At 40.1% G+C, this 72089-nt stretch overlaps 2 protein-coding genes across 4 annotated transcripts; both read right to left on the bottom strand.

Moving 5' to 3' along the window:
* Nucleotides 1–13812: 13812 nt before the first annotated feature.
* On the bottom strand, nucleotides 13813–17586 carry LOC106096314 (cytochrome P450 6d1). 2 transcript variants are annotated; one of them, XM_013264000.2, is made up of 5 exons: nucleotides 16989–17586; nucleotides 16765–16926; nucleotides 16133–16581; nucleotides 15827–16075; nucleotides 13813–14127 (listed from the first exon to the last, which is right to left on the bottom strand). In XM_013264000.2, the coding sequence occupies exons 1-5, from the start codon at nucleotides 17519–17521 to the stop codon at nucleotides 13964–13966; spliced, it is 1557 nt and encodes a 518-aa protein (XP_013119454.2). In that variant the 5' UTR covers nucleotides 17522–17586; the 3' UTR covers nucleotides 13813–13963. The 2 variants fall into 2 exon arrangements, with proteins under 2 accessions (XP_013119454.2, XP_059221838.1); XM_059365855.1 differs by lacking the exon at nucleotides 13813–14127 and adding an exon at nucleotides 14147–15510.
* A 20286-nt stretch (nucleotides 17587–37872) lies between these two features.
* On the bottom strand, nucleotides 37873–69480 carry LOC106096332 (protein FAM107B). Of its 2 annotated transcripts, none has more exons than XM_013264028.2 (3): nucleotides 68638–69480; nucleotides 45648–45960; nucleotides 37873–38204 (listed from the first exon to the last, which is right to left on the bottom strand). In XM_013264028.2, the coding sequence occupies exons 1-3, from the start codon at nucleotides 68651–68653 to the stop codon at nucleotides 37940–37942; spliced, it is 594 nt and encodes a 197-aa protein (XP_013119482.2). In that variant the 5' UTR covers nucleotides 68654–69480; the 3' UTR covers nucleotides 37873–37939. The 2 variants fall into 2 exon arrangements, with proteins under 2 accessions (XP_013119482.2, XP_013119483.2); XM_013264029.2 differs by having other exon boundaries at nucleotides 45648–45957.
* Nucleotides 69481–72089: the final 2609 nt, after the last annotated feature.

The following is a 72089-nucleotide window of genomic DNA, read 5'->3' as shown; positions in this document are numbered from 1 at the left end:
GACAATGTTTTGGCATCATCCACTCCGACTTAACTCCTAGGTTACTACCTAGTTTTTGGACTGCCTGTCACTAGAAAGGGGCTGGTTTCATACATTGGCTATCATCCAACTAGGAGATATTTGATCTAAGAGCGCCCTTATTCTTCATGAAGATCTCATATAAAGTATGTTTACCCCACCACTTTTGCATTATTGCCATTTAGATATGTAAAATTTTTAATTTTTTTACCTCACCTATAATGACACATGACAACCATCAACTGTCATACGCGGTACTCCGTTGTGGTATCATCTTTCACTACAGCTAGGTAGGGCGGGGTGCTCAATGAAGAAAATTGATTGTAGGTTGAGAAAATGCAATAAATTACAAAAACAAATAGCACTTTGTAGTAAAATTCCTTAATGGGAATTAGCGGAAATTGCCATTTAATATTTTTGACTTAGTCTCGCCCAGTTCAAAAAAGAAAAGCAAAAAAAAAAAAAAAACTCGTATTAAAACTTCATGTTCAACAACCAGAAAATGTGTCGTTTTTCTGCCTGACCGTTTGCACACAGCGATGTTCGTGTGAATGGTTGCTTGCATGGTGCTGAAGTGCAACGGAACGTTGCAATAAACCATACCCATGGCAAATTTCTTCATAAACAGATTATGGAAAATCGGTAATCTAAGCTGGCAATTAACTGCACAAACACACACTAGATGGTGCTATTACATATGGTTATTGTAAATATGTCAACGGCTGTTAATGGAAGTTATAAAATTAGTTTTTAATTATAATGTTTGGCATTTTGTTAGACATTGTTGAGGTAATTGATGAGATTTTTGACATTTGGAGTGAGACGTTTAAATTTTGAAAGAAATTTTGTACATGTAGTAGAACTTGTATAAAGTGATCTGTTAATTTGACTTCTCGAAGCCTGTTAAAAAAGTTTTCGAGTGAATCTAGAGGTGTAACCATTGCAATGTTACTATTGGGTTGCCCAAGAAATAATTGCGGATTTTTTAAAAGAAAGTAAAGGCATTTTTAATAAAACTTAGAATGAAATTTAATCAAATATACGTTTTTACACTTTTTTTCTAAAGCAAGCTAAAAGTAACAGCTGATAACTGACAGAAGAAAGAATACAATTACAGAGTCACAAGCTGTGAAAAAAATTGTCAATGCCGACTATATGAAAAATCCGCAATTACTTTTTGGGCAACCCAATACAATAGTCAGCGCAAACCTGACAGACCTGGCGACCATTGCCTCAGACCACGTTCCGATTACCATAAAGCTTCATCGTCCGAATGACTTTATAATCTCCGAATGCCGAACATATGTTAACCAAAAGAAGGCACACTGACCAGGTTTCAGGGACCAAACTGAAGACGCATTTCGACGACAATCACCCCCTTCAGATGTACCCAGTGCACCACAGCAACTACCCGCTTCATCCCAGCCAGTGGAATACCAACATTAACGCGGGATTTGAAACCAAGCGTATGGCGTCATTGGCGGACATGCAAACCTCTGCGCCACGGCGGCTTCCAATGATGAACCGTTGGACGGATTTGCAGGTGGAGAAGATTATAGTTGATAGAAGATTGGTGGCCTACTATAGAAGAGTGGCAAAAAGAATTAGGTTCGTAGTCCTTAATTTGTTTACATATAGAGAACGGCGCCGGATGTGGTGTCTTCTACCTTTAACTCGGTATTGACGTCTATTTCCGCATGCGCAGTGAGTGCCGAATTTTCTAAGCGGAGGTCTAGGCAAGGGCAGCCGAGATAGTTTCGGGGATGTATTGGGTTGCCTAAATAGTAATTGCGGATTTTTTAAAAGAAAGTAAATGCATTTTTAATAAAACTTAGAATGAACTTTAATCAAATATACTTTTTAACACATTTTTTCTAAAGCAAGCTAAAAGTAACAGCTGATAACTGACAGAAGAAAGAATGCAACTACATAGTCACAAGCTGTGATAAAATTTGTCAACGCCGACTATGTGAAAAATCCGCAATTACTTTTTGGGCAACCCAATAAATCGACCGAAGGAATATTTGTATATTCAGCGACAGCCAGGCGACACTGAAGGCTTTCACTGTTACGGGTTCAAGATTCAAATTGTTGGACCGATGTAGAGATAGACCACGTTCTGATTATGATAAAGCTTCATCGTCCGAATGACATCATAATCTCCGAATGCCGAACATATGTTAACCAGAAGAAGGTGCACTGGTCAGGTTTCAGGGACCATACTGAAGACGCTTTTCGACGACAATCACCCCCTTCAGATGTTCTCAGTGCACCACAGCAACTACCTGCTTCCTCCCAGCCGGTCGAATACCAACCATCCGACATGTTGACCGAGCAACATGATGAGCTTCGCCTGGCCAACCCTGGCAGTACAAGTATAAGTGAACTTAACAAGGAGAGGCCACCGTAGCGCAGAGGTTAGCATGTCCGCCTATGACGCTTATCGCCTGGGTTCGAATCCTGGCGAGACCATCATAAAAATTTTCAGCGGTGGTTTTCCTCCCCTCCTAATGCTGGCAACATTTGTGAGGTACTATGCCATGTAAAACTTCTCCAAACCAAAGAGGTATTGCACTGCGGCACGCCGTTCGGACTCGGCTTTAAAAAGGAGTCCCCTTATCATTGAGCTTATACTTGAATCGGACTGCACTCTTTGATATGTGAGAAGTTGGCCTCTGTTCCTTAGTGGAATGTTCATGGGCAAAATTTCCAACAAGGAGATTGACATGTTGGTCAAAGATCACAAATGCAAAATATAGTTGGAGGAAGGCGAAAAGTGCAACACGGGCTCTGGTGCCAATAAATTGTGGTCAACATTGAGATCACTCAACAACCCATCAGGGAGCACATGCCAGACCTGACGACATGACGATCGATTTTCACATCCTCGCCTCAGACCACGTTCCTATAATTATAGACATTCATCGTCCGAATGACGAACATACGATAACCAGAAAAAGGGACACGGGTCAGATTTCAGGGACCATACTGAAGAGGCATTTCGATGATAACCGCCCCCTGCAGTTGTTCCCAGCGCAGCAAGGATTGTCTTCTTAATCATCTCGACAGCCGATGCCCGCTGCATCCCAGCCAGTCGAATACCAACCATCCGACATGTTGGCCGAGCAACATAATGAGCTTCGCCTGGCCAACCCTGGCAGCACAAGGGTAAGTGAACTTAACAAGGTGATTGAAAGTTTGATCAAAGACTACATATGGTTGGGGCAAGGCCAAAAGTGCAACACAGACTCTGGTGCCAATAGATTGTTGTCAATAGTGCGATCAATCAACAACCCACCAGGGAGCACATGCCAGACATGACGAACGATTTTCATCTTCGCCTCTGACCACGTTCCTATAATTATAGATCTTCATTGTCCGAATGTCTTCATATTCTCCGAACCCCGAACATGCGTTAGCCAGAAGAAGTCATACTTTTCAGGTTTCAGAGACCATACTGAAGACGGATTCTAACGACAACCGACCCCTTCAGATGTTTCCAGCGTAGCAAGCATTGTCTGCGCATTCATCACACAGCAGCTGCCCACTGCATCCCAGTCTGTTGAATAAAAACCGTCAGACCAAATTTCTCGGCCGGCAGTCATATTGGCCGAGCAAAGTGATGATCTTCGCCTGGCCAACCCTGGTAGTACTAGGATAAGTGAAGTTAACGAGGAGATTGACGGGTTGGTCAAAGACCATAAACGCAAAATAGGGTTGGAGAAAGTTGAGAAGTGTAAAATAGACTCTGGTGCCAATAGTTTATGGTCAACAGTGAGATCACTCAACAACCCATCAGGGAGCACATGTCAGAACGTAACTGCCTTCAATGGATAACAGACACTAAACTCACACAATGTGCAGACTATATATCGTCTGCAACCAACTGCAGGCCAAGGAGCTCTTTAGAAAGACACGGAAACTCCCATTCAGAACTGAGCTACAACTATTCTGTACAGAAGAGGTTGTCGAGGTCATAAGTAGAGCTAAGCCATAGAAAGCTATGGGCCTCGATGGAATATCGATGCTGATGGTTTATGTGGTTCAGTGTTTCCCAAACACCCCATTATGGAATAAATTAGAGGGAAATTAATTTCTAACAACGTCAAATGACTGCTGCCCGATTCAAATTTAAGCTCAATGATAAAGGGACCTCCTGTTTTATGCCGAGTCCGAAAGACTTGTCACTAAAGAGTGACACCTCTATGTTGAGAAGTTGTACATGGCTGAAATACTCACAAATGTTGCCAGCATTTAGTGAGGGGATAACTGCCCCTTAAAAATGTTATCGCCGTCAGTATTTGAACCCGGGCATTTGGGCACAATAGGCAGGCATGCTAACCTATGCACCACTGTGGCTCGATGCTGATGCTCAAGCAATTAGTTGAAGTGGGAATCAAATATCAAAAACTGTCCATTTCCAACCACTGCTGATTTCAGACACAAAGAAGGTAGGTCGAGTGGTCCCTATTCTGCAAATGCAGATTTGCCCATGAAAATTCCATTAAAAAACAGGTGCAAACTTCTTACATATCAATGAGTGCTGTGCGATTCAAGTTTAAGCTCAATAATAGGGGCCTCATTTTTGAACTCGTACCGTTCAAGGTTAAACGATAGTTTAACAAATATTTGCCTTGAGTGCATATTGGCATAATTTTTTCTACATACCAAACTTCTGTCAAACCAGCAAGAATTAAAGCTCTAGGTACCGCACAAGGGTGATCGAGAGACCAGTTTACATAGGAGCTCTATCAAATTCTTTACCGATTTGGCACAATTGTTGGAAGTCATAACAGAACACTAGGTGGAAAATTACAAGAAGTTTAATCGGGAGATCGGGTATTATGGGAGCTATATCAGGTTCCTGACCGATTTGAACCGTACTTGGCACATTTGCTGGAAGTCAAAACAGAACACTACGTGCAAAATTTCAGCCAAATCGGACCAAAATTGCAGCTTCCAGTGGTTCAAGAAGTCAAACCGGGAAATCGGTTTATATGGGAGCTATATCGAGTTATAAAGTGATTTCATTCGCGTGCTCCAAAGTATTGTCGTTGGTGCTACTCAGGGATTGCCGCGTCGATGTGGCTATCACATTTTAACGCCCTCAGGAGTAAATTTAAAGCGACCTCTTCATACTCATCGGTATCCTCCTCCTTCTCTTCATCCTCCATTTTGTATAAAAATGAAAATTGCGTTTTTATTAACTACTCCTTAATACCTTTCTTTTGATACCCATATTGAATATGGTTAAAGATACCATATGTCCTTCCCAGGTCCAATTTTTATACCCTCCACCATAGGATGTGGGTATACTAATTTCGTCATTCTGTTTGTAACACCTCGAAATATGCGTCTAAGACCCCATAAAGTATATATATTCTTGATCGTCATGTCATTTTAAGTCGATCTAGCCATGTCCGTCCGTCGGTCCGACCGTCCGTCTGTCTGTCGAAAGCACGCCAACTTTCGTAGGAGTTAAGCAAGCCGCTTGAAATTTTGCACAAATACTTTTTATTAGTTTAGGTCGGTTGGGATTGTAAATGGGCCAAATCGGTCCATGTTTTGATATATCTGCCATATAAACCCATCTTGGATCTTGACTTCCTGAGCCTCTAGAGGGTTCAATTCTCGTCCAATTTGACTGGTGTTTTGGTGTCATTTCCAACAACTGCCCTGAGTATGATTCAAATCGGCCCATGTTTTGATATAGCTGCCTTATAAACCGATCTTGGGTCTTGACTTTTTGAGCCTCTAGAGGGCGCAATTCTAGTCCGATTTGACTGAAATTTTACACGTATTGTTTTGGTATCATTTCAAATAACTATGTAAGGTATGATTCAAATCGGTTAATAATCTGGTATAGCTGTCATATAAACCCATCTTTGATCTTGATTTCTTGAGCCTCTAGAGGGCGCAATTGTCATCCGATTTGGCTGAAAATTTGCACGTAGTGTTTTGGTTCATTTCCAATAACTGTGTTAAGTATGGTTCAAATCGGTGCATAACATGATGTAGCTGCCATATAAACCGATCTGGGATCTTGACTTCTTCAGCCTCTAGAGGGCGCAATTCTCATCCGATTTGACTGAAATTTTGCACGTAGTGTTTTGGTACCACTTCCAACAACTATGCTAAGTATGACTTAAATCGCTACATGTTTTGATATAGCTGCCATATAAACCCATCTTGGGTGTTGACTTCTTGAGCCTCTAGAGGGCGCAATTCTCGTCCGATGTGAGTGAAATTTTGCACGTAGTATTTTGGTATCACTTCCAACAACTGTGATAAGTATGATTCAAATCGGTTCGTAGTATGGTGTAGCTGTCATATAAACCGATCTTGGGTCTTGACTTTTTGAGCCTCTAGAGGGCGCAATTCTCATACGATTTGACTGACATTTTGCACGTTGTGTTTTGGTGTAATTTCCAACGACTGCTCTAAGTATGATTAAAATCGGCCCATGGTTTGATAAAGCTGTTGTATAAACCCATCTTTGATCTTGATTTCTTGAGCCTCTAGAGGGCGCAATTGTCATCCGATTTGGCTGAAAATTTGCACGTAGTGTTTTGGTGTCATTTCCAACGACTGCGCTAAGTATGATTTAAATCGGCCCATGGGTCTTGACTTTTTGAGCCTCTGGAAGGCGCAATTCTCGCCCGATTTAACTGAAATTTTGCACGTAGTGTTTTGGTATCACTTCCAACAACTGTGATAAATATAATTCAAATCGGTTCGTAATCTGGTATAGCTGTCATATAAACCCATCTTGGATCTTGATTTCTTGAGCCTCTAGAGGGCGCAATTGCCATCCGATTTGGCTGAAATTTTGCACGTTGTGTTTTGTTATGACTTCCAATAAATGTGTTATGTATAGCCCAAATCGGTACATAACCTGATGTGCCTGCCATATAAACCGATCTGGGATCTTGACTTCTTGAGCCTCTAGAGGGCGCAATTCTCATCCGATCTGGAAGAAATTTTATACAACAGCTTCTCTCATGACCTTCAACATACTTGTCTAATATGGTCGGAATCGATCAATAGCTTCATGCAGCTCCCATATAAACCGATCTGCCGATTTTGCTTCTTAAGGCCCTACAAGGCGTAATTCTTATCGGAATGAACTGAAATATTACACAATGACCTCTACAATGTTCAGCATTCATTTATTGTCCGAATCGGACTGTAACTTGATATAGCTCCAATAGCATAACAGTTCTTATTCAATATTCTTTGTTTGCCTAAATAGAGATACTGCGCATAGAACTCGACAAATGCGATGAATGGTGGAGGGTATATAAGATCCGGCCCGGCCGAACTTAGCACGCTCTTACTTTTTGGTTTTGTTTTTACATATTCATAATCTTTACGCTAATACCTTTCATTTGATACCCTTGTTGCCTAGGATGGGTATCACCCCCATTCTGTAGTGGTTGTGTAAAATAAAGCATTTTTAAGTGCCCGGAGTCGAGTCAAAACTGCTCCATCCCCGGGTGGGGGTTATAAAAAACAAATTTTCAAAAAATAAAACCCATTTTGGGTCTTAACTTGGACAGTGGACAGGCGTTCAAAATTTGAAACGGATATTCATGTCCGTTAGTAAATAGGATATTAAATTAAAAAATAGCATCTTTATTTTAAAGTTTTGGATCTTTGGATTGTTTCCATTGCAAAAATCTTAAATTTTAGGCCAACATTTTTTTCAGTGTATATACACGTTCAAGAATGTCAAGACGATTATGAATATATATATGGGGTCGCATTTCGAATGACTAGATTAGAACACCCCCATCCTATGAAGAAGTTTCATTTCTATACCCATCACGGGTATAGAAAAGAAACGTCTTAATTCTAAAATTTTGTTGAATTTAAGTATTTTCTTATTTTCTTCAAAATTCTCCATCCAATTGTTATTCGCCTCATTTGTTTCTAAGTGACTTTGTATTTATTGCTCCCCCCCACAAATGTTTTATAGAATTGAACTTTTAATGAGCTGCCACTCATTACCAAGTTAAAAAATTTCAAGTGAGTGTGGCTTATTGTTCTTAAACGCACTCTCAAACCACTGGATGGCCACTTTAGTTTTATGTGCCATAAAAACGAAACTTTGTAATGGCTAATGTGACGAGCTTGGGGCCAGGCCGAAACATACGCATGTTTCCATGTTAATTGTTAGGAGTTTGTCGTTGTCGCAATAAATTCCGGCCCAACTGCAGCAATAATAATTCTACACCTCGCAAATGGTTTATGGGTTTTAAGAAAAACTACCATACCATCCATCAGGGATGGGAATGTGAGTGTTTAATCACGATATCAAGAACTAAGCAGTGCCGCACTTTTGCCGCTATGGTGTTCACACATGAGATATCTCAGGTGGCCATCTGTTGAATTATAAAAAATTTTTATCTTCTAAGTCTCTCAAGGCAACATTTTCTCAACTGTCACAACTTGTGAATAATCCATCCCTGATGTTCATTGACATTACATAGCAATCTATGATTTATGATTCAAACTCACCATTCATATCGTTCACAGTTATCTATTGGAAGAATGTTTAAAGTTACTTGATTTGCTTGGTATTCCAATGACCATTGCAGTTTTATGGCCATTGAAATAGCAAGCTGCCACAAGCGAATGCCTCCAATCGCAATTGACCATCTATCGATTGTTGTATGTTAACTGATTTCTAGGTAAATTGTAATGGCAGGTGGTTTAGTCTTTTGAGTCTTTTCATACGAATTTTTGTAATTTATTCATCATAATACCCTCCACTGTAGGATAGGGGGTATATTCATTTAGTCATTCCGCTTGCAACACATGGAAATATCAATTTCCGACCCTACAACGGATCGGATCGTCGTAAAATTCTGAGACGATTTAACGATGTCCGTGTGTCTGTCCGTACGTCTGTTGTAATCACTCTACAGCCCGCTATTGAGCTGAAATTTGGCACAGAAACGTCTTTTTGATGGACGCTGGTTAAATTCTTGAAAGGGCCAAATCGGACCATATTTGGATATAGCGGCTATATAGACCGATCTGACGATAAAGGGTCTAATGCCCATAAATGCTGTATATTTTATCCGATTACGCTGAAATTTGAAACGGTAGGTTCGATTAAGCCTCCCGACATTTGACCTAAATATGGTTCAGATCGGAATATATTAAGATATAGCTGCCATATAGACCGATCTCTCGATTAAGGGTCTGAAGCCCATAATATCTTTATTTTTCAACCGATTTCGCCGAAATTTGAAACGGTGAGTAGTTTAAGGCCTCCCAGCATTCGACCTAAATATGGTTCAGATCGGACTATATTTAGATATAGCCATCATATAGACCGATCTCCCGATTAAGGGTCTGAAGCCCATAAATGCTTTATTTTTCAACCGATTTCGCTGAAATTTGAAACAATAGGTTATTTTAAGCCTCCCGATATCTGACTTTAATAAGGCTCAGATCGGACTATATTTAGATATAGCCGTCATATAGACCGATCTCCCGATTGAGGGTCTAGAGCCCATAAAAACTTTATATATTACCCGATTTCGCTGAAATTTTAAACAATGAGTAGTTTAAGGCCTCCCAATATTCGACCTAAATATGGTTCAGATCGGACTATATTTAGATATAGCCATCATATAGACCGATCTCCCGATTAAGGGTCTGGAGCCCATAATATCTTTATTTTTCAACCGATTTCGCTGAAATTTGAAACAATAGGTTATTTTAAGCCTCCCGATATCTGACTTTAATATGGTTCAGATTGGACTATGTTTAGATATAGCTGCCATATAGACCGATCTCCCGATGAAGGGTCTGGAGCACATAAAAGCTTTATTTATTACCCGATTTCTCTGAAATTTGAAACAGTGGGTTAATTTAGGCCTCCCGACATCTGACCTAAATAAAGATTTAATCGGACTATATTTAGATATAGCTGCCATATGGACCGATCTGCCAATAAAGCGTTTGAAGCCCAAAAAAGCTTTAACTACTACCCGATTTCGCTGAAATTTTAAACAGTAGGTTATTTTAAGCCTCCCGATATCTGACCTAAATATAGATTTAATCGGACTATATTTAGATATAGCTGCCATATAGACCGATCTCCCGATTAAGGGCCTGAAGCCCATAAAAGCTTTATTTTTCAACCGATTTCGCTGAAATTTGAAACAGTGAGTAGTTATGCGTCTCCCAACATAGGACTCAAATATGGTTTAGATCGGACTATATTTAGATATAGCTGTCATATACACCGATCTGCCGATAAATGGTCTGAAGTCCATAAAAGCTTTATTTTTTATCCAATTTCGCTGAAATTGTGGGAGGATTGCTCAAGATCATCCTTTTAAAGTTCAATTTCCAATTTTATTCATTTTCTCATTCCGTTTGCAACACATCGAAATATCCACTTCCGACCCTGTACAGTATATTCTTGAACAGCGTAAAAATCTAAGACCATGTAGCCATGTTCGTCCGTCTGTCCGCCTATTTGTTGGCATCACGCTACAGTCTTTAAAAATATAGATATTGAGCTGAAACTTTGTACAGATTCTTTTTTTGTTCATAAGCAGGTTAAGTTCGAAGATGGGCTATATCGGACTACATCTTGATATAGCCCCCATATAGACCGATCCGCCGATTTAGTGAGTATTGTTCGACTCAGATCGGTCCAGATTTGGATATAGCTAGCATATAGACCTATCTCTCGATGTAAGATTTTGGGCCCATAAAAGGCGCATTTATTGTCCGATGTCGCCAAAATTTGCAAAACTGAGTTAGATTAGGCCCCTCGACATCTTTTTGGCTCAAATTGGTTAAGAGTTGGATGTAGCTGTCATATAGACCGATCTCTCGATTTAAGGTCTTGGGCCCATAAAAGGCGCATATACTGTTCGATGTCGCCAAAATTTGGCCCTCCGATATCCTTCTTCAATGTGGCTCAGATCGGTCCAGAATTGGATTTAGCTGCCATATAGACCGATCTCTCGATTTAAGGTCTTGGGCCCATAAAAGGCGCATTTATTGTCCGATATCGCCAAAATTTGGGACAGTGAGTAGTATTCGGCCCTCCGATATCCCTCTTCAATTTGGCTCAGATCGGTCCAGAATTGGATTTAGCTGCCATATAGACCGATCTCTTGATTTAAGGTCTTGGGCCCATAACAGGCGCATATATTGGCCGATGTCGCCAAAATTTGAGACAGTGTGTAGTATTCGGCCCTCCGATGTCCCTCTTGAATTTGGCTCAGATCGGTCCAGATTTGGATTTAGCTGCCATATGGACCGATCTCTCGATTTAAGATCTTGGGCCCATAAAAGGCGCATATATTGTCCGATTTCGCCAAAATTTGGAACACTGAGTTAGGTAGGCCCCTCGACATATTTTTGGCACAAATTGGTTTAGAGTTTGATGTAGCTGTCATATAGACCGATCTCTCGATTTAAGGTCTTGGGCCCATAAAAGGCGCATATATTGTCCGATGACGCCAAAATTTGGGACAGTGAGTAGTATTCGGCGCTCCGATATCCCTCTTCAATTTGGCTCAGATCGGTCCAGATTTGGATATAGCTGCCATATAGACCCATCTCTCGATTCAAGACCTTGGGCCCATAAAAGGAGCATTTAATGTCCGATGTCACCAAAATTTGGGACACTGAGTTAAATTTGGCCCCTCGACATAGTTTTGAAATATGGCACAAATCGGTTTAGATTTAAATATAGCTGTCATATAGACCGATTTCTCGATTTAAGATCTTGGGCGCATAAAAGCCACATTTATTGTCCGATTTCGCCGAAATTTGGATAGTGAGTTGTGTTAGGCTCTTCGACAGCCCTCTTCAATTTGGTCCCGATCGGTTCAGATTTGCATACAGCTGCCATATAGACCGATCTCTCGACTTAAAGTCTTGACCCCATAAAAGGCGCATAATATATATATAATCCAATTTCACTGAAATTTTACACAATGGTTCAGATCGGTCTATATACAAACTCAATGTCAGTGACAAATTTCGTCGAAATCGGACTATATTTCGATATAGTTGCTATGGGGGCATAAATTATGCATTTTTCACTGGATTATGACGAAAGGTGGTTTATGTAAACCAAATAAAGGTTACCCGGGGTGGTGGGTATTTAAAGTTCGGTCCGGCCAAACTTTACGCCTTGTTTTACTTTATATGACCCCTAAATAAAAATTGTTTTCCACCAAGCAATACTTGTAACAGAGCGAATTTAATAAAAATTGCCCATGTTGAAATCATCTTTGACCGAAATGCATATTTTTTGATTTTTATACCCTCCACCATAAGATGGGGGGTATACTAATTTCGTCATTCTGTTTGTAACTACTCGAAATATTCGTCTGAGACCCCATAAAGTATATATATTCTTGATCGTCGTGACATTTTATGTCGATCTAGCCATGTCCGTCCGTCTGTCCGTCCGTCCGTCCGTCTGTCTGTCGAAAGCACGCTAACTTCCGAAGGAGTAAAGCTAGCCGCTTGAAATTTTGCACAAATACTTCTTATTAGTGTAGGTCGGTTGGTATTGTAAATGGGCCATATCGGTCCATGTTTTGATATAGCTGCCATATAAACCGATCTTGGGTCTTGACTTTTTGAGCCTGTAGAGTGCGCAATTCTTATCCGATTGGAATGAAATTTTGCATGACGTGTTTTGCTATGATATCCAACAACTGTGCCAAGTATGGTTCAAATCGGTTCATAACCTGATATAGCTGCCATAAAAACCGATCTGGGGTCTTGATTTCTTGAGCCTCTAGAGTGCGCAATTCTTATCCGATCAGAATGAAATTTTGCACAACGTGTTTTGTTATGATATCCAACAACTGTGCCAAGTATGGTTCAAATCGGTCCATAATCTGATATAGCTGCCATATAAACCGATCTTGGGTCTTGACTTCTTGAGCCTCTACAGTGCGCAATTCTTATCCGATCAGAATGAAATTTTGCACAACGTGTTTTCTTATTATATCCAACAACTGTGCCAAGTATGGTTCAAATCGGACCATAACCTGATATAGCTACCATATAAACCGATCTTGGGTCTTGACTTCTTGACCCTCTGGAGGGCACAATTTTTATCCGATTTGAATGAATTTTTACACGAAGTATTTCGTTATAATATCCAACAACTGTGCCAAGTATGGTTCAAATCGGTTCATAAACTGATATAGCTGTCATATAAACAGATCTGGGGATTTGATTTCTTGAGCTTCTAGAGGGCGCAATTCCTATCCGATTTGGCTGAAATTTTGCATGACGTATTTTATTTTTACTTTCAACAACTGTGTCAAATAAGGTTCAAATCGGTTCATAACCTGATATAGCTGCCATATAAACCGATCTGGGATCTTGACTTCTTGACCCCTAGAGGTCGCAATTATTATCCGATATGCCTGAAATTTTGTACGATGGATCCTCTCATGACCATCAACAAACGTGTTTATTATGGTCTGAATCGGTCTATAGCCCGATACAGATCCCATATAAATCGTTCTCTCTATTTTACTTCGTGAGCCCCAATGGGAGCAATTCTTATACGAATTGGCTGAAATTTTACACAGGCCTCCAACATATAATTTAATTGTGGTTCGAACCGGACCATATCTTGATATCGTTTTAATAGCAGAGCAACTCTTTTCTTATATCCTTTTTTGCCTAAGAAGAGATGCCGGGAAAAGAACTCGACAAATGCGATCCATGGTGGAGGGTATATAAGATTCGGCCCGGCCGAACTTAGCACGCTTTTACTTGTTTTAAATATTATTAAGACTTTTATTTGCAAAGATTGGTGAACACTTTTTGTTTTATCGCATTCACTCCTCCGATGTGGGAATACGAATATAGGCTATCATTGATGACATGACTGATTTTCCACAATTTTTTTCGCTTTGCTCTCATAACCTTTTGCTTAAAATCTCTTCGATAGTTTTATTCGCAGTGCATCCTTAGGTATTAAAACAGGGGTAGTATGAAATTTAAATTCCACCTCTTTCCTAGGCATTGGCTCAATGTGGAAGTTTGCCAGAATTTTGGCCAAGGCCACCTTAACGTTTAGAATACCCATGCGTTGAGCTGTAAGCAAAAAAAAGGTTTAAAAATAAAAGTTTAAACAAATTTAAACAAGTCAAAGTGCATTAAGTTCGGGAGGGATGATTCCTGCATATACCCTCCACCGCGGATCGCATGGGATAAGTTCTTGTAAGTTCAGTCCTAATTTAGATATAGCTGCCATATAGCCCGATCTCTCGATTTAAAGTCTTCCACCCATAAAAGGCTCATTTATTGTCCGATTTTTCCGAAATTTGGGGCAGTGAGTTTTGTTAGGCTCTTAGACATCCTTCTTCAATTTGGCCCAGATCGGTCCAGATTTGGATATAGCTGCCATATAGACCGATATCTCGATTTAAGGCTGTGGACCCATAAAAGGCGCATTTATTGTCCGATGTCTCTGAAATTTTGGACAGTGAGTTATGTTAAGCCCCCCCGAGATACTTCTGCAATATGGCACAGATCGGTCCAGATTTGGATACAACTGCCATATAGATCGAACCGCCAATTTAAGGTCTTAGACCCATAAAAGCCACATTTATCATCCGATTTTGCTGAAATTTGGGACAGTGAGGTATGTAAGATCCTTGGATATCTTTTTTTCAATTTAGCCCAGATCGGTCCAGATTCGGATATAGCTGCCATATAGACCGATCTCTCGATTTAAGGCTTTGGGACCATAAAAGGCGCATTTATTGTCCGATCTCGACGAAATTTGGGACAGTGAGTTGTGTTGAGCCCTTCGACATTCTCCTTCAATTTGGCTCAAATCGGTCCTGATTTGGATATAGCTGCCATATAGACCGATCTCCCGATTTAAGGTTTTGGGGCCATAAAATGCGCATTTATTGTCCGATCTCGCTGAAATTTGGGACAGTGAGTTGTGTTGAGCCCTTCGACATTCTTCTTCAATTTGGCTCAAATCGGTCCTGATTTGGATATAGCTGCCATATAGACCGATCTCCCGATTTAAGGTTTTGGGGCCATAAAAGGCGCATTTATTGTCCGATGTCTCTGAAATTTTGGACTGTGAGTTGTGTTAGGCTCTTCGACATTCTTCTTTAATTTGGCTCAGATCGGTCCAGATTTGGATATAGCTGCCATATAGACCGATGTCTCGATTTGAGGTTTTTGGGGCCATAAAAGGCGCATTTATTGTCCTATCTCGCTGAAATTTGGGGCACTGAGTTGTGTTGGGCCCTTCGACATTCATCTTCAATTTGGCTAAGATCGGTCCAGATTTGGATGTAGCCGCCACATAGACCGATATCTGGATTTAAAGTCTTGGCTCCATAAAAGGCACATTTTTAAACCGAATTCACTGAAATTTGACACAGTGACTTATGTTAGGCTTTTCTACACCCTTGTCGTATATGGTTCAGATCGGTTTATGTTTAGATATAGCTACTAAAATGATAAAAATTTTGTTATTTGGTCCGAATCGGAACATATTTCGATATAGCTGCTATGGGGCATAAGGCATGCATTATTCACCGGATTTTGACGAAAGGCGGTTTACATATATAACCGAGGTGGAGGATATCCAAAGTTCGGCCCGGCCCAACTTAACGCCTTTTTACTTGTTTTTTTTTAACTTTCCTATAGCTCTTAAAAAGTCACCCTTTGTAAACATACTTTTTAGCATCTCAAATTAACATTTCTTTAAGTTACAAACGGAAAGATGAATACCCCATCCCCATGGAGGATATAAAAGTATACCCACCTATACAATGTCGAGGACCTTCGCCAAAGGGCATATAGGCCACGGGATTGCAATCCTCAGAATTTGGGTCAAAACGTTCCGGTTTGTAGTCCAAGGGATTTGGAAAATACTCCTCATCTCTGTGAATGCCATAGAGCGATATGAGAATTGCAGTGCCCTTTGTAATGGTGAAATCCGAGTCCGGCAATCGATAATCTTGGGTACATTCACGGTTCAAAAAAGGCAAGCCAGGATATTTACGCATAGTCTCTGAAATATTTACAAGCTATATGTGGCTAAAAATGTTAATCTCTTATATTTACCCACCCATTATGCACAAGTCCAAATATTTCATATCCTGCACGACCTCATAGCTTAATTTTCCCCTAGCCTTCAATCCATGTTCTTCCAAACACCTGTCAATTTCCCTTTGGGCTTTTTCATAGATTTTCGGATACATAGCCAATTCGTATAATGTGAAAGCTATGGTGGCGGAGGTAGTCTCTGATCCAGCTATATAGAATAACAATAAATTAGCAGCAATCATATCGATAGTTAGGGATTTAAGGTTTTCCGCTGGTGATTCCACACTCCAGACTTCAGCGTCATTGTCATCGGAAATTCTTCCAGTGTTCTTCAGTTGGATCAAAAGTTGTAGAAGATCTTTTCTCATTACTTCATGTTGTTCGCGAAATTCGATGGTACGTTGGACAATGTCCCTCACTGCATAGGTTATGGGGTCAGTTACACCTAAGCGACATAAAATTCCTGCTACACTGAAAAAAAGAAGAAGGAAAAACCAACATTTCTAAGAAATTTTTCTCTAAAGGCAAAATTTTGATCCGAGAATACCAAATTGAAACTGAAATTATTTTTAATCACCAAACTTCTTTTTTCGAATTATGAATAAGCACTTATCTATGTTTTACGTTTTTTTTAAACTAAATTCACATACTTACGATGGACATATAAAATTCATCACATGCCGTATTCTATGCAGCACATTTGCATTGGGATTTTTAAAAAGTCCATCACTCATAACACGAAATTCATTGTGGGGATTTTTGAAGCTGTCTATGTCCAGGCCATACACCACAGAGCCTATGATGTCTATGGCATAACTAAGGGAATATGGAAACTCAGTTACAACCCCAACTCCTTCAAAATATTTCAAATCACTTACGTGGTACTCAAATACTTAACTTCCACAGTCTGGATATCCCCATCGTCTAGTTTTGCCAAAAGATATTCATTCAGTTTATTGACCACCTCATCTATGGTCTCAAACATGGCCTTTAGCTTGCCCGAAGAGAAAGAGGGAGTAAGTTTTTGTCTCAGGCTACGCCAGGTTTGACCTTTCAAGTTGAACAAATGCGAAGATAAAGGGTCATACTTTTCATCCACATATACTCCACGATCATGGAAGCTGGCAAAATCCGCTGTCATAATTTGCCTGGCAAGTGTGGCATCTCTCACTAGAATGGCTGGTTTAAAGAACATATACATGCCCACTGCGGGGGCATGAGAGCGCTGGTAAACATCTGCAATCACCAGACCCAAATGTTTTTCTTTACGAAACACCTGATACAGGCTGCCAAAGGGTATTATCACACGATCATCTGTTTCAAGACCCAGACGTTGCCATTTGGTATAGTGCCGTTTGATTATTAGCCAAGATATCCAAACAGTCGTCGTCAACAAGAATAGAAATAACATTTTTTGTTGTTTCTTAATAAAATGCAATCATCCGCATAGCGTCTTACCGATAACAGAGCTTGACGAAAACTAAGCAACAACTCTTAAAGACTTGTTTTTCTTTGTTTGTATTTTAATGTCTTATCGCAAAATACTCTCACTTTCTCAATAACGGTAAAAGTATAAAGCGATCGCAGAAAGTAAACATCTGAGAGGAGCATACATTGGACGAATACCAGAACATTGCCTTCGATTATGAAGTTATCGCTTAGTCGATTGGAAGTAATCGCATACGAGTACAATTTGGAAAGTTTTATTATAGGCTACTAGCTGACCCGGGCCCGCTCCGCTGCCCCTTCTTTTACTTTATATGGAACAAAGGTTTCCTTGGAATATTTATTTTCGATAATTAAAGATCTTTTAGTGAAATACCATGGTAACTTGACAAACAGTTTGACAATATAAGTGCCTTTATCTGAATCCCATATGATCTTTATTGGTCTACGAATTTAAGTTTGGATGTAAGGTGTACTCCACTTAATTTCTGCCCGATATTCTCATGATGTCTGATTTAGTGGTGTTTTCGGGGGAGAGGTGGTCCCCCAGATACTTGGCCCTGAAAAAATGTCAGCATCGTGCTCTTCTCTCAAATACCATTTATTTAAACCCCATATTGCCATTGGTTTTGAGGGGGAGTTTACAGGATGAGATGTCCCCCAAACACATGGCCCCAAAATAGGTAATCAAATTCGTTTTCTAATCTCAAATACCTTTCATTTGAGCCACATATTGGCATGGTCGAAAAATTAGTTCCCTTTTGGGGGTGTTTTGGGAAAGGGGTGATGCCCTAAATACATGGTCCTACATTTGGATATCAAATTCGTATTCTACTCCCAAATATCTTCATTTCAGCCCCATACTACGATGGTCACTAAAAAATTGCTGTTTGTGGGGTATTTTGGGAAAGGGGTAGACCCCCGGAAAATTGGTCCCGAAAATGGGTATCAATTCTTGCTCTACCCCCAATACCTTTCATTTAAGCTTCACAATGACATGCTCGGTAAATATGCCCGATTAAGGGGTGTTTTGCGATTGGGTTGGTCCCCCAAACACTAAGCCCGGAAAATATATCAGCAACGTACTCTATTCTCATATATCTATATATCATTTATTTGAACCGCATATTGCCATTGCCCTCAAAATCGGATATCAAATTCGTTTTCTAATCTCATTTAAACTCCTTAATGCAAAAGTCAGCAAATATGTCCGGTTTGGGGTATTGGCCCTAAAAACTATGAATAATTAGGTCCACTCTCTTTAAGACCAAAATTGTCTTGGTGAGCAAATACGTCCTATTTGGGGGTTGTAATGGTGGAGGGACGTCCTCTAGACAGTTGGCCCCTAATGTTGATATCAGATACGTGGTCTACTCGCAAATACCTTTAATTTGAGTCCCATATTTCTATAGTCGGCAAACATGGCCGGCTTGGGGTGTGTTTTGGGGGATGGGCGGCCACTCAGTGAGTTGGCCTTGAAAATATATGTCGGATTTGTGTTTCATTTTAAAAACCCTCTTATTTGTGCCTCATATTGCAATAGTCAGAAAATACTTACTATTTGGGTGGTGTTGTGGGGGTTGGGGTGGCCCCATAGACACTTTTCCCGAATATTGATATCAAATTCGTGTTTTACTCCCAAAGACCTTTCATTTTAGCGCCATATTGGTATGGTCGTAAATTTGTTCCCTTTGGGGGATGTTTTTGGGGAGCGGCGACCCCCAAACACTTGGTCCCATTCTAAATTCAAATACTTTTTATTTAAGCCCCATATTCCCATGGTCAGTAAATAAGTCCTGTATGGGGGGTGTTTTGGGAAAGAGTTGGACCCCCAGAAACGTGGTCCCACATTTGGATATCAGTTTCGTATTCTACTCTTAAATACCTTTCATTTGACTCCCATATTGCCATGGTCGGTAAATATGTCCGATTTAGGGGTGTTTTGGGGGTTGGGGTGGTCCCCCTAGCACTTGGTTCGAGAAATGGATATCAGATACGTTTTCTTATCCTAAATACCTTTCTTTTGAGTCCCATATTGTTGTGATTGGTCTAAATATATGTTTGGTAGGTTTAAGGGGGGCGGCCCCCCTAGGTACCCCATCCGCAATTTGGATACCAAATTTTTATTTTTAGGGTACTATATGAGAGCACACAAGATTTCGCTTAAATCGCACCACCCATCTCCTAGATCTGGTGTTTCTGAAAATTAGGGTAAGGGGGAGGGTCCGCTCCTCCCCCCTTCAGATATTAAAAAATGTAGTACCCTATTTTCACCACATTATGCACCATCTGTGAATTTCAAGAAAATCGTTTCAGCCGTTTCTGAGTCTATAAGGAACCCACAAACAAACAATTGATTTTTATATATTGTATAAAATTGTTTATCCTTTGTTTGCCTTAAAAGAGATACAGTGAAAAGAGCTCGACAAATGCGATCCATGGTGGAGGGTATATAAGATTCGGCCCGGCCGAACTTAGCACGCTTTTGCTTGTTATGGTTCAACGGTAGGAACTAGAGGACATCTTTCTTCTCTTGTGCCTGTGTTAGCACAATGGACGAAAACGTCTGAGCCTGATGGTAGACTGACACTTAAATCTAACCTGTTACCTAAAACCTCCAATACACCACCTCCAGGCGGCATAGAGATCGCATCATATGCGTACGATTGCACGATCATGACATCAGGCAGCCGCCTCAACTTCTACAAAGCAAGAATTGAGGCTAACGTGTAGTCCCAGGTCACAATCGGGACACTACCCTACACACATCACCTTTTCAACTGCCCAGCCAGACCCATGCGTCTCAAACCCAGATCCCACTGGACGTACCCGACGTTAGTCGCAGAGTTTCTGGATCTGGTTCCTCGACGGAATCAAGCAGGCGAAGGAGAGAACACAACACACTGCTACAACAATAACAACATTAAATAACATTTTCCCGTGGCCAAAATTTTAATTTAAAATTTTAAAAAATTTAGATGTAGGATGATTTCGTCAAAATCAACAGAAAAATGTTTTGTGTTTTTATAAAACTAAAGTAGATTTGTTGTCACCATAGACTTTTTCATAATACCCAATTCTATGAACATAATTTTATATGCGTTTTCTATTCATCTCTCTAGAGGCACCCTAACACCATAAAAAATGTTCCCATAATAAAAAAAAAAACAAGTAAAAAGGTGTTAAGTTCGGCCGGGCCGAACTTTGGATACCCACCACCTCGGGTATATATGTAAACCACCTTTCATCAAAATCCGGTGAAAATTGCATACCTTTTGTCCCATAGCAGTTCTATCGAAATATATCTAAATATAAACCGATCTGAACTATATACAACACGGATGTCTACAAACCTAACATAAGTCACTGTGTCAAATTTCAGCAAAATCGGATAATAAATGTGGCTTTTATGGGCCTAAGTCCCTAAATCGGAGGATCGGTCTATATGGCAGCTATATCCAAATCTGGACCGATCTGAGCCAAATTGACGAATGATGCCGAAAGGCCTAACACAACTCACTGTCCCAAATTTCAGCAAAATCGGATAATAAATGTGGCTTTTATCGGCCTGAGATCATTAATCGGAGGATCGGTCTATATGACAGCTATATCCAAATCTGGACCGATCTGAGCCAAATTGACGGAGGATGACGAAGGGCCAAACACAACGCACTGTCCCAAATTTCAGCAAAATCGGATAATAAATGTGGCTTTTATGGACCTAAAACCCTAAATCGGAGGATCGGACTATATGGCAACTATATCCAAATCAGAACCGATCTAGGCCAAATTGAAGAAGGATGTCAAAGAGGCTAACACAACTCACTGTCTTAAATTCCAGCAAAATCGGATAATAAATGTGGCTTTTATGGGACTAAGACCCAAAATCTGAGGATCGGTTTATATGGCAGCTATATCCAAATCTGGACCGATCTGGGCAAAATTAACGAAGGACTTTCGGGAGCCTAACACAACTCTCTGTCCCAAATTTCAGCAAGATCGGATAATAAATGTGGCTTTTATGGGCCTATGACCCTAAATCGGCCGATCGGTCTATATGGGGGCTATATCAAGATATAGTCCGATATAGCCCATCTTCGAACTTAACCTGTTTAAGGACAAAAAACGAACCTGTGCAAAATTTTAGCTCATTATCTCCATTTTTAAAGACTGTAGCGTGATTTCAACAGACAGACGGACAGACGGACGGACATGTCTAGATCGTCTTAGATTTTTACGCTGATCAAGAATATATATATACTTTATAGGGTCGGAAATGGATATTTCGATGTGTTGCAAACGGAATGACAAAATGAATATACCCCCATCCTTTGGTGGTGGGTATAATAACCGATTCATGTCCAGATCAAAACAAGTTCAACTATTAAGGTCATAAATATAATCTGAGGCAATCGACCCAATTTAGTGACGCTGGGGTACCAATGGATGAATGAATAGATAGACGAATATATGCAACGCGCGCCACTCAAAGAAATCATCAAACCAAGTAATCAGCTAATAATGGGACTTCCATTCACACATTGAATGCATGGGAAATGCCTAACGCACCGAATTACTTCGAAATATTTCTTTGGCAATAATTGGATTGCCGACATAAAGTATTTCAACATGGTTGCGTTTTTGGTTTTTTTAATTTTATTTATTTAGTTTTTTTTTTCTACTATACAATTTAAAAGTGTTTGGATGGACAGACAGACTTGGGGGGCCCAGCTAAACTAAAACGCAATGTTACACAACAATTAAAAAATGGATAAAATAGACAATCAACAAATGGCCCAGGCCGCAAGGTAATCGAATATGAAAACACCTCCGAACAAAGCTTTAATGAATACAATTAAAATGTAATAAACACTGCTATCGAGCAAAAAAAAACACACACACACACACAAAACTAAACGTAAACAAACCAAACAATATCGAATGGAAATTCAATGAACACAAAATGCTTACAAAACCAACCATTTGTAAGCATTATAAGGAATGAATGAATGAAAATCGCATCGCATAAGACTACCAAGAAATTGTGTAGACGGACCACCTAGAGCGCAGCGCTGTATTGCAGATGCTCACCCAACCACAATCGACAGCATTGTAAGCACATATAAATAGCAACTACGAACCATCTATCTCTTCAATGGAGGATAATGAGCATGTTGCCATGGAAGAAACGTTGCATTATAAATCCCAAGACTAGAGACACCCGATATCACCGATACACCTGTTGCAGATGTCTTCAATAAATTAAAGAGCCAATTAAGCTTCGACAACTAAATTTAGTTGTATTCCACTGAGAAGAATGTCTACAGCAAACTGAGATTAAATAAATTACACAATGTCTAAACTTGATATGATAGGTAATGGCAATAGAGTCCCGTCCCGTATTCGACTGAGAGGATGGTAAAAGTTGGCCATATTACAATGAAAATCCAAATTTGTCACTGAAGTGGGATACTTCTCTAATATCGGAGAGATATTGTGGATTCTTTACAAAGCAAACCTCCTTTTCTGCGAGTCCGAAATGCATGCCGCAGAACAACACCATTTAGTACAGATGTTGAACATGACTGAAGAGTTCATAACCAAAAGATATTAAACAAGTAAAAGCGTGCTAAGATCGGCCGGGCCGAATCTTATATACCCTACACCATGGATCGCATTTGTCGAGTTCTTTTCCCGGCATCTCTTCTTAGGCAAAAAAAAAGGATAAAAGAAAAGATTTTCTCTGCTATTAGAGCGATATCAAGATATAGTCCGATTTGGACCACAATTAAATTATATGTTGGAGACCTGTGTAAAATGTCAGCCAATTGGAATAAGAATTACGCCCTTTGGGGGCTCAAGAAGTAAAATAGAGAGATCGATTTATATGGGAGCTGTATCTGGCTATAGACAGATTCTGACCATAATAAACACGTATGTTGATGGTCATGAGAGGATACGTCGTACAAAATTTCAGGCAAATCGGATAATAATTGCGACCTCTAGAGGCTCAAGAAGTCAAGATCCCAGATCGGTTTATATGGCAGCTATATCAGGTTATGAACCGATTTTAACCTTATTTGACACAGTTGTTGAAAGTAAGAATAAAATATGTCTTGCCAAATTTCAGCCCAATCGAATAAGAATTGCGCACTCTTGAGGCCCAAGAAGTCAAGACCCAAGATCGGTTTATATGACAGCTATATCAGGTTATGGACCGATTTAAACCATACTTGACACAGTTTTTGGAAGTCATAACGAAACACCTTGTGCGAAATTTCAGCCAAATCGGATAGAAATTGAGCCCACTAGTGGCTTAAGAAGTCAAGATCCCAGATCGGTTTATATGGCAGCTATATCGGGTTATGGACCAATTTAAACCATATTTGTCACAGTTGTTGGAAGTCATAACAAAACACCCTGTGCAAATTTTCAGCCAAATCGAAAAAGAATTTTGCCTTTTAGGGGGCTCAAGAAGTAAAATAAGGAGATCGGTTTATATGGGAGCTGTATCAGACTAAAGACCGATTCAGACCATATTTGATACGTATGCTAAAGGTCATGGCAGAGGCCGTTGTACAAAATTTCAGCCAACTCGGATAATAATTACGCCCTCTTCAGGCTCAAGAAGTCAAGATCCCAGATCGGTTTATACAGCAGCTATATCTGGTTATAGGCCGATTTGAACCATATTTGGCACAGTAGTGAAAATCATAACAAAACACCTCAAGCAAAATTTCAGCCAAATCGGATTGGAATTGAGTGGCTCAAGAAGTCAAGATTCAAAATCGGTTTATATGGCAGCTATATCAGGTTATGGACCGATTTCAACCGTACTTGGCACGGTTGTTAGAAGTATAACGAAATACGTCGTGCAAAATTACAGCTAAATCGGAAAAGAATTTTACCTTCTAGGGTCTCAAGAAGTAAAATAAGGAGATCGGATTATATGGGACCTGTATCAGGCTAAAGACCTATTCAGACCATATTTGACACGTATACTGGAGGTCATGGGGGAGGCCGTTGTACAAAATTTCAGCCAAATCGGATAATAATTACGCCCTCTTCAGGCTCAAGAAGTCAAGATCCCAGATCGGTTTATATGGCAGCTATGTCAGGTTATGGACCAATTTAAACCATACTTGGCACAGTTGTTGGAAGACATAACAAAACACCTCATGCTAAATTTCAGCCAAATCGGATATGAATTGCGTCCTCTAGTCTCTCAAGAAGTCAAGATCCCAGATCGGTTTATAGGGCAGCTATATCAAAACATGGACCGATATGGCCCATTTACAATCCCAACCGTAGGTCGGTAATAAGAAGTATTTGTGCATAATTTCAAATGCCTAGGTTTACTTCTTCCAATTTTAGCGTGCTTTTGACAGACAGACGGACGGCAGACCTTTCATCATAATCCAGTGCAAAATTTTTACCCCCATAGCAACTATATCGAAAAATGGACCGATTTGAACCAAATTCGGCACGGACATTGAGTGGTCTAAGTCATTGTTCAATTTTGTAGAACAAAATATTGGTTTTTCTGGTAGCTTTATCCAAATATCTGAACGATCTTAACCATTTACGACACCGATGTGGAAAAGCCTAATATAAGTCACTGTGTCAAATTTCAGCGAAATCGAATTTTAAATGCGCCTTTTAGGGGGCCAGACTTATAATCGAGAGATCGGTCTATATGGCAGCTATATCCAAATCTAAACCGATCTGGACCAAATTGAAGAGGGATGTCGAAGGGCCTAACACAACTCACTGTCTCAACTTTCGGCAAAATCGGACCATAAATGCGTCTTTATGGGTAAAAGACTTAAAATTGAGAGATCGGTCTATATGGCAGCTATATCCAAATCTGAACCGATATGATCCAAATTGAGGAGGTATGTCGAAGGCCCTAACACAACTCACTGTCTCCACTTTCGGCAAAATCGGACCATAAATGCGTCTTTTATGGGTAAAAGACTTAAAATCAAGAGATCGGTCTATATGGCAGCTATATCCAAATCTGAACCGATCTGGGCCAAATTGAGGAGGGATGTCGAAGGGCCTAACACAACTCACTGTCCCAAATTGCAGCAAAATCGGATAATATATATTTTACACCTTCTCCACACATGCCACAGCAATTTGCGATAAAGTCAAAAATAGAAACAAAGTCATCAAGTCATTGCCGTCAGCAGGTGGGATGTCGATAGGCCTAAAACGATCTAAACCCCCAAATTTTTCCAATGGCTCTCTTGCAGGTGTATAGGGCAAGGATTGCTTTTCTTGCCCTTTCCAAAACGTTGGATTTGAAATTCAATTTCCTGTCAACATCAGCTTTGCATTATTGCAAGCAACTTCAATGTCAAGAAATGCTACCCTTGTTTATTCCTTGACAGCGAGAATACCCTCTTTGAAGCAGACTAGGTAGTGAAGGGCTGTTTCAGTGGACTTGCCTTTACTCTACGCATGCTGCTAACGAGACAGGCGATCTCCAAGGATCTTTGCTATAAAATATGTTTCTATCAACCTCTCATGAGCCTTCAGCATTACGGGTGACAGACTAATACGACGGAAATCTTTCGCCTTCGTGTGGTAAGATTTTCCTGCTTTCGGAATGAAAATCACCTTCGTGGTATATCTACCCAAGCGAAGCAACCAGTCTGTCATACACAGCTTGTAATTCAAACGGTGATATATCATCAGGGCCTGGCGACTTAAAGTAGTCGAAATTTCTTATCGCCCAAAGAATTTTCGGCTCAGTCACAATTTCACTAATAACCTCCGACGAAGGCATACCAGTAACCATTTCTTCTGGCGCTACATTGTCCATTAGAAAATTTCCCGGGAAATGTGTATCAACGAATAGTTCTAGTATTTCCATACCAGACATTGTCCATACATTCTCTAACTTCTGAATATACCCCACCGTAATAGGTCTAGAGGACAGAATCTTCCTTAGCCTAGAAGCCTCAGAAGTATCCTCCACGGAGCTGCATAATTCCACCCAGGACTTGTTCTGATCCTTTCTCAGCTCGCCCTTATATTTACTTAGCTCAGCCTTATAGGTGTCCCAATCTTGTGGTGCTCTTGTAGCTTTCGCCCTATTGAAGAATTTTCTGCAGTCCTTGCTTAGACCAACCAGCTCTGGGATCTACCATGGGGGTCGCTGTTTGCCCCTTGGCTTGGCACTAGGACATGCTGACCCAAGCAGCCTTGATTCGCTTGACCATGATGTCTATATTCTCCGCAGTTTCCACTTCCTTTTCTGGTCTAGAAGGGATAGATGAGCGGAGTTTGTGCCGAAATGTATCCCAATCCGCTTTTCTTCTGTGAAGCCGAAGGACCGCTATGTGCAAGAACCGGTGCCACCCGACCTCGCACTGAGACTCTCCACTAGATACTGCTGACTGTCCGCGACTACTGTTACAGCTACTCCTGATGAAGCATTCCACTATTCGCAACCTGTGGACGCGCCCGGTTGCTCGCAGCTAAACTTGTCGTGACAGCAATGTTCCATTTGTGTGGTGCTCACAACTATCCCGTGCTGGACCTCATATCTGGTTGTTGTTGTTGTAGCAGTTTATTGTGTTCAATCTTTCGTCTGCTTGATTCTGTTGAGTGTCAAGACCTAGGAACTCTGCGACTAAGATGGGGTGCGTCCACAGGGATCTGGGTCCGAGTCGAGTGGGTCTGGTCGGGCAGTTAAACAGGTGACGTGTATCGTGCAGTCCCTGGTTACAATCGGGACATACATCTTGCACGTCGGCATCAATCCTAGCTCTGTGGGAATTGAGGCGGCTGCATCTGCCGGAACGTAACTGAGCCAGAACCACTCTGGTTTGCCGGGGGAGGTCGATTTCTTCGGGTGCAATGGGAGGCGGTCGTTCTCCAAGGACTACATTCACCCGGTAGCCAATTACCGCATCTGCTACCGTGTCTGCATGAATGTTGTAAGGAGTAATGCCTCAGAAGTAATGCCTCAAGCGTCATTGCCACTGGTGAGAGAAGGGAGATCGGTCTGTACGACTCCCCCAAACTCGGGTCTTTTCCAGGCTTCAGTAGCGGGATCACTCTGCCCATTTTCCAGACATCGGGAACTATAAGAGTGTTCAATGACAGGTTGAGGACAGTGGTAAGGTACTCAACTCCAGGTGAATCCAGATTCTTCAACATCAATGTAGAGATTCCGTCGGGGCCCAATACCTTAGAAGATTTGGCGCCATGGATGGCATTCGTAACTTCGCCCACGGTAAATTGTGATAGCTGTTTCATCGGCTCAGAGACCACGAATACGGCGAATGGCTCTCCACCTTGCCCCGTCTCTCTCGGGATGCACAATAAATTGACGGTTGAACAACCTGGCGCATCTCTTCGGATCAGTCAGGGTTATCTCGCCAAAAGTGACTGAGGTCCTGTCATCTCGTCTACCGGGGTTCGAGAGTGACTTAACAGTGGCCCACAGTTTGCCTACACCGGTGCCTAAGTTACATTGCTCTAAGTGTTCCAGCCACAAATTCCGCTTATGTTCGTTGACTACCCCGTTTATTTCCAGATTCAGCTCGCTGATTCTGGGGTTAGCGGAGTCCATAGTACGAATCCCATCACGCTCGTCTGCTTGCGCCGGGAAATTGAGTCGCACTTGGGGTATTCGACCGGCTGGTATAAAGCGAGCAGCTGCTGCGTTAATGATGTCTCGGAATTTCCTCTCGGCCACAAGCACATCAGAGGGGGGTGGTAGTTCACTGAAGCGGCGATTGGTATACTCTCTGAAGCCAGTCCAATCGGCCTTCTTATAATTGATAAACATCCGGCGCTCAGAGGTTATGAAGTCGGGTGGTCGGTCGATGGTGAGAATTATGGGGAGGTGGTCTGACACCAAAGAGATGACGACTTGCCAGGATACGTCACTCAGGAGATCAGGGGATGCAATTGATATGTCTGGCGAGCTGCTGCACCTCCTCGTAATACTAGTGGGGGCATCTTCATTCACCGTGCAAAACGTGGAGCTATCTATCTGCTCTGCCAAAGCTCTGCCACGCAGGTCGTTACCTAGGGGAGAATGCCATGACGTGTGATGCGCATTAAAATCCCCTAGAACAAGACGATTATGGCCAGATAGCAACCCACTTATGACGGGGTTGTAAACCTGGCCATTAATCGGAACACACCCACCAACCGGCGGTATATACACATTGTATATCTCTATTTCGGCAGTACCAAACCTAACTGCTATCCCCATACATTCCATGTAGGGGTCACTAGCGTCAAGCGTAGGCGAGATAGGTCTATACTGCACGGAATGATGTATAACGAAGGCCAATCCCCCACCTCCATTCCTTGAGCGATCCTTACGTAGCACATTGTAACCGTGACAACTGTGCAAGCTGCAGGTGTTGGTCAGCTTTGTCTCCTGGATCGTTGCGACCAATATGCTCTTCCGACTCATAAAGTTCACGATCTCATCGATCTTGCCACGCAGTCCACGCTTGTGACCCACTGCTGGCCATGTTCGCACAGCACCTTGCGACATAGCCAGAATGACTATACTCCCGTAGTGAAGTTAGGCCAGAGCAAAATCGGAATTGTACCCAATCCATGCACCGGTTACACCTCACCGACACCGATCGATGATGAAGGCGGTTCTAGCAAACCGAACAGAACCAGGGTCCAGGGTTCTTTTCCTTCCCGGCACGGACCAGAAGCGTGCGGAGAAGGCACTCTGGGATGTGCCTCTCCCATGACGAAAAAAGACGAACACGTACACTGAGGCGGCAGCCCTTGCCGATGAGGATTCCATCGGGTCAATCCGGTGCGTACAACCGGCTGCCATGGGATTGCAGCCGGTGATGTACTTTAGCATTACTGCCTACAATGAGGATCTTCTTCCCTGCAGAAGCGGCTTCCACCAGCAACGTAAGGCTTGAAAGCGGCATCTCTGAATCGTATGCCATATATAGGGAAGCCAGCCAGTAATGAGATGGCTTGCTACTACTGTATCTTCAATGCCTAGCGACGGAAGAAGAAAAACATTTAGACTACTCTTTGCAAGAATACAGGCTCCATGTCTTCCATTCCCCGTGCCCTTGAGTAGTTTAAATTCTTATTCTTAATTCCCGGAATTCTTAGTCCACGAACCATAACTCCGCACGCCCATGGCTCCTGAATAAGAACCACGTCAAATCCCCCTGCCATTAAGAAGGACCTTTATTGCCGCCGAAGCGGCCTTACAATGGTGGAGATTTATATGCAGAGACTGAACCATAGTCAGGATTCAGAACTTCCACCACTGTTGCGTTCGCTGAGTCTTCTGATTCCTCCAGGAGTTCGTTCTTACAAGATTCGTTTGATCTTGTCATGATGAGTTTCCGTACGCATCCTGCAATCCGCCAGAATTTAGCGTTCTGGTTGATAGTTCCTCAGGCCAGGGTTTCAGCAACAATTTCAGAGTCGTCTCCTGATTATATAGACTTTCAAATTGAACTTGTTGAATCCGTAGGCTACAAATCCTTCAGACCTGTTGAGGTCTGCGAGATAGCCTGAGTTTAGTATGTATACTCCGCTAGAACATCAGAGTATACTGATGACAGTTCATTGGGTATCCTACTCCAACTACGAGTATTCCTAAATATGCAGACCTGTTCTTCTCCCTTGTTGTCAACTACCATTACCAAACTGTTCCTGGCGACATTAGCAAAGGTTCTTCGAGCCATCTTACTATTGTTCGCCCTGGTTCTTTTAGGCATGGGATGCCCTCCAAGTGACCGCAACCGGCAATGGTTTCACAAAATATGGGGCTAATGAACAATAAATAATTAAGGTATAATTGTTCTTTTGATGTAATGAGGGGATAACAACCTATCAAAAATTTTTTTTCAGTATTTCAATCCAGGCGTTTAATACAAACACTTTCAATGACTTACAACTTGACCACCAGCATTAAAACACATCATTGTTTTTTTTTTTTTTTTTAATTTTTTGCTACAATAAAACATTTCTTTTTCTTTTTATTGATTATTGAATTGGAATCATCTTTAGACTAAACTATTTTAAAATAGGGATAACATCTAAATAAGTTTCTTTTTTCTTCAGTGTTTTTTGAAGATTTTAGTTTTTCTTCATGCCATTATTTTCCCTTATAATTTTCATGTGGTCTCGTTCCTTCTGAATTGTTGACTACACCCTGTAATTGGTTTTTGTTCTTCATTTTTATTTTATATACCAAACTAGAGGGAATACGAAACAAAGAAGAAGTAAGTGAACATTCAAAGAAAATAGAAGGTGGGTGCTAAAGATGACATGGAACAGAATCAAACTATGTTCAAATGTTCAACTGTTGACTAATAGACTCTTTTTTTTGATTTATTTATATATGGAATTTACTTATATAGAGTGAGAGTTTTGTATATATATATAATTTCATATATATGTCTGTATATATAGAATCTATAATGTTTTTGTTTTGTTTTTTCAATTTTCTTTTTTTTTTTTTTCTTTTTCATTTTGTATATATATTTTATATATCATTCATTCATCTTAAATATCATTCATAAATATCCTTAATCGTCAATTTATATTTTCATAATTACAAACTTTATACATCAGGATTAGAAAGGTTGGGATTTTTTTTTAAGGAAGTACTCTAACGGCTATATTGCCAAAAAGTATTGTAGATTTGAAATCGGTTTATTTGACAGTTCTATGAAGAAAATCTGTGAAATAAACCTATTTCAAATCTACATACCAGAGTTTTTTTTTAGGACTGAAGACATATACTTGTAATAAAGACTCAAACCATTACTTTCTTCAACGCAGCCGAATTAAAATACATAATATATTCCAAAAGGAGACTAAAGCTATGTAGGGAATAGAAAACAGGTTTTAATGGTCTCTTTTGGAGTATAATGCATGATTGGAGCCACAATTCTCTGGGAGGTGTTCAAAAGAGTAAGAAAATCTATCATAAACAAGTAAAAGCGTGCTAATTTCGGCCGGGCCGAATCTTGATAACCCACCACTATGGATTCTGCCAAAATATGGGAAATTTTAGGTTGCCCAAAAAGTAATTGCGGATTTTTCATATAGTCGGCGTTGACAATTTTTTTCACAGCTTGTGACTCTGTAATTGCATTCTTTCTTCTGTCAGTTATCAGCCGTGACTTTTAGTTTGCTTTAGAAAAAAGTGTAAAAAAGTATATTTGATTAAAGTTCATTCTAAGTTTTATTAATAATGCATTTACTTTCTTTTAAAAAATCCGCAATTAAATTTGGGCAACCCAATATATCTAGTTATAGACAGAATTGGACCGTACTTGGCGTAGTTGTTGAAACTCTTAACAGAACACCATATGCTAAATTTCGGCCAAATCGGATAAAAATCGCAGCTTGTAAGGGCTCAAGAAATCAAATCGGGATATCGGTTTATATTAGAGCTATATCATGTTCTTGACCGATTTGAACCTTACTTTACACAGTTGTTGGGAGTTATAGCAGAACACTATGTGCAAAATTCCAGCCAAATCGGATGAAAATTGAGGCTTCCAGGGGGTCAAGAAGTCAAATCGGGGGATCGGTTTATATGGGAGCTATATCAGGTTATGGACCGATTTGGGCAGTACTTGGTTCCGTTGTGGAGACCTATAGTAGAATACCATGTGCAAAATTTCAGCCAAATCGGATGAAAATTGAGACTTCCAGGGGCTCAAGAAGTCAGATCGGGAGATCGGTTTATATGGAAGCTATATCAGGTTATTAACCGATTTGGACCGTACTTGGCACAGCTATTGGAAGTCAAAATAGAACACTACGTGCAAAATTTCAGCCAAATCGGATGAAAATTGAGTCTTCCAGGGGCTCAAGAAGTCAAAACTGGAGATCGGTTTATATGGAAGCTATATCAGGTTCTTGACCAATTTGGACCGTACTTGGCACAGCTATTGGAAGCCAAAATAGACGACTATGTGCAAAATTTTAGCCAAATCGGACGAAATTTATGGCTTCCAGGGCTCAAGAAGTCAAATCGGGAGATCGGTTTACATGGAAGCATTATCACATTATGAACCGCTGTGGATCGTACTTGACACCGATGTTGGAAGTCAAAACTGAACACTACATTCAAAATTTCAGCCAAATCGAACGAAATTTCTGGCTTCCAGGGGGTCAAGAAGCCAAATTGGGAGATCGGTTTATATGGGAGCTATATCAGATTATAGACCGATTTGGACCGCACTTGGCACAGATATTGGAAGTCCTAAGAGAAAACTTTGTGCAAATTTTCAGCCAAATCGGATGAAAATTGAGGTTTCCAGGGGCTCAAGAAGTCAAAACGGGAGATGGGTGTATATGGGAGCTATATCAGGTTCTTGACCAATTTGGACCGTACTTGGCACAGTTGTTGGAAGTCAAAGTATAACGCTACATGCAAAATTTCAGCCAAATCGGATGAAAATTGAGTATTCCAGGGGCTCAGGAAGTCAAATCAGGAGATCGGTTTATATGGGAGCTATATCGGGTTAAAGACCGATTTGGACCGCACTTGGCACATCTATTGGAAGTCAAAACAGAACACTACATGCAAAAATTCACCCAAAACGGACAAATATTGCGACTTCCAGGGGCTCAAGAAGTCTAATCGGGAGATCGGTTTATATGGGAGCTATATCAGCTTCTTGACGGATTTGGACCGTATACTATGTGCAAAATTTCAGCCAAATCGGATGAAAATTGCGGCTTCCAGTGGCTCAAGAAGTAAACTAGGGAGTTCGGTTTATATGGGAGCTATATCCAAATCTGAACCGATATGGCCCATTTGCAATTACCAACGACCTACATCGATATTAAGTATCTGTGCAAAATTTCAAACGGCTAGCTCTACGGGTTCGACTGCTATCGTGATTTCGACAGACGGACGGACGGACATGGCTAGTTCGGATCAGAATTTCGATACGATCAGGAATATATATACTTTATGGGGTCCTAGAACACTATATCGAGGTGTTACAAACGGAATGACTAGATTAGTATACCCCCATCATATGGTGGTGGGTATAAAAAAGTATGTAAATCGTAGAATTTGCCCAAGGCAAACATCTCACATATCAATGAATGCTGTCTGATTCAAGCTTAAGCTCAATGATAAGGGGTCTTCTTTTTAGTGTCAAGTCCGAACGGAGTGCCGCTCTGCGTTTTTTGGGGAGAAGTTTTTACCTGGCATTGTACCTCACAAATGTCGCTGGCATTAGGATGGGATAACCACCGCTAAGAATGTATTTTCTGATGTCGCATACTACCATCCGCCCTATACAAACTTCACTCATTTCGTACCTTTTTGGTACATTTTTTAGTACCGAAATGTACAAATTTCCAAACACTCTTAAAGACACCCAATTAAGGTTGCCATAGTGTACCTTAGTTCTAAAATTTAAAGATCTAGCTCAATTTACAAAGAATGTACCAAATAGTACCCATTGCGGTACTAAACATTCTATTGGGTTGCCCAAAAAGTAATTTCGGATTTTTTAAAAGAAAGTAAATGCATTTTTAATAAAACTTAGAATGAACATTAATCAAATATACTTTTTTTACACTTTTTTTCTAAAGCAAGCTAAAAGTAACAGCCGATAACTGACAGAAGAAAGAATGCAATAACAGAATCACAAGCTGTTTTTCATCGCCGACTATATGAAAAATCCACAATTACTTTTTGGGCAACCAATATTTCTTCCACTTCCTTTACCAAACCTTATTTTTTCGAGAAGCTCTTTAATTTGAACGTAATTCTAAGCCTTTTCGTTCGCCCTGGGAAAATATGTACCATTTCGTACTTGTTGGAGGCCACCGTAGCGCAGCGGTTAGCATGTCCGACTATGGCGAGACAATCAAAAAAATTTTCGGCGGTTGTTTTCCTCTCCTAATCAAGGCGACATTTGTGAGGTACTATGCCATGTAAAACTTCTCTCCAAAGAGGAGTCGCACGGCGGCACGCCGTTCATAGCACGCAACACATAGAAATATCCATTTCCGATCCTATAAAGTATATAAATTCTAGATCAGCGTAAAAATCAAAGACGATCTAGCCATGTACGTCCGTCTGTCTGTTGAAATCACGCTACAGTCTGGAAAAATAGAGATATTGAGCTGAAACTTTGCACAGATTCCTTTTTTCGCCCTTAAGCAGGTTAAGTTCGAATATGGGCTATATCGGATTATATCTTGATATAGCCCCCATATCGACCGACCCGACGATTTAGGGTCTTAGTCCCATAAAAGTCTATTTTTATTATCTGGTTTTGCTGAAATTTGGGACATTGAGTTGCGTTAGGTTCTTTGACAATTTTCTGCAATTTGGCCCAAACGGTCCAGATTTGAATATAGCTGCCATATAGACCGATCTCTCGATTTAAGGTTTTGGGACCATAAAGGCGCATTTATTGTCCGAAGTCGCCGAAATTTGGGACAATGAGGTAAGTTTGACAAATCGACACCTTTCTGCAATATGGCACAGATCGGTTCAGATTTGGATATAGCTGCCATATAGACCTATCCGCCGATTTAAGATCTTATGCTCATAAAAGGCACATTTAATGTCGGATGTCGCCAAAATTTGGGACTGTGAGTTGCGTTGGGTTCTTCGACATCCTTCTTTAATTTGGTCCAAATCGGTCCAAATTTTGATATAGCTGCCATATAGACCGATCCGCCGATTTAAGGTCTGGGGCCCATAAAAGGCGCATTTCTTGTCCGATTTTTTCGTAATTTCTGACAGTGAGTTGTGTTAGGCCCTACGATATCCTTCTTCAATTTGGCTGCGATGGGTCCAGATTTGGATATAGCTGCCATATAGACCTTTCCGCTGATTTAAGGTCTGGAGCCCATAAAAGGCGCATTTCTTGTCCGATTTTGCCGAAATTTGGGACAGCGAGTTGTGATAGGTACTTCGACATCCTTCTTCAATTTGGCTCAGATGGGTTCAGATTTGGATATAGCTGCCATATATACCTATCTCTCGATTTAAGGTATTGGCACCCTAAAAGCCACATTTATGATCCGATTTTGCTGAAATTTGGCACAGTGAGTTGTGTTAGGCGTCGTTTCGACATCCGTGTCGTATATGGTTCAGATCGGTCTATATTTGGCTACCAGAAAAACCAATATTTTGTTTTACAAAATTGAAAAATGACTTAGACCATATTTCGATATATTGGGTTGCCCAAAAAGTAATTGCGGATTTTTTTAAAGAAAGTAAATGAATTTTTAATAAAACTTAGAATGAACATTAATCAAATATACGTTTTTTACACATTTTTTCTAAAGCAAGCTAAAAGTAACAGCTGATAACTGACAGAAGAAAGAATGCAATTACAGAATCACAAGCTGTGAAAAAATTTGTCATCGCCGACTATATGAAAAATCCGCAATTACTTTTTGGGCAACCCAATAGCTGATGTGGGGTATAAATTATGCATTTTTCAACGGATTATGGCGAAAGGTGGTTTGCATGTATACCCGAGGTGGGGGGTATCCAAAGTTCGGCCCGGCCGAACATAACGGCTTTTTACTTATTTTTTTAAACGTTTTTAGATGTTCTCGCCACAATTCGAATCCTGAATTTTGGCAACATAAATGCTTTGGTTGACCCGTGGTTAAGGTTTTTAATATTAAAAACATAAAAATAAATATTTTTATATATTTCATATAATCAATAGATTTTTATTAATTTTTTTTTTACAATAAAACTTAAAACAAAAATAATAATAGTAAAATATAATAAAGCATGTACTACACATTTAACTATATCCAAATTCCAAACTAAAGGAGGTGGGAGCTTAAAAATAAACATAATTGAGTAATTCGTTGTTAAAATAGAGAATGTAAATATTTTAATAAAAGAAAAACGAGAAGGAAATCGAGGAATTTAGTTGATAATTTTAACAAGATAAGTTTAACAAGTTATAATGTAAAAAGAGACAAAAATAAGAATTTTTCCTAATTTTAGACAAAAATAGTTAGTTCAAATGGATTGACCAATCAAAGACCACCTAAAATAGTAAATTTTCAATATTAATGCTAAAAAGCTCCGTTAGATGGAGACACAAAAAATGAAGTGAAATTGAAGGAAGTGAATTTTTGGCGACATCTATGGAGAAATAATGCATAATCTAGCATCGAAAGGGTAAAGTTAATAAGGATTTTGTGTTTTGTCATTATTCGTCAAAAGTGATATAACTCAAAATCGAAAAAGTAAATGAAATAAACTAGAATATAAAAAAAATTACAGCTGGTCTATTTGCTACATGACATTCTTTTACGGATTTTTGCAATGTTTTGGAATTTTTATTATTTAAGTTATGCCACTTTTAAGGTAAATGAGCTTAGTGTTTAAAAAGAAATACCAACAAATCAATAGCTTGGTATCAAATGTTTATCAAAATTGGTTTAGCTTAGTAAGCCATCGCTTAGCCATGGCTCAATCGTTTGGTTTGTGTCTTTACTACAATTAAATGTTTAAGGCCAGTATGCAACTCAAACGAAATTTGCGTTGTCATAAGGAAACGTATTGAAATTTTCGATTTGCTTGGTGTTACGGGGTGACATTGAAAGCATTGGAAGAAAACTTTTGCTTTGCACCACGTATTGGATTTTTCTCTACAAAATAACGCTTGAGCTGCTTACTGGCCTTTAACAAAAAGTTTGAGAAAATAAAGTTAAAAGATTTATTATTGTTATCGATTGGGCTGCAAGGTCACAAAATGTTTTTTTTTTATTTGGGGGAAGAGAGGTTTTACTATTTTAACGATTTGTATGTACTGTAGGTATTTACTATAAACTAAACTAAAATTAAATAATAATTATTAAAAATAATATGCATATGTAATATTGTTTTCTTTGTTCTGTTTCATGTTTTCACCAAAGAAAACACACAAAAAGGAAAATGATTTTTGTTTTAAATAATAATAATTTTGTTTTTCTTTTTTTTTCATATATAAAGAAGTCAAATTAACACTGAGAAAAATTAAACTAAACTAGAGAATATACACAATAAATCATTTAGGTTTGCTGCTTGGTTTTATGTTTTTGTCTACATGCAAATATTTTTCATGTGGACCTCCTTTTGATTCTTTTGCAGTGGGTTCACTAAATACACATACATACATAATCAATTAATTAGTTAATTAATGCAAAAAAGGCCTTAATAATGCATTGCCTTGTTGTTGTTGTTGTTGCTGCTGATGTTTTAAAAGTTAAAAAAAAAATAAATTTCGAGAAGTCCTTCCTTTCTTATTAAGTTTATTGAGTGAGTGTGTATGGGTATCAGGTTGGTGGTTGTGTTGGTGCTGTCTGTGTTGTTTCTGTGTTTATGTGTGTGTTATGTTAGTTGCTTAAACATTTATTTCAAATCAGTCCTTTGTCCCGCCCGCAGCTTTGCTCTCGCATTTAGGTATTCTGGATTGACGTACTGTTTGTCGTCGTCATTATTTTCCAAATTTTGAAGGCGGGCTTGTTCATGCTTCTGAGCTCGTTCCATTATCACACGATTGAGTTCACTTTTAAGGCCAAAGGTGGGTGAGGGAGGCTGCTGATCCATATGATGCTGTTGCCGCTTCTCATAGGCTCGTTGCAATTCTGTTTTTTGGTTGAGAACGCTAATGCCCCTGGAAATAAAAATCAAAGAAAAATGTCAAGAAATGGAAATAACAAAAAAATAAAAAAAAAAAAAAAAACAAGAATAAACCGATCTAAACCATATATTGTACAACACGGATGTCGAAAATCCTAACAGAAGTCATTGTGTCAAATTTCAGAGAAAACGGATTATAAATGCGCCTTTTAGGGGCGCAAGACCTTAAATCGAGATATGGGTCTACATGGACCGATCTGAACCAAATTGAAGAAGAAGGTCGAAGGGCTTAACACAACTCACTGTATCACATTCCGGCGAAATCGGATAATAAATGCGCTTTTTATAGGCCCAAAACCTTAAATTGAGAGATCGGCCTATATGGCAGCTGAATCCAAATCTGGACCGATCTGAGCCAAATTGAGGAAGAATGTCAAAGGGCTTAACTTAACTCACTATTCCAAATTTCGTCGACATCGGACAATAAATAAGCCTTTTATGGGCCTAAGACCTTAAATCGAGAGGTCGGTCTATATGGCAGTTATATCCAAATCTGGATCAATCTGGGTCAAATTGAAAAAAAGTTCGATGTGCGGAACATAACTCACTGTTCCAAATTTCGGCGACATCGGACAATAAATGAGCATTTTATGGGCCCAAAATCTTAAATCAAGTGATCGGTCTATATGGCAGCTATATGCAAATCTTGATCGATCTAGGCCAAATTCAAGAATGATGTCGAAGGGCCTAACACAACTCACTGTCCCAAATTTCGGCGACATCGGACAATAAATGAGCATTTTATGGGCCCAAAGCCTTAAATCGGCGGATCGGTCTATATGGCAGCTATATGCAAATCTGGGCCGATCTGAGCCAAATTGAAGAAAGATGTCTTAGGGCCCAACACAACTCACTGTCCGAATTTCATCAAAATCGGATAATAAATGTGGCTTTTATGGGCCTAAGACCCTAAATCGGCGGATAGGTCTATATGGCAGCTATATACAAATCTGGCCCGATCTGAGCCAAATTGAGGGAGGATGTCGAAGGGCCTAACACAACTCACTGTCCCAAATTTCGGCGACATCGGACAATAAATGCGCTTTTTATGGGTCCAAAACCTTAAATCGAGAGACCGGTCTATATGCCAGCTGTATCCAAATCTGGACCGATCTGAGCCAAATTGAAGAAAGATGTCTTAGGGGCCAATACAACTCACTGTCCGAATTTCATCAAAATCGGATAATAAATGTGGCTTTTACGGGCCTAAGACCCTAAATCGGCGGATAGGTCTATATGGCAGCTATATACAAATCTGGCCCGATCTGAGCCAAATTGAGGGAGGATGTCGAAGGGCCTAACACAACTCACTGTCCCAAATTTCGGCGACATCGGACAATAAATGCGCTTTTTATGGGTCCAAAACCTTAAATCGAGAGATCGGTCTATATGGCAGTTATATCCAAATCTGGACCGATCATGGTCAAATTGAAGAAAGATGTCTAAGGGCCTAACACAACCCACTGTCCCGAATTTAAGCAAAATCGTATAATAAATGTGGCTTTTATGGGCCTAAGACCCTAAATCGGCGGATCGGTCTATATGACAGCTATACCCAAATCTGGCACGATCTGAGCCAAATTGAGGGAGGATGTCGAAGGCCCTAACATAATTCACTGTACCAAATTTTGGCAAAATCGGACAAAAAATGCTCCTTTTAGGGGCCTAAGACCCTAAATCGGAGGATCGGTCTATATGGCAGCTATATTCAAATCTAGACCGATCTGGTCCAAATTAAAGAAGGACGTCCAAGGGCCTAACACAACACACTATCCCAAATTTCAGCAAAACCAAATAATAAATGTGGCCCTTATGAGCCTAAGACCCTAAATCGGCGGATCGGTCTATATGGGGGCTATATCCAGATACAGTCCGATATAGCCCATCTACGAAATTAACGTGCTTATGGACAAAAAAAGAATCTGTGCAAAGTTTCCGCACAATATCTCTATTTTTCCAGACTGTAGCATGATTTTAACAGACAGACGGACGGACATGGCTAGATCGTCTTTGATTTTTACGCTGATCAAGAATTTATATACTTTATAGGATCGGAAATGGATATTTCGATGTGTTGCAAACGGAATGACAAAATGAATATACCCCCGGCCTTCGGTGGAGGGTATAAAAATTAGACGTTACAAATTGCCTTAAAGACCTTAGATTGGTATCCATTGCAGCTATCAATATCGAAATATGGACCGATTTAGACCGAATTCGGTAAGAATGTGAAGATGTGTAAAGGAAGAACGAGAAGAACGTTCTGCATGAAGTCCTTAAAAAAGTCGCGGTACCAAATTTCAGCGAAATGGGGTAATAAATGCGCAAGACATTAAAAATAGAAAAATTATCTGAGGTAGACCATATAACGACTCACTGTACGTCATTTCAATGAAATGACGGGCAAAGGGGCCTTTAAGGGACGATTTGTTAAGACGGTTAATCTGAATATCGTTACATGTGGGCCGATACTCTCATACAAGCTTTAACAACGATCAAATCTTTACAACGGTCAAGATTATATAGAAAAGGTACACACACCGGATTAATGAGTTCAAAAATCGAAAAATTTTAAACCAATAGAGGGGTAATTCTAAATCAATAGAGGCTACAGGATTTGGCCGTTGCAGAATATGGCAACTTGTACAACCAGAAGACAAAGCAAATAAAGAGCAATATTTGAAAGCCAGAGTCGTAGCCAGGGGTGGGGGCATCGGATCCGAACCCCCTTCCACCAAATTCTTATTCTTCTAATTTTAGCATGTACACATACCTATTATTGTTTTGTAGTTCTAATATGCCCCCCCCAAATAAAATATTGGCTACGTCCCTGATGGGAGTTATTTTTATATCTAATCGGATTCCTACGAAATTCATCAGTTATAAGAAGAGTCATAAGAAAACTAGTTTTAAATTATTGCAGTATAGTATATTTGACTTGGTCTGACCAAATCACCGCAGCATGTGGTAAAGCATAATCAATGATAAGAAATTTATGGGTCACCCAAGCATTTACTCCTCTAAATGTCAGAATACTTCAGGTAAAGGGCTACATTTTGTCAACAGTGCTCTACGATGCCGAAATCTTTGCGGGTTGTATTGTAGTCGCCAAAAGGAAGATCCAAACTACCTACAACAATGCAGTTCATTATGTGTTTAACCTAAGAAAGCTCAGTAGAGTGTCATCAAAATCAGTTTCTCATACGAATAATCCGTCTCTGGAACCAACTCCCAAATGTCATTCAAACCATTACCGACGCACAAAGTTTTAAAAACAACATCTTTTCACATTGCACACAACTGGATTAAGCATTACTTAATCCAAAGTTGCATCTATTTGCCAGAATTATTCTTCGCTTTATTTCAAAACTGGTGTCATTCGTTTCGATTATGGAGGTGCCGAGGTAGATAAAGTTGTTGTTCTCAAAGTTTTTGTTCCAAACTTTCTCCATTTTCTTTATCTGATCGGTTGTACAAGGCGGGAGTTGAAACCATCCATTTCATCTTATCTCCATTTACTGCCAGACCCATTTTCACTGGCTCTCTTTCGATTCTTTCAAAGGCTGCAGTTACTACTTCCGGTGACCGACCTGTGATGTCGATGTCGTCCACATAGACGAGTAGCATGTGTTCTCTTGTGATTAGTGTGCCATATCTATTCACATCTGCATCTCGTATAACCTTCTCCAGCAGGATATTAAAGAGATCACACGATAGGCTGTCTCCTTGTCTGAAACCTCGTTTGGTATTAAATGGTTTGGAGAGATTCCATCCTATTATTACGGAGCAACGTGTATCAGCAAATGTCATCCTGCAGAGTCTTATTAATATCAAACCCAGACTTGGCTTGAAATACCTTTGAAGGTATAGAGGTATCGTAAGCGGCTTAGAAGTCAACAAAGTGATGGTTGGTGTTGATTTGTCCTTCTCGGGTCTTTTCCAGGATTTGGCGCAGTGTGAATATCTGGTCTAGGGTGAATTCACCCGGTCTAAAGCCGCATTGATAGAGCCCAATTATCTCATTGACTTTAGGTTTTAATCCTTCACGCAGTACGCTCGAGAGTATCTTGTATGCGATGGGGAGGAGACTTATTCCTCGGTAGTTGGCTCATTCCGTCTTGTCTCCTTCCTTGTGTACGGGACATAGTATGCTGAGGTTCTAATCATACGTCCTTCTAGCCAGATTGTGCAGATAAGCTAATGCATACGCCTTATCAGCCTTATCAGCATCTCGAGTTCTGCGGGTAACCCGTCGGCTCCTGCTGCCTATATGCTAAGGCTACAATCATCGGGTATGTGTTCTTCTAGCCAGATTGTGCAGATAAGCTGATGCATACGCGTTTTCAGCGTGTCGCCTCCGGTCTTAAATAGTTCAGCGGGTAACCCGTCGGCTCCTGCTGCCTGTATGCTAAGGTTCCAATCATCGGGTATACGTTCTTCTAGCCAGATTGTGCAGATAAGCTGATGCATACGCCTTATCAGCCTTATCAGCATCTCGAGTTCTGCGGGTAACCCGTCGGCTCCTGCTGCCTATATGCTAAGGTTCCAATCATCGGGTATGTGTTCTTCCAGCCAGATTGTGCAGATAAGCTGATGCATACGCGTTTTCAGCGTGTCGCCTCCGGTCTTAAATAGTTCAGCGGGTAACCCGTCGGCTCCTGATGCCTTGTTGTTCTTCAGTCGGGTCACTGCTACTTGGACCTCATTCTCACTAGGAGGTAAACATTCAATACCATCGTCAGGGATTAGTTCTGCGGTATCGTCTTCTCCGCCTTTGTCGGACACTAGCTGTTGGGTAAAATATTCCTTCCATATCCTCAGCATGCTAACTGTGTCAGTTAAAAGATTTCCTTCTTTGTCTCTGCAGGAGGATGTGCCTGCACCAAAGCCATCGGTTTGATGTTTAATTCTTTGGTAGAATTCCCAGACTTTATTCTGACTACTGAACATCTCAATTCGCTCACACTCAGCGCGTGATCCATTTGGTTCCTCATGTTTTGATTGGGTGACAGCTATGTGGCTTTTAAAGGACGTTATCTCGTGGAGGCTAAAATTTCCGATTTTTGGACCAAAGATGTCTTCCTTTGAAAATCTCCCAGAACGATTTTGATATGGGCAGGGGCAGCGATCGTTTTCTCTCTCTAGGTGCTCGTCCTTGTCTTTCGTCGGTGCAAGGGCACAAATAAGGCTGATGTTGTAGAATTTGCCTTTTATGCGGATTGTGGCTAGCTTCTCATCTACCGGAATAAAGCTCGAGATATGGTGTTTCAGTCTTCGACTAACCGCAAATGCACAGCCAAATTCATGCCTCGTGTTATGGCAGCTATTGTATAATTAGTCACCGTTTGGTGTTGTAGTGAAGTTATTCCCGGTTCATCGCACTTCCTGTAGGGCGGTAATATCTGTCTTGTACTTCTCCAATACATCAGCCAGCGCGTATACTGCACCTTCTGTATAAAGAGTGCGCACATTCAAGGTGCAAATCCGCAAATCATAGTAATTTTTTCGTTTGCGTGGGTCAAAAACGTTAGGGGGGTCCGTTTTTATACCCTTCACCATGGGATGGGGATATACTAAATTCGTCATTCTGTTTGTAACTCCTCGAAATATTCGTCGAAGACCCCACAAAGTATATATTTTCTTGATCGAGATGACATTTTAAGTCGATCTAGTCATGTCCGTCCGTCTTCCCGTCTGTCTGTCGAAAGCATGCTAACTTTCGAAGGAGTAAAGCTAGCCGTTTGGAATTTGGCACAAATACTTCTCACAAGTGTAGGTCGGTTGGGATTGTAAATGGCCTATATTGGTCCATGTTTTGATATAGCTGCCATATAAACCGATCTTGGATCCTAACTTCTTGAGTCAATAGAGCTGTCATATAAACCTATCTGGGGTCTTGACTTCTTAAGCCGCTAGAGGGCGCAGTTCTCATCCGATTTGGCTGAAATTTTGCATGAGGTGTTTTGTTATGACTTCCAATAACTGTGCGGATTATGGTTGATATCGGTCCATAAACTGATATAGCTGTCATATAAACCAATATGGGGTCTTGACTTCTAAAGCCTCTAGAGGGCGCACTTCTCATCCGATTTGGCTGAAATTTTGCACCTAGTGTTTTGTTATCACTACCAATAATTGTGCTGAGTATGGTTGAAATCGGTCCATAACCTGATATAGCTGTCATATAAACCTATATGGGGTTTTGACTTCTTGAGCGTCTAGAGGACGCAATTCCTATCCGATTTGATTGAAATTTTGCATGAGGTGGTTTGTTAAGATTTCCATCAACTGTGCCAAATATGGTTCAAATCGATTAATAACCTGATATAGCTGCCATTTAAACCGATCTGGGATCTTGACTTCTAGAGCCTCTAGAGGGCGCAATTCTCATCCGATTTTGCTGAAATTTTGCACCTAGTGTTTTGTTATCACTTTCAATAATTGTGCTAAGTATGGCGTAAATCGGTATAGAACCTGATATAGCTGTCATATAAACCGATCAGGGATCTTGACTTCTTAAGCCTCCAGAGGGCGTAATTATTTTCCGATTTGGCTGAAATTTTGTACAACGGCTTCTCCCATGACCTTCAACATACATGTTAAATATGGTCCTAATCGGTCTCTATAATGATAAAGCTCCCATATAAACCGATCTCCCGATTTTACTTCTCGATCCTCTAGAGGTCGCAATTCTTATGCGATTTGGCTGAAAGTTTGCACAATGACTTCTACCATGGTTTCCAACATCCAATTTGATTATGGTAGGAATCGGTCTATAACCTGATTTAGTTCCGAAGCATAGCAATTCTTATCTATTAGGTTGCCCAAAAATTAATTGCGGATTTTTCATATAGTCGGCGTTGACAAATTTTTTCACAGCTTGTGACTCTGTAATTGCATTTTTTCTTCTTTCAGTTATCAGCTGTTACTTTTAGCTTACTTTAGAAAAAAGTGTAAAAAAAGTATATTTGATTAAAGTTCATTCTAAGTTTTATTAAAAATGCATTTACTTTCTTTTAAAAAATCCGCAATTACTTTTTGGGCAACCCAATATTATCATTTTTTTGCTTATAGAGAGGTACCAGGCAAAGAACTTGACAAATCCGATCCATGGTGGAGGGTATATAAGATTCGACACGGTAGAACTTTGCACGCTTTTACTTGTTTTTTTTATAATTTTTGTAATCCACCCCCATGATTTGGCTTAGCTTCCCGGAAGATTCATGGTGGTGGATTCATACCAAACTTCGACCCAGTCAATTTTAATGCCGTTTTATTAGTTTCTTATCCTTACTCTAGGCTTCAAAATTTAAATTTTTCTCATATTTCATCATGGTAGCCTAAAGCTCTTCTAAGTTCACTTTTCTTTCTTAATTTCAGTTTGCCAAAAAATCAGAAACTTTCATCGTCTACTTACATTTTTGTGTTGAATTTTAACTCTCGATGCAATTGTTTGCGATCCGTTGATGTCAGACAGGGATTGATCAGCTTCTTGGGCAATATCAAGCCATTGGCATCTGTTTGTACTCCAGGCGGTGGAGGTGGTGGCGGCGTGGGCATCATCATCTTGGCTGCTAATTTCTCTCTTATATCACAACCGTTCGCTAGCCCGTCAACTTCGATTCTGCTGTGCCTTTGAAAGTCTTCACTTGCAAAACCTTCAACGATCGGCACCGTAGTTGGTGGTGGCGGCGGCAGCTGCTGCTGTTGTTGTTGTTGCTCAGAATCTGCTGAAAACGAAAAAAAAAACAGCGAAGAGGAGACAAACAAATCATTCAACAAATCAACACAATAAATGCCAAAGAGAAAATCATAGAACCGACAGCGGTCCAAAAAACAAAAAAACAAAAAAAAAACCAAAAACGCTAAAGATAAAAATTCATAATAATAAGTTATGATGATGTCTATTAACAGCAGCGATTGAAGCCAAACGAAATGAAGACAAATCCGATGACAAATGATCTTTCTTTTGCTGATTTCACAAAAATAAAAACCTAAAACTGTAAATACTTCAAGACTCTGTAAAAGTGGCCAATATGCTTAAACCCCCCACTGGGACAGACTGCCAAACTACACAAAGGCCGTATGGTTTAACTGTAATGGCAGAATGGAAGACTTTAAAATGTTTCAATACTGAAAACTGAAGACAGAAAGACAGACAGACATTTAGTTTATGCTAATGCGATAACATTATCGCCTCCAGTCAATGAAAGCGGCATCCCTTCCCCCTCCACCAAAAAATAAAAAAAATAGTTGAATCCCTACTGTCATTGTCATTGGGCAAAATTATCTACGCCAATGGTATCAAATTAAAATAAAAGACAGATTAATGAGCATAGCCGCTGACAAAACAGGCAAAATTTGCATTTTTTTGTCATGTGCCAGCAGTTGTTTAGATAAACGGCCAGTTACCCTTAAATAGAGGCCTAAGAAACCCTATGACAAGATACAAGAATCACAAGTACGCAAAAAAATATGATATGACGAATTCAAATTCGACATTTAAATTTGCATGAATTGGGTTTGTTGATAATTTAATTCAACCCCAAGTTGTTTGAAGCTCGGACATATTTAACGGGCTAGCCATATTAGAAAATAGGGAAGGAAGACATTTTTGGTCCAACAGTCGGAAAGTTTAGCCTCCACAAGATAACGTTCAGTAATGGGTTGAGGCTGATAGATTTCGCCGCGGCAAAAAACATGGTAGTTAGTAGCACCAGATTTCAACATAAAAATATCCACAAAGCCACATGGCTGTCACCCGATCAAAACACGAGAAACCAAATTGATCACGTTGTGATAGATGGAAGGCATTCATCCAGCGTGTTAGATGTACGATCGATCCGTGGAGCGAATATAGACTCGGATCATTACCTTGTTGCAGCAAAGGTTCGCACCCGTTTGAACATGGCGAGGAAAGTACGATCTGACACTGCACGGAAGCTGGACATGGAAAAGCTGCAGACACAACAAATGGCAGCGGCTTACTCCACTCGACTGACCCAATTGCTTAATGAAAGCACTCCATGTTCCGATGATATAATGCCGCAGTGGCACTCATGGAAAATGCCGCGAAATCCGTACTTGGGTACCGAAAGCCTCCCCCCAAAAAAACCATGGTACGACCAAGAGTGTCGAGATGCAACTGAAGCCAAGAATGCAGCATATAGAGCAACCCTGCAATCAGTAGCAACGCGCCAGATGAAGGAGAGGTATCGGAAGAAAAGGAGAGAGAAGAAACATCTATTCCGCAGAAAGAAAAAGGAAATGGAAAAAAGTGAGTGCGAGCGAATTGAGATGTACAGGAGTCAGAATGAAGTCCGGAAATTCTACCAAAGAATTAAACACCAAACCGATGGCTTTAGTGCAGGCACATCCTCCTGCAGAGACAAAGAAGGAAATCTGGTAACTGACACAGACAACATGCTAAGGATATGGAAAGAACATTTTACCCAACTGCTAGTGTCCAATGTTGGCGGCGAAGAGGATACCGCAGAACCAATCCCTGATGATGGTATAGAATGTTTACCTGCTAGTCAGAATGAGGTCCAAGTAGCAGTAACCCGACTAAAGAACAACACTGCAGCAGGAGCCGACGGGTTACCCGCTGAACTATTTAATACCGGAGGCGACACGCTGATAAGGCGTATGCATCAGCTTATCGGCACAATCTGCCTAGAAGAACACATACCCGATGATTGCAACCTTAGCATATAGGCAACAGGAGCCGACGGGTTACCCGCTGAACTATTTAAGACCGGAAGCGACACGCTGATAAGGCGTATGCATCAGCTTATCTGCACAATCTGGCTAGAAGAACACATACCCGATGATTGGAACCTTAGCATTTAGGCAGCAGGAGCCGACGGGTTACCCGCTGAACTATTTAAGACCGGAAGCGACACGCTGATAAGGCGTATGCATCAGCTTATCAGCACAATCTGCCTAGAAGAACACATACCCAATGATTGCAACCTTAGCATATAGGCAGCAGGAGCCGACGGGTTACCCGCTGAACTATTTAAGACCGGAAGCGACACGCTGACAAGACGTATGCATCAGCTTATCTGCACAATCTGGCTAGAATAACGCATACCCGATGATTAGAACCTCAGCATACTATGTCCCGTACACAAGGAAGGAGACAAGACGGAATGTGCCAACTACCGAGGAATAAGTCTCCTTCCCATAGCAGGCAAGATACTTTCGAGCGTATTGCGTGAAGGACTAAAACCTAAAGCTATGAGATAATTGGGTCCTATCAATGCGGCTTTAGACCAGGTAAATCCACCCTAGACCAGATATTCACACTGCGAACTGAGGCCACCTCTCGACCGACGACGACTACACTTTACAAGACACTGATACTACCCGTGCTGTTATGTGGTTCTGAAGCATGGGTGCTTGTGAAAACAGATGAGGCAGTACTTGGAGTATTTGAGAGAAAGGTTTTTCGTAAAATATATGGACCAGTTTGAGTTAACGGAGAATATAGGCGACGTATGAACCGCGAGCTGTATGAGCTGTATGACGACGATAGCATAGTTACACGCATCAAAATACAACGGCTGCATGGGCTAGGTCATCTTGTCAGAATGGATGAAGAAGCTCCAGCAAAGAAGTCTTTTGAAGGCAAACACGGTGGTATACGCAAACCGGGAAGACCAAAAGCCCGATGGAAAGATCAAGTTGTGGGAGACACCTCGAAACTTGGTGTCAGAGGTTTTAGAATGAGCGCAGAAGATCGAGGCGCTTGGAACGCTATTCTACGTTCGGCTAGTGGAAGAAATATTCTGTCATAGTTAATTAAAGTAAGTAAGCCATATTAGTTAAGTGTTACCCAGTTAACATAGTGGTTGAGAGTTTAAATTGCTACTTTTTGAAAAAGTTGCAAATAAAGATAATCTTCAGAAATAAATGGCCCACTGTGCCGAATCAATCAATCAATCAATCAATTATTCCTGCCAAGATCACTAATGGTGATTTCGAATGTGCAACAAAGTGTAGCATCCACATGTTCCATTGAAAACGAAATTTTGTGTTCGTTTGTCCATAAATATGTAACCCCATCACCGGGTGTAGTGTTCGCTTATAATGGTGTTGCCTACAGAGAGCGGAAAAATGTTGCACTGCATACAACGCACCAAGTCTACGGTGGAGAATATCGCACTTAAAATGGCACAAAAAGAGCAGCAAAATATTAAAAATAACCAATAAGGAAAGACAAAAGTCGGGCGGTGCTGACTTTATAATGCCCTACACATCTTATATAAAAAAAATAAATTAGTGTTTGTTTGTAGGTTTGTTTGTTTGTGTGTTCCTTATAGACTCAGAAATGGCTCAACCTATTTTCTTGAAATTTTCACTGATGGTGCATAATGAACCAATACATTTTTTGATATCTGAAGGGGGAGAGGACCCTCCCCTTTACCCTAATTTTCAAAAAACACCAGATCTCGGAGATGGGTCATGCAATTTAAGCGAAATTTTGTGTGATCTCCTATAGTAACCTACAAAAAAAAATTTGGTTTCCAAATTTCGGATGGGGTACCTAGAGGGGGGGGGGGGGGGGGAGGAGAAGGGGAACGTCCCACCCCAAAACCTACCAAATATATATATATACGCCAATCACAACAATATGGGACTCAAATGAAAGGTATTTAAGATTAGAAAACGAATCTGATATGCAATTGTCGGACCAAGTGTTTTGGGGGACCACCCCAACCCCCAGAAACACCCCTAAATGGGACATATTTACCGGCCATGGCAATATGGGACTCAAATAAAAGGTATTTGCGAGTAAAATAAGAATCTGGTAACCAAATTTGGGACAAAGTTTCTGGGGGTCCACCCCTTCCCCAAAACACCCCACAAACAGGACTTATTTACTGACCATGGCAATATGGGGCTTAAATTAAAGGTATTTGAGTGTTCAATATGTGGGACCAAGGGCCGCCCATCCCCGAGAACATCCCCCACAAAAGACAAATTCACGACCATAGCAATATGGGGCTCAAATGAAAGGTCTTTGGAAGTAAGGCACAAATCTGATATCAATGTTCGGGAGAAGTGTCTGTGGGGCCACCCCACCCCCATAACACCAACCAAATAGGAAGTATTTGCTGAACATTGCAATATGAGGCTCAAATAAGAGGTATTTTAGAGTAGAACACGAATCTGAAGCCAAGTCAGTGGCAGCCCCACTTGAGGGTTGTATACCCCTCAAAACCGGTCATAATTGCCGACTATGGAAAAATGGAGCTCAATTGAAGGGTATTTGGGAGTAGACCATGAATCTGACATCAACCATTATACTAACTGTCTAGGGGACGTCCCACCACCATAACAACCCCCAAGTAGGACTTATTTACTCACCAAGACCATTTGGGTCTTCAAGACAGTGGAGCTCGATATTATATAGTTTTTAGGGCCCATACCCAAAACCGGACATATTTGCTGGCTTTTTAAATAAGAGGTTTAAGTGAATGGTATTTGAGATTAGAAAACGAATTTGATAACCAATTTAGAGGCCAATGCCAATATAGGGTTCAAATATATGAGAATAGAGCACGTTGCTGATGTATTTTCAGGGCTTAGTGACTCCCCAAAACACCCCTAAATAGGGCATATTTACCGACCATGTCAATGTGAGGCCTAAATGAAAGGAGTTGGGGGGTAGAGCAAGAATTTATACCCACTTTCGGGAACAATTTCCCAAAATACCCCACAAACAGCAATTTTTTACTGACCATCGCAATATGGGGCTCAAATAAAGGTATTTGGGAGTAGAATACGAATTTGATATCCAAGTGTGGGACCATGTATTTAGGCAAACACCACCCAAAGGGTAAAAATTTTTCGGGCAAGCCAATATGTGGCTCAAATGAAAGGTATTTAAGATTAGAAAACGAATTCGATAACCAATTTTGGGACCATGTGTTTTGGGGGACGCCTCATTAAAAAAATGGAATTTGAGAGAAGAGCACGGTGCTGATATTCTTTCAGCGCTAAGTGTCTGTGGGACCGCCTCACCCCCGAAAACACCCCTAAATCGGACAACATGAGAATATCGGGCTGAAATAAAGTATTTTAAGAGTGGAGTACACCTTACATCCAAACTTAAATTCGTAGACCAATAAAGATCATATGGGATTCAGATAAAGGCACTTATATTGTTAAACTGCTAGTCAAGCGATATACTATTATCGTAGCATGGTATTTCACTAAAAGCTCTCTAATTATATAAAGTAAAAGAAGGCGCAGCGGAACGGGCGCAGTCCAGCTAGTACCCTATAAATACAAAGTGAGATCTATATATAATTCTGAAACAATTTTGATGAACTTCATCGGATGTATACTTCAGGAAGTTCTACGTGCAACAGCAAAGTGGGCTACCGAAAGTGATCTAGGTATAAATCCGTGCAAGACAGAAGTGGTTTTCTTAAGCAGGAGATACAAGTTGCCTACAGTGGAGCCTCTCTTCTTGTGTGCATAGAATGTTCCATTTACAGAAAGCACAAATACCTGGGTGTTTTGCTGGGCAGGAAATTTAACTTCAAATCCAACATTTTGGAAAGGCCAAGAAAGGCAACTCTGGCCATATACCCCTGCAAGAGAGCCATTGGTAAAAGTTGGGGGATTTAGACCGAGTGACATGCATTGGGTATATACTGCAGTTGTCAGACCTATAATGCTATATAGTGTTGTGGTTTGGTGGACGGCGCTTCAAAAGTCCACATGCTGTTCAATATTCAAACGGATCCAAAGGATGGCTTGTTTGTGCATCACAGCCGCACTGAGGACGACACCTTTTGATGCACTGAAGTTAATGCTACATGTAATGCCTCTGGACATTGTGGCTAGACAAATTGCTGCGACCACTGCCGTGAGGCTAAGGGAACTTTTTCTTTGGTCATATGGCGGCTAATAATAATGAATAATAGGTGGGCTGGACTGTAGGTGGTTAACGCATTCACAAAGTTACCAATCGACACGAGTACCCCACACCAATTATACCCAGTTATATTTCAGTATTTTTATACCCTCCACCATAGGATGGGGGTATACTTAATTCGTCATTCTGTTTGTAACTCCTCGAAATATTCGTCTAAGACCCCATAAAGTATATATATTCTTGATCGTCATGACATTTTCAGTCGAACTAGCCATGTCCGTTCGTTCCTCCGTCCGTCCGTCTGTCTGTCGAAAGTATGCAAGCTTTCGAAGGAGTAAAGTTAGCCGCTTGAGATTTTGCACAAATACTTCTTGTTAGTGAACGTCGGTTGGGATTGTAAATGGGCTATATCGGTCCACGTTTTGATATAGCTGCCATATAAACCGATCTGGGATTTTGACTTCTTGAACCGCTAGAGGGTACAAATCTTAACCGATTTGGATGAAATTTTGTATGAGGTGTTTTATTATGACTTCCAACAACTGCGTTGAGTATGATTGACATCGGTCCGTAACCAGATATAGCTGTCATATAAACCCATCTGGGGTCTTGACTTCTTGAGCCCCTATAGGGCACAATTATTATCCGATTAAACTGAAATTTTGCATGAGGTGTTCTATTATGACTTTCAATAACTGTGCTGAGTATGATTGACATCGGTCCATAACCTGATATAGCTGTCATATAAATTTATCTGGGGTCTTGACTTCTTAAGCCGCTAGAGGGCGCAATTCTCATCCGATTTGGCTGAAATTTTGTATGAGGTGTTTTATTATTACTTCCAACAACTGCGTTGAGTATGATTGACATCGGTCCGTAACCAGATATAGCTGTTATATAAACCCATCTGGGGTCTTGACTTCTTGAACTTCTAGAGGGCGCAATTATTATCCGATTTAGCTGCATGATGTGTTTTATTATGACTTCCAACAACTGTGTTAAGAATAGTTTAAATCGGTCCATAACCTCATATAGGTGCCACATAAACCGATCTAGGGTCTTGACTTCTTCAACCACTAGAGGGCGCAATTATTATCCGATTTGATTGAAGTTTTTTGTTATGACTTCCAATAACTGTGTCAAGAATAGTTCAAATCGGTCCATAACCTGATATAGCTGCCATATAAACCGATCTGGGATCTTGACTTCTTGAGCCCCTACAGGGCACAATTATTATCCGATTTAGCTGAAATTTTGCAGGAGGTGTTTTGTTATGACTTCCAACTACCGTGTTAAGAATAGTTAAAATCGGTCCATAACCTGATATAGTTGCCATATAAGCCGATCTGGGGTCTTGACTTCTTGAGCCTCTACAGGGAGCAATTCTTATCCGATTTGGCAGAAATTTTGTATAAAGTGTTTTATTATGACTTCCAACAACTGTGCTGGGTCTGTTTGACATCGGTCCATAACCTGATATAGCTGCCATATAAACCGATCTGGGATCTGGACTTCTTGAGCCGCTACAGGGCACAATTATTATCCGATTTAGCTGAAATTTTGCATGAGGTGTTTTGTTATGCCTTCCAACAAATGTATTAAGAATAGTTCAAATCGGTCCATAACCTGATATAGCTGCCATATAAACCGATCTGGGGTCTTGACTTCTTGAGCCTCTAGAGGGCGTAATTATTATCCGATTAAGCTGAAATTTTGTATGAGGTGTTTTGTTATGGCTTTCAACAACTGCGCTAAGAATAGCTCAAATCGGTCCATAACCTGATATAGCTGCCATATAAACCTATCTGGGGTCTTGACTTCTTGAGCCTCTACAAGGAGCAATTCCTATCCGATTAAGCTGAAATTTTGCACGACCAATTTTGTTATGACTTCTAACAACTGTGCTGAGTATGGTTGAAATCGGTTCATTACCTGATATAGCTGCCATATAAACCGATCTGGGTGTAGACTTTTTGAGCCTCTAGAGGGCGCAATTCTTATCCGATATGGATAAAATTTTGCATGAGGTGTGTTGTTATGACTTTCAACAACTGTGCTAAGAATAGCTCAAATCGGTTCATAACCTGATATAGCTGCCATATAAACCGATCTGGGTTCTTGACTTCTTGAGCCACTAGAGGGCGCAATTATTATCCGATTTGGCTGAAATTTTGCACAACGGCTTCTTCCATGACCTATAAACCGATCTCCCTATTTTTCTTCTTTAGCCCCTAAAGTGCGAAATTTTTACAAGATTTGGCACGAAATTTTACACAATGACTTGTACTATGGTCTCCAACAGTAAGTTCAATTATGGCCCGAAATGAACCATAATTTGATATTGTTCCAATAACATAGCCATTCTTTTCTTTTATCCTTTGTTTTCCTAAAAAGAGATACCGAGGCAAGAGCTCGACAAATGCGATCCATGGTGGAGGGTACATAAGATTCGGCCCGGCCGAATCTTTTACTTGTTTTTCTTTTCAATTTTAAAAATGCATTTCTATAATTCGAATTATATCAATCCCAAACAATAAATAATTACTAATTAACACAACCCGCATCGAATGCCAAACATTAAAACTCTTCTCAATTGTAACGCTTCCATGAAGTTTCATTTCCTATCACATTTCATAGCCATTATTACAAATCAACACCAAAATGAACACAAAACCCCGAAATTATAGCCCATTTGGTGTTTCAGATCTCCCGAAAAAATTATCATAATCTGATGTCAATTAGATGTAGGAAATGGTGAAGGAAGATAGAGAGCGAGAAAAGGAGGGGCGATCAAGAAAGACCCGCAGTACAAAACAAAACGATTTAATGTTAATTGTTAAAAGTGCTTTATCATGATTAGCCTCATTATTGCCGTGGCTATGGTTGCTACAATTGAGAGTACCATAATTGTTATTCTCATACATTTCATGAGCTACTGTCATTTATTTTTTTGTTTTGTTCATGAAGATTTTCGTGTTTAATTTTCGATAAGCATCTGCAGTTGTCTTTTGAATGAAAATTAAGAACGAGAACCAGTAGCGATGACCAACTGAGTTGCTGTGGAAATAAAGCTAAAGCAAGTAAAAAAGTACTAAGTTCGGTTGGGCCGAATCTTATATGCCTTCCAGCATGGATAGCATTTGGCAAGTTCTTTGCCTTGCATATCTTTAAAAGCAAACAAAGAGCTATTGCAGCTATATCAGATTATGGACCGATTCGGACCATACTTGGTTTGGATGTTGAAGATGTACTACAAAATTCCAGGCAAATCGGATAAGAAATGCCTTCTATAGGGGCTTAAGAATTAAAATCAGGAGATTGGTTTAAATAGCAGCTACTAGCCGAACCGGGCCCGCTCCGCTGCGCCTTCTTTAACTCTCTAACATCATTTGGGGTTGGGATATTTCGCCCTGAATGTCTATATCGAATTCGTGCCACTGTAGCCTATGTCCGCCTATAACGCTGAACGCCTGCGTTCAAATCCAGGCGATAACATCGAACAAAATTTGAAGCGGCGGTGATCCCCTCTTAATGCTGGCGAAATTTGCCATGCATGGTCATGTAAAAAATTCTCCCCAAAGAGATGTCGCACTGTGGCACCGCATTCGAACTCGGCTATAAAAAAAAGTCCCTTATCAATGAGTTTAAACTTGAAGCGAAAGGCTTTCATTGATGTGTGAGAAGTGTGTCCCTTCATTGTTCCTAGGTAAAATTTTGCTCCGCTGTCAAATACCTTTCTTTGGTGTCCTATATTATCGTATTAGAAAATATTTCCGGTTTAGAGAGACACTTGGCCCTTAATTTAAATAAACTCTTGGTGCTCTACTTTCAAATACATTTTATATGGGCCCATAATGGCATGATCGGTAAATAAATTCTGTGTAAGGGTGGGAAGGACTCCAGGGACTTTGTCCCGAGGATAATGAGGATAAATTTCCTGAGGTAGGTGCTTTCGGGTGGGGCAGTTCCCCAAAACACATGGCTCTTCAATTGGATATCAAATTCGTTTTTTTTTTCTTTCAAGCACCTTTCGTTTGAGATCTATATTATCGTGATTGGGGTATATACCCATTTGGTGGGTTTTGGACGGCCCCCGAGGCACCCGATCCCAACAATAGAAACCATATTCTGTTTTGACTGTGAGAGTGCAAAAAAAATCGAACGAATAGCATTAACAATCTCCGAGATCTGGTGGTTTTGAAAATAAGGGTAATGAGAAGTGCTTTTTAAGGGAGGGATGGGGCTCAGACATTTCGACTCAAATATGGATATCAAATTCGTGCTGCACTCCCAAATCCATTTAATGTGAGCCCATAATGCCATGGTCAGTAAATATGAAATTTTTTTTGGAGGGTGTTTGGGGCTGAGGCGGCCACCGGCACTTTGCCCTAAAAATAGATATCAAATTCGTTCTTTACTCCCAAATACCATTGATTTGAGCTCCATATTGCCATAATCGAAAATTACGTTAATTTTAGAGGGCGCTTTAGGGCGTACCCCGAAACACTTGGCTCCAAAATTGGATATAAAATTAGTTTTCAACTCTCAAATATTTTTCATTTGATTCCCATACTGTCATAATGGGTCAATCAACCAATTTGACTTATTTTTGAAAAGTAAAGCGCCACCTAGACTCAAACTCAAATTTTAATGTCATATTCCAAATCTACTCCCAAATACCTTTCATTTGAGGCCCATATTGACATGAAAGTCCAATATGTTTGTTTGGAGGAATTTTAGGGTTGGGGCAGCCCGATGTGCACCTAGATCCAAATTTTAATATCCTATTCGTATTCTATTTTCCAATACCTTTCATTTGATACCCATATTGTCAGTGAAGATCAGCCAGTAGCATTGGGACCAATGCTGTTTATGGGCTGGTGGCATCATTGGACCGTACTTCTTCAAAGCTGATGTGAATCGTAACAAAACTGTGAATGTTCAGCACTACCGTGAGATGATATCCAACTTTCTTTTGCCCAAAATGCAAGAGCCTGACTCGCATGACATGTGGTTTCAACTAGATGGTGCCACATGCCTCACACAGCACTCGAAACAATGGACTTATTGAGAGGCCAGTTCGTTGAACATTCTATATCACGTTCCGGACCGGTTAATTGGCCGCCTAGATCGTGCGATTAAACGCCTTTAGACTAATGTTTTTGAGGGGCTATGTTAAAGTTCATGTCTATACAGACAAGCCAGCTTCAATCGACGCATTGGAAGACAACATGGAAGCATTTATTTGTGAGAGACCGGACGAAATGTTGGAAAGTGTATGCTAAAGTTGGACTAAGGGGATAGATCATTTGAGGCGCAGTCACGGTCAACATTTGCATGAAATAATCTTTAAACATTAAATTTTATGGACCGTACTATCGATTCAAATAAAGATTTCATGAATTTTTCTGGATTTTATGCTTTTGTACCCTCCACCATAGGGTGGGGGTATACCAATTTCGTCATTCTGTTAGTAACTACTCGAAATATTCGTCTCAGACCCCACAAAGTATATATATTCTTGATCGTCGGGACATTTAATGTCGATCTAGCCATGTCCGTCCGTCCGTCTGTCTGTCCGTCCGTCCGTCTGTCTGTCGAAAGCACGCTAACTTTCGAAGGAGCAAAGTAAGCCGCTTGAAATTTTGCACAAATACTTCTTATTAGTGTGGGTCGGTTGGGATTGTAAATGGGCCATATCGGTCCATGTTTTGATACAGCTGTCATATAAACCGATCTAGGGTCTTGACTTCTTGAACCTCTAGGGAGCGCAATTCTTATCCGATTGGAATTAAATTTTGCAAGACGTGTTTCGGTTTGACTTCCAACAACTGTGCCAAGTATGGTTAAAATTGCTTCATAACCTGATATAGCTGTCATATAAACCGATCTGGGGACTTGACTTCTTGAGCTTCTAGAGAGCGCCATTCTTATCCGATTGGAATTTAATTTTGCACGACGTAATTTGTTATGATATCTAACAACTGTGCCAAGTAAGATTCAAATCGGTCCATAACCTGATATAGCTGTCATATAAACCGATCTGGGGACTTGACTTCTTGAGCTTCTAGAGGGCGCAATTCTTATCCGATTGGAATGAAATTTTGCACGACGTGTTTTGTTATGATATCCAACAACTGTGTCAAGTACGATTCAAATCCGACTATAACCTGATATAGCTGCCATATAAACCGATCTAGGGTCTTGACTTCTTGAGCCTCTAGAGGGCGCAATTCTTATCCGATTGGAATGAAATTTTGCACGACGTGTTTTGTTATGATATCCAACAACTGTGCCAAGTATGATTCAAATCGGTTCATAACCTGATATAGCTGCCATATAAACCGATCTAGGCTCTTGACTTCTTGAGCCTCTAGAGGGCGCCATTCTTATCCGATTGGAATGAAATTTTGAACGACGTGTTTTGTTATGATATCCAACAACTGTGCCAAGTATGATTCAAATCGGTCCATAACCTGGTATAGCTGCCATATAAACCGATCTAGGGTCTTGACTTCTTGAGCCTCTAGAGGGCGCCATTCTTATCTGATTGGAATGAAATTTTGCACGACGTGTTTTGTTATGATATCCAACAACTGTGTCAAGTATGGTTCAAATCGCTTCATAACCTGATATAGCTGTCATATAAACCGATCTGGGGACTTGACTTCTTGAGCTTCTAGAGGGCGCAATTCTCATCCGATTTGAATGAATTTTTGCACGAAGTATTTTGTAATGATATCCAACAATTGTACCAAGTATGATTTAAATCGGTTCATAACCTGATATAGCTGTCAAATACACCGATCTGGGGACTTGGGTTCTTGAGCTTCTAGAGCGCGCAATTCCTATCCGATTTGCCTGAAATTTTGTACAACGGATCCTCTCATGACCATCAAAATACGTGTTTATTATGGTCTGAATCGGTCTATAGCATGATACAGCTCCCATATGAATCGATCTCTCTATTTTACTTTTTTAGCCCCCAGAGGGCGCAATTCTATTCGAATTGCCTGACATTTTACACAGGTCTCGGAACCGGACCATATCTTGATATCGCTCTAATAGCAGAGCAAATCTTTTCTTGTATTCTTTTTTTTTGCCTAAGAAGAGATGCCGGGAAAAGAACTCAACAAATGCGATCCATGGTGAAGGGTATATAAGATTCAGCCCGGCCGAACTTGGCACGCTTTTACTTGTTTTTTTTAACTTTTCTATAGCTCTTAAAAAATCACCCTTTATATACATAGGTCAATATAATGTATTTTTATTTGTTCCAGTAAATTTTAAAATTCTCTTTAACATCAAACATTTTATGATCAGAATATGACCTTTGCTTATATTGCTTAAATTTATGACTTCCCCAACACTTTCACTCGCATGGGAGAGATTAATGCTTCAGTGCTTTTACTATGCTTCAACTTCAAATAATGTTTGAATGAAAGTGAAGAAATAAAGCCACAAATCCCATTGACACACTATGCGATTAAAACACCACACATCCACCAAACCCCAAGGCCTGCATAATTCCTATAACAAATCATAACAGTGCTGCTGCTGCTGCTGCTGATGGTGCTGCCATGGGAACACAAACATGAATGATCCAGCAGAATGTCATGACTTTTGGTGCTCCCAAAAACAAACGACACAAAAAAGAAAACTCTTGGTGCTGGACATCATTCGTAAATTCAATTAGGCCCACAAATTAAGGTTAGTTTAAATAATTTAAAGAAATTTCTAAAGTTGTGCAGAGCACATCCCAAAAAATAACAACAAAAAGGGCCATCCATCCGTCCATTCATTCATGCGACAGAACCATGACAAAACAAGACATTAAATTCATTTACAACACTCGAATTGCTTTATGGTGGCCAGCACGCAAGCAAGCAAGCAATGGCCCTTGCCAACTTCCCAAGTAAAGCTCAAGCATGACTTTATGGAGCCAACATCTAAAGTCGCTCCATACACAAAAAGAAAACAGAATTTGAAGCCTATATTTGTTCAACGATTTGTGGTTTCCATTCCGATGGCCTCTGTCCAGCCCCTAGTCTTTGTCATCTTTGTTGTTTGGTGCTTTCTTTAATCGCTTCAAGAATGTTTATTGTGTTCCAAGAGAGGTTATTATGTCAATTTTCCAATGAGACTTCAAAGAGTGGCCTGGCCACAGTAGACCTCCATGGTATGGCAATTTAAGAGGGTCGCGGCGGATTTTTTTTCTTGTGTTGTCTGCCTCTTTTGCTTTTCGCCAAGTTTTGTTTTTGTAAACGATGATAGTTATGGAGATATACATGAAAACCTGCAGCAGCAGCAACAACAACAACAACAACAACAACATCAATTACACTTTTACAAATAGCGACAACAAGAAATAGTAGCCAGCACTTTCTTCTTCTGGGGGGGGGAGGGGGATAAAGAACATATTTTTCATACCAAACATAGGATAGATGGTTGGGTTTTAATGGCTGTCATTGAAAAGGTGGATTAAAAAATCTGTTTGTAAACGTTTGTAAACATCGGGAAACTTAGAGGGCATTTTCGAGATCAAAATTTGACTCTCGCTGAAAATTTTGTAAAAATTTAATTTTCTTAGAAAATTTTGTCGCATCTTTAGTCATTTGTCCCAAATTTGGATATGAAAATCATGCTCTTCTCCGATATGCTTTCCATTTTAGTTACATAAAGTCCCGTTAGGCCATTATGTATATTTGTCGAGACTTTTCGGGGTGAAGAGGCCACTATCTTATCTCATATATAAAATTGAAATTGTGTTTGTTTGTTTGTTCCGTATAGACTCAAAAATGGCTGATTACCTTGAAATTTTCACAGATTGTGTAGGTTGGTCTGGAAGGAAACATAGGCTATATAATTTTTTGATATCGGAAGGGGGGGCGGACCCTCCCCCTTACCTCAAAAGAACTACATAAAAATAAAAATGAACCGATCGGGGCAATATGGGATTTAAATTAAAGGTATTCAAGAGTAGAGTACGAATTTGATAATAAAAGTAGGGTCCAAGTACCTGGGGGGCCGCCCCAGTCCCAAAACCCCTTCAAATAGGTTTGTTTATTTAACAATCATGACAATATGGGACTCAAATGAAAGGTATTCGGAAATAGATTAAGAATATGGTCAGGAAGAAGAAATATGCTTTATAATTTGTTGATATCGGAAGGGGGCGAACCCTTCCCATTACCCCAAATATACCATCCAAAATCACAAGTGGACCGAAATAGACAATATGGATATCAAATGAAAGATATTAAAGAGTACAATACGAATAGGGTATTAAAAATTGGATTCAAGTACCCAGAAAGTCGCCCTAACTCCAAAATTTCTAAAAACACACAAATTGGTCTTCTTCCATATCAATATGGGGCTTAAATGAAAGGTATTCGGGAGTAGATTACGAATCTGGCATACAAAATCAGATTGAAGTGTAGGGGTACCCGTTGCATCTAAAAACGCTTTAAATGGGCATATGACCCATCATTACTATATGGGAATCGGTTTGTTTGTTTGATCCGTAGAATCAAAAAAAAGGAAACATAGGTTATATAATTTTTATACCCACCACCGAAAGATGGGGTATATTCATTTTGTCATTCCGTTTGCAACACATCGAAACATCCATTTCCGACCCTATAAAGTATATATTGGGCAATATATTCTTGATCAGCGTAAAAATCTAAGACGATCTAGACATGTCCGTCCTTCTGTCTGTTGAAATCACGCTACAGTCTTTAAAAATAGAGATATTGAGCTGAAACTTTGCACACATACTTTTTTTGTCCATAAGCAGGTTTAGTTCGTAGATGGGCTATATCGGACTATATCTTGATATAGCCCCCATATAGACCGATCCGCCGATTTAGGGTCTTAAGCCCATAAAAGCCACATTTATTATCTGATTTTGATGAAATTTGGTGCAGTGAGTTGTGTTGGGCCCTTCGACATGCTTCGTCAATTTGGCTCAGATCGGTCCAGATTTGGATATAGTTGCCATATAGACCGATCGCCTGATTTAGGGTCTTAAGCCCATAAAAGCCACAATTATTATCCGATTTTGCTGAAATTTGGGGCAGTGAGTTGTGTTGGGCCCTTCGACATCTTCCCTTAATTGGGCACAGATCGGTTCAGATTTGGATATAGCTGCCATATAGACCGTTCCTACGATTAAGGGTCTTAGGCCCATAAAAGCCACATTTATTATCCGATTTTGATGAATTTTGGCTACCGAAAGTGGTCTAGGCGTAAATCCGTGCTAGACAGCAGTAAACCTTTTCAGCAGGAGACACAAATTGCCTACAGTGGCACCTGTCTCCTTGGGAAGAAAGAATTCCCATTTACAGAAAGCGCAAAATACCTGGATATTTTGCTGGACAGGAAATTGAACATCAAATCCAAAATTGTGGGAAGTACAAGGAAGGCCACTCGTGCCCTATATACCTCCAAGAGAGCCATGGCAAAAGTTGGGGGGTTTGGACCGCGTGCCATACATCGGGTATATACTGCAGTTGTCAGACCTATAATGCTTTATGGTATTGTGGTCTGGTGGACGGCGCTTCAAAAGTCCACCTACTGCATCACAGCCGCATCACAGCCGCACTGAGGACGACACCATCTGATGCACTGATTTTAATGCTATATCTTATGCCTCTGGATATTGTGAATAGACAAATTGCAGCGACCACTGCCTTGAGGTTAAGGGAGCTTTCTCATTGGTCATGTGGCGGCTACGGACACTGTGTTATCCTTGATGCAATATCCGATGTTCCAGGCAGAGTGGATTAAACCCTACCTGAGCCGCTACTGTATCACTATTCCTGATAAAAACCGATCGGAACTACCATATCCCTGGTAACAGACGTTACATAGACTTCTATAAGGATGGTCTCAAACTAAACGACCAGGTGGACTTTGGGGTGTACTCCAAAGATCTAGTAGTGGTCATATCGAAAAGGGTTTCCGACCACTACAGTGTGTATCAAGCAGAGCAAGGCAATTAAGGAAGTGGTGGAATGGCTAAGATATAATGTCATTACGACGATTGGCATAAATATCTTCTTCGACAGCCAGGCAGCCATTAAATTCCTGGAGAATGTATTACTGAACACAAAAACCACCCCCGACTGTCACAGATCTCTCAACGAGATGGCTGAACAGTTCAAAATTCACCTGTTCTGGATGCCGGGCCACAGAGATATCCCAGGGAATTGTAAAGCGGATGAGCTTGCGAGACTAGGAACTACCCTACACATGCCAGGGATACTGGAATCTGTGGGTATGCCTCTAGCGACATATAAGCTGAGTTTTCAGGACCAGGCCCGAAGGACAGCGATTGATAGATGGTCACAAAGAGGGGGCTAATAGAGGCCTTATCTAGGCTTGAAGAGGTCTACTGCTGTGCTGTCATTGGCTAGAACAGACGTCTCAGTCATAATGTCCGACATGACAGGTGACTTTCTAATTTGAAAACATGCAGACAGACAGAAGGTTGCCAGCAACGACTTTTGCAGAAGCTGTGAGGACATCGTAGAAGAAGACACTATATAACACCTGTCCCGCTCTAGCAGTCAGAAGGAGTTCCGCTTTAAGTTCTCATTTCTTTGATAACCTGTCTGGTTTAGCGGATGGGAACATTCGCAAGTTGTTGGGCTTTTTAAAGCGATCTGGATGGTTCAACGGTAGGAACTGGAAGGCATCTTCCTTCTTCTGTTCCAGTGCTATCACTATGGACGAAAACGTCTAAGTCTGATGTCTGATGGCAGACTGCTATTAAACCTAACCTAATTCGAAGGACGTATCACTAATTTCAGTACAGTACAATTTTAGCAGAACCAAAGGTGGTGGGTACTGAAAATTCGATCCGGCCTAACTTAGCACCCTCCCCATTGATATTCCATTTTTTCTTTGACAGTCCTTAGCAATGCAAAATAGTTTTAGCAAGTTTGTTGTGTGTTGTATTTCTCTTTCAGCTTCTTCTTTTTTTGTTTTGTCTTGTGCCTCTTGAATTTTGTTAATTCAAAACATTTGTAAATAAACTTTACATTTTTGTGTTGTTTCTCTTCATTCTCATTTTTTAGCTAAATTGTCATATTAACCCCAATTCTCCATGGCAGTTTCTAAAGACAACTTTGTAGTTCTTTTTTTCTTCTCAGTGCCTTCTTAGCATATCTTACAATGCTGTTGAGCTTATTCCTAAAGTGCCGGCTATGGGACTATTAACTTTGGCTTAAGTCTTAAACTTAAGGAGAACAAAACGTAAGAACAAAAAAAAAAAAAAAGAAATGAACAAAACTAGAAACACATCGGTAATGATGATAACGATGAAATTGAGGAATTGTGGGCTTCCTGGGATGTTGGGATGTGTTTTTTTGAATTTATTTACAACTGGATTTGTTGCGCTGTTCGCTGCTTCTTTTTAATGACAATTTTCTGTTGGCATCATGAAATGAATGATGGACTACCATGTCAATTGGCTTAGGGCAACTCAAAATAAACAAATTAGGGTCACAGTAAGGGACATTACTAAGGATTCGAATGCAAATAACTGTAATGTAGTGATGGGGACTGCCACAAAGAAAACTTGGCGACCATAACAAGCTAATCTTTAATTTGCAACCATAATTCGTTTAATTAGACCGTTTTGCAAGCTAAATTGTAGGTCTGTAAATGTGGAAATTATTGTAAAAGGCTTTGTGGCCAATGGGGAAGAAACAGCAGCTAATGGAGGCGCCTTAATGATACAGAAAAAAAAAGATGCTTAAAAATGCATTATTCACAAAGAGAAAATGTCAAACAGACATCAAACAAATAATTTCATAATTTATGTAGAATTTATAAATTGTATGCATTTTTTGATCTCATGGAAGTGCTGGGTCTTATTGCTTCTCAGGAAATGCGTTGAATTAGGAAAACCTCTGAAACAAAACAACCAAATGGCAATGCCCTGACTATAACATAGCCGGCTTAAACTGAACAAGAAACAAGTAAAAAGGCATTAAGTTCGGCCGGGCCGAACTTTGGATACCCACCACCTCGGGTATATATGTAAATCACCTTTCGTCAAAATCCTGTAAGAAATGCAAACCTTGTGCCCCTTAGCAGCTATATCGAAATATATTCCGATTTGGACCAAATACTAATAGGTATAACAAAACATTGATCTTTTTAAAAGCTATATCTAACTGATCAGAACCATATACGACACGGATGTCGAAAAGCCTAACAAAAGTCAATGTGTCAAACTTCAGTGAAATCGGATTATAAATGCGCCTTTTATGGAGAGATCGGTAAATATGGCAGCTATATCCAAATCTGAACCGATCTGGGCCAAATTGAAGAAGGATTTCAAAGGGCCTAACTCAACTCACTATGCCGAATTTTGACAAAATCGGACAATAAATGCGCCTATTATGGACGCAAGACCTAAAATCGAGAGATCGGTCTATATGGCAGCTATATCCGAATCTGGACCGATTTGGTTTAAATTGAAGAAAGATGTCCAAAAGCCAAACACAACTCATTATCCCAAAGTTCAGCAAAATCGGATAATAAATGTGGCTTTTATAGGCCTAAGACCCTAAATCGGAGGATCGGTCTATATGGCAACTATATCCAAATCTGCACCGATCTGGCCCAAATTGAAAAAGGATGTCGAAGGGCCTAAAACAACTCACTGTCCCAAATTTCGGCGACAACGGATAATAAATGCGCCTTTACTGGGCCCAAAACCTTGAATCGAGAGATCGGTCAATATGGAAACTATATCCAAATCTGCACCGATCTGGCCCAAATTGAAAAAGGATTTCGAGGGTCCTAACGCAACTCACTGTGCCGAATTTTGACAAAATAGGACAATAAATGCGCTTTTTATGAGCCCAAGGCTTGAAGCTATATCCAAATCTGGCCCGATCTGGTTCAAATTGAAGAAGGATGTCGAAGGGCCTAAGACAACTTACTGTCCCAAATTTCTGCGACATCGGACAATAAATGCGCCTTTTATGGGCCCAAAACCCTAAATCGACAGATCGGTCTATATGACAACTATATCCAAATCTGGACAAATCTGTGCCAAATTGAAAACAAGTAAAAGCGTGCTAAGTTCGGCCGGGCCGAATCTTATATACCCTCCACCATGGATCGCATTTGTCGAATTCTTTTCCCGGCATCTCTTCTTAGGCAAAAAAGGATATAAGAAAAGAGTTGCTCTGCTATTAAAACGATATCAAGATATGGTCCGGTTCGGACCACAACTAAATTATATGTTGGAGACCTGTGTAAAATTTCAGGCAATTCGTATAAGAATTGCGCCCATTGGGGCTCACGAAGTAAAATAGAGAGAACGATTTATATGGGATCTGTATCGGGCTATAGACCGATTCAGACCATAATAAACACGTTTGTTGATGATCATGAGAGGATCCATCGTACAAAATTTCAGGTATATCGGATAATAATTGCGACCTCTAGAGGCTCAAGAAGTCAAGATCCCAGATCGGTTTATATGGCAGCTATATCAGGTTATGAACCGATTTGAACCTTATTTGACACAGTTGTTGAAAGTAAAAATAAAATACGTCATGCAAAATTTCAGCCAAATCGGATAGGAATTGCGCCCTCTAGAAGCTCAAGAAGTCAAATCCCCAGATCTGTTTATATGACAGCTATGTCAGGTTATGGACCGATTTCAACCATACTTGGCACAGTTGTTGGATATCATAACGAAATACTTCGTGCAAAAATTCATTCAAATCGGATAAGAATTGTGCCCTCTAGAGGCTCAAGAAGTCAAGACCCAAGATCGGTTTATATGGCAGCTATATCAGGTTATGGACCGATTTGAACTATACTTGGCACAGTTGTTGGATATCATAGCACACGTCGTGCAAAATTTCATTCCAATCGGATAAGAATTGCGCACTCTAGAGGCTCAAGAAGTCAAGAAGTCAAGACCCAAGATCGGTTTATATGGCAGCTATATCAAAACATGGACCGATATGGCCCATTTACAATACCAACCGACCTACACTAATAAGAAGTATTTATGCAAAATTTCAAGCGTCTAGCTTTACTCCTTCGGAAGTTAGCGTGCTTTCGACAGACAGACGGACGGACGGATGGACGGACATGGCTAGATCGACATAAAATGTCACGACGATCAAGAATATATATACTTTATGGGGTCTCAGACGAATATTTCGAGTAGTTACAATCAGAATGACGAAATTAAATTAATTTAGTATACCCCCCATCTTATGGTGGAGGGTATAAAAGATGTCCAAGGGCCTGACATACATCACTGTCCCAATTTTCAGCGAAATCAGATAATATATATATTCGCCTAAATTTGGGACAGTGAGTTGTGTTAGGCCCTTCGACATCCTTCTTCAATTTCACTCAGATCGGTCCAGATTTAGATATAGCTGCCATATAGACTGATCTCTCTATTTAAGGTTTTGGGCCCATAAAAGGCACATTTATTGTCCGATGTCGCCGAAACTTGGGACAGAGAGTTAAGTTAAGCCCCTCCATATATTTTTGCAATTTGGTCTAGATCGATCAAGATTTGCATTTAGCTGTCATATAGACCGATATCTCGAGTTAAAGTCTTGGCCGCAAAAAAGGCGCATTTATAATCCGATTTCACTGAAATTTGACACAGTGACTTGTGTAAGGCTTTTCGACATCCATGTCGTATATGGTTCAGATCAGTTTATTTTTAGATATAGCTACTAAAAAGAACAATATTTTGTTATACAAAATTGAACAATGACTTGTACCGATTAGTATTTGGTCCAAATCCGAACATATTTCGATATAACTGCTAGGGGACATAAGGTATGCAATTTTCACCAGATTTTTATGAAAGGTAGTTTACATGTAAACCGAGCTGGTGAATATCCAAAGTTCGACCCGGCCGAACCTAACTCCTTTTTTACTTGTTTTGATTTACTTGTTTCGAACCCAGACGTTCAGCGTCATAGGCGGGCATGCTAACCTCTGTGGAAATCTATGGAAGTCACATAACTACTGTTTCCATTTTTTTGTAATTTTAAAATCAAATATTTATTATATTTTTTTTTAATTCTTTTAACTACTTTTAACTACTTACTAAAGCATTACCCTTTTTAAATTTAACACATCCAAAAAGCCTTATTCACTTTGCATTAATGTTTAATGGATTTCGTCTCTTAAATGACACAGCCAAAGGCTCTGCAATAGAAATGACCTTCAGTATGAAAAAATGAAATCCTCTTCACACATGCAGCACAGACACATTAGAAATCAGATGGCATTTGACCTTTGGCAAATCACATGGAGGTTATCTGTCTATGGTGCTGCCAATGCCAGAGGATGTTCGAATGCTAAGATGAAGGGATGGAGGGGTGGGTGCACGTCACTTCGCATGAACTTGTTTGCAAATGGAATAAATTTTATTAATAATTTAATGCGATGCCATAGCAGAGGCTGTGACATGTATGTTAGCTGCTACTGGCTTCACAACACTCACATTCAGTCTCAAACATTTTGATGCGATCCAATATATCGGATGAGATAGTGTACGATTTGTCATAATTTAATTTGCAAAATATTTTGGAACGGAAATTAGAAAAATTCCAAAATCACTCGTAAACGATTCAAAAAAAAAACAAAACAAAACAAATATCACTTGCACAAAGACGATGTTAACACGTTCATAAAATTACACACACTAAATTAAATTGTAACATTTTACACTTGATATTAATTGAATTTAAGTGGGAAACGCTACACTAGAATAGCGTCTTAGTTTATTTTTTGTTTTTGAGAATTGGCGAAAAAAATCAATTGCAACAATAACAACAATGGGTTCACCACTGCCGACCAGACGTTACAGCAACAAACACAAACATGGTCAATACCAACGCCACTTTGGAGCGTTGGGGCATAAGTCCACAATGGACGTTTTCGTAATGCGCTACAATTGTTGTTTCAGGCTGGTTTTGCTTTTTTAGGAAAAACTGACGATTTCCAACATTTGTTGGGGCGATATTTTTTCTTGCCTTTGTTTTTTTGCAAGCAATCGGGCCTTATAAAGATTTGTATTCTATTCGATTTGAAAACAGCAACAAACACACACAATATTTTTTTTTTTGGAATTTTCCAATGATTTCTTGAAATATTTTTTTTTTTGAAAAAATCACCCAAACATCCACTTTATTCACTCTTGACGTTGATTTTGTATATTTTGCTGTAATAATCGATCACAGCTTGCAGCCTCACATTGCGAAAATATGCGAATGGCAGAGACACACATTTGCGTGCCGTGCTTGTGTCACTTTCGAGCCGTATGGAAATACTGCTGACACTCGGTGACTGTCGAGAGTGTCTTTGGTTCGTTCTGCAAAGGAATGTCGAAAGTGCAGGCAAACAACCAAAAATGTGGATGTGAACAAAAACGAAAAAAAAAAAAACAAAAACACATGAAAATGAAAAACTAACAACTACCAAATAGCCAACAGCAAAAAATGAAAAATAACACAAAAACACCATAAACCTAGTCACGTTCAAATATGTGGATGCAGGCGGCATGCGCCAGGTCCGAATGGAAGCCGAAAGAACGACTCAGAGCACAACAGCAACAAATTGGACAGTGGTTTCAAGGGGAGAGGCTTTGAAGGAAAGTTTTCCAATATATATTTTGCAATGTTTGTCCATGAACATTCCACTAAGGAACAGGGGCAAACTTCCCACATATTAATGAGTGAAGTCCGATTTAAGTCTTAGGCTCAATGATAAGGGGCCTCCTTTTTATAGCCGCGTCCGAACGGCGTGCCGCAGTGCGACACCTCTTTGGAGAGAAGTTTTACATGGCATAGTACCTCACAAATGTTGCCAGCATTAAGAGGGGAAAAACACCGCTGACATTTTTTTTTGATGGTCTCGCCAGGATTCGAACCCAGGCGTTCAGCGTCATAGGCGGACATGCTAACCTCTGCGCTACGGTGGCCTCCAATATATATTTTTAAAAGAAATATGTAAAGTCGAGAAAAAAACTGCAGCCAGAAAGAACACACAGAAAAAAATTCGTGAAAAATATGTGAATGTCTATTTATGTCCATCTGTTACCATGCCCGATATATTGAAAGAAAAATTGATACCGTATGGTATTAATGGTATTGATAGTAAAGCAATAACGTGAATTAATACCACATTAATACCGTATGGTATTAATAATGCTTTACATCATCCATATCATATGATTAATTTACTTTCAATACCGTTGGTATCAATTTTTCCAATCTCGGTTTGGTACTAAATCCAATAACAGTTTGGTATTAAAATAAATATCAGTTTGGTTACAAATCTAATACCCAAAGGTACTTATCGTTTTATATTTATCCCTACTAGACGATATTGTTTTGAAGCCAACGTGAAACAATAGCGTGAATTAGTACCACATTAATACCGTATGGTATTAATAATGTTTTACATCATCCATACCATATGGTTACTTTACTTTCAATATCGTTGTCATCAATTCTTCATTGGGTGTACTTGTGGTATGTTCAAGTAATAGAGATAATGGTATAAAAACAATCTCGGTTTGGTACTAAAGCCAATAACAATTTGGTATTAAAATTTATTCCTACTAGACGGTATTGTTTTAAAGCCAAACGGGTTTGCTTCACCATCAAAACTGTATGGTATTAAAGCGAACACGTTTGGTATCAATTTTTCTATCATTCTACTTAAAGATCAATGAGAGCTTTATTTGGTGTGGTTGCTCGATATAGGAGAAACAAGTAAAAGCGTGCTAAGTTCGGCTGGGCCGAATCTTGGGAACCCACCATCATGGACTCAAGAAGTCAAATCGGGAGATCGGTTTATATGAGAGCTACATCAGGTTATAGACCGATTTGGACCCTACAAGGCAGAGTAGTTGGAAGTCATAACGGAATAGCACATGCAAACTTTCAGCCGAATCGGAGAGAAATGTCGGCATATAAGGACTCAAAAAGTCAAATAGGGAATTGGTTTACATGGGAGCTATATCAGGTTATAGACTGATTTGGACTGTACTTGGCACAGTCGTAACAGACCACCGCATGCAAAATTTCAACCAAATCGGACAAAAATTCCAGCTTGTAAGGACTCAAGAAGACAAATCGAGAGATCGCTTTATTTGAGAGCTATATCAGGTTATAGATCAATATAGACCCTAATAGGCAGAGTTGTTGAAAGTCATAACAAAACACTGCATGCAAAATTTCAGCCAAGTCGTACACAAATTTCGGCTTGTAAGGGCTCATGGATTGAAATCGGAAAATTGATTTATATGGAAGCTATATCAGGTTATAGACCTATTTGGACTTGCGGCTTGTAAGAGGTTAAGGTGTAAAATCAGGAAATCGTTTGTATGGGAGCAATATCAGATTATAGACCTATTTGGACCATACTTAGCGCTGTTGTTGGAAGTCATTACAGAATACTACTACCTCCAACAATCGTGCCATGTACGGCCTAAATCGTTCTATAAACTGATATAGCTCCCATATAAAACTAACTCACGATTTGAGATCTTGAAGCCCTGGGAGAGGCAATTGCTATTCGTTTTAGCTGAAATTTTGTTCTGTTACGACTTCCAACAAGTTGCGCTTAGAATTTCCAACATTTGTATATCCTCATAGAGCTCCCATATAAACTGATCCCCCGATTAATCTTCTGCGGCCCCTAGAAGCTTTATTTTTGTCTATTCCGCAGAAAGTATAAGTAAAAGCGTGCTAATAATCTCGCGTTTGTAAATTTTGTAACCCTGAATCTAACATTAGGCAAACAAAGGATAATGGATTAGATTTGCTATGCTATTGGAGCTATATTTGGTTATGAACCGATTGGGGCCCTACTTAACTTGGAGACCATAGTCGATGCCAAATGCAAATTTGCCCATAAACATTCCCACCAAGGAACAGGGGCAAACTT

The sequence above is a fragment of the Stomoxys calcitrans genome, chromosome 3 (assembly GCF_963082655.1).
Source record: "Stomoxys calcitrans chromosome 3, idStoCalc2.1, whole genome shotgun sequence".
NCBI classification, from domain to species: Eukaryota; Metazoa; Arthropoda; class Insecta; order Diptera; family Muscidae; genus Stomoxys; species Stomoxys calcitrans.
Note: the sequence above shows the minus strand (reverse complement) of the source record. Positions and strands in the feature narration are given on the sequence as shown.

Bases quoted from the DNA above. Each gene is read 5' to 3' on its own strand.
- LOC106096314 (XM_013264000.2), bottom strand. From the start codon at position 17,521: ATGTTATTTCTATTCTTGTTGACGACGACTGTTTGGATATCTTGGCTA. The intron at 16,927-16,988 runs GTAAGTGATTTG...ATATTCCCTTAG, and splicing joins GTTAAGTATTTGAGTACCAC to TTATGCCATAGACATCATAG. The intron at 16,076-16,132 runs GTGGGTAAATAT...TAAATATTTCAG, and splicing joins TTTGGACTTGTGCATAATGG to AGACTATGCGTAAATATCCT.
- LOC106096332 (XM_013264028.2), bottom strand. The intron at 38,205-45,647 runs GTAAGTAGACGA...TTTTATTTCCAG, and splicing joins TTAAAATTCAACACAAAAAT to GGGCATTAGCGTTCTCAACC.